The 72,089-nt window shown below is 41.0% G+C and overlaps 2 protein-coding genes across 4 annotated transcripts; both read left to right on the top strand.

Annotated features, from left to right (window-relative positions):
* The first annotated feature begins 7,418 nt into the window (after nt 1-7,418).
* Nucleotides 7,419-12,115, top strand: TEX55 (testis expressed 55). The gene is made up of 4 exons (XM_047752840.1): nt 7,419-8,540; nt 9,216-9,362; nt 11,126-11,188; nt 12,089-12,115. The coding sequence occupies exons 1-4, from the start codon at nt 7,419-7,421 to the stop codon at nt 12,113-12,115; spliced, it is 1,359 nt and encodes a 452-aa protein (XP_047608796.1).
* Nucleotides 12,116-36,999: 24,884 nt separating this feature from the next.
* UPK1B (uroplakin 1B) lies at nt 37,000-63,180 on the top strand. 3 transcript variants are annotated; one of them, XM_047791700.1, is made up of 9 exons: nt 37,000-37,207; nt 49,567-49,654; nt 50,983-51,183; nt 51,433-51,513; nt 53,448-53,522; nt 54,218-54,340; nt 57,116-57,295; nt 60,472-60,555; nt 62,277-63,180. In XM_047791700.1, exons 2-9 carry the CDS (start codon nt 49,586-49,588, stop codon nt 62,325-62,327), a joined length of 864 nt encoding a protein of 287 aa, XP_047647656.1. In that variant the 5' UTR covers nt 37,000-37,207; nt 49,567-49,585; the 3' UTR covers nt 62,328-63,180. The 3 variants fall into 3 exon arrangements, with proteins under 3 accessions (XP_047647656.1, XP_047647674.1, XP_047647666.1); XM_047791710.1 differs by lacking the exon at nt 37,000-37,207 and adding an exon at nt 40,779-40,894; XM_047791718.1 differs by lacking the exon at nt 51,433-51,513 and having other exon boundaries at nt 37,006-37,207.
* Nucleotides 63,181-72,089: the final 8,909 nt, after the last annotated feature.

Below are 72,089 nucleotides of genomic sequence, written 5' to 3'. Positions count from 1 at the left end.
AAAGCTGAAAGAATTCCCACTGAGATCAGGAACAAGACAAGGATATCTGCTCTCAGCACTACTATTCAACATAGTTTTGGAAGCCCTAGCCACGACAATCAGAGAAGTAAAAGAAATAAAAGGAATCCAAATTGGAAAGGAAGAAGTAAAACTATCACTATTTGCAAACGACATGATACTGTACCTAGAAAATCCTAAAGATGCTATCAGAAAACTATTAGAGCTCATCCATGAATTTGGCAAAGTCGTAGGATCCAAAATTAATACACAGAAATTGACTGCATTTCTATATACTAACAACAAAAGATCAGAAGGAGAAATTAGGGAAGCAATCCCATTTGCCATCACATCAAAAAGAATAAAATAATTAGGAATAAACCTGCCTAAAGAGACAAAAGACCTGTCTCTGAAAACTATGAGATGCTGATGAAAGACATCAAAGGTGACACAAATAGATGGAAAGACATATAATGCTCTTGCATTGGAAGAGTCAATATTATCAAAATGACTATACTACCCAAGGCAATCTACAGATTCAATGTAATTCCCATCAAATTAATAAGGACATTTTTCACAGAACTAGAACAAAATATTTTAAAGTTTATTTGGAAACACAAAAGACCCAGAATAGCCAAAGCCATCCCGAGAAAGAAAAATGGAACTGGAGGAATCAGGCTTCCTGACTTCAGACTATAGTACAAAGCTACAGCCATCAAAACCATATCATACTGGCAGAAAGACAGAAATATAAATCAGTGGAACAGGATAGAAAGCCTAGAATTAAACCCAAGTACCTACAGTCAGCTAATCTATGACAAAGGAGGCAAGAATATACAATGGAGAAAAGAAACCCCTTCAATAAGTGGTGCTGGGAAAACTGGACAGCCACACGGAAAAGAATGAAATTAGAACACTTCTTAACACCATACACAAAAATAAACTCAAAATGGATTAAAGACCTAGATATAAGACCAGACACTATAAAACTCTTATAGGAAAACATGGCCAAACACTCTCTGACATAAATGACAGCAACATCTTCTCAGATCCACCTCTTAGAGTAATGACAGTTAAAACAAAAATAAACAAATTGGACCTAATTAAACCTAATTAAACTTAAAGGTTTCTGCACAGCAAAGGAAACCCTAAATGAAAAGACACCCCATAGAATGGGAGAAAATCTTTGCAAAGGAAGCGACTGACAAGGGATTCATCTCCAAAATTTATAAACACATTTTGCAGCTCAATACCAAAAAAACAAACAACCCCATCAAAAAATGGGCAGAAGATCTAAACAGACAATTCTCCAAAGAAGACATACAAATGGCCAAAAAACAATGAAGAGATGTTCAACATCACTAATTATTAGAGAAATGCAAATCAAAACCACTACAAGGTACCACCTTACACTGGCCAGAATGGCCATCATCAAAAAGTCTACAAAAAACAAGTGCTGGAGAGGGTGTGGAGAAAAGGGAACCCTATTACACTTTTGGTGGGATTGTAAATTGGTGCAACCACTGTGGAAAACAGTATGGAGATTCCTCAGAAAACTCAAAATAGGATTACCGTTTGATCCAGCAACCCCACTCCTGGGCATCTATCCAGAGAAAAACATGATTTGCAAAGACACATGTATTCTGATGTTCATTGCAGCACTATTTTCAATAGCCAAGACATGGAAACAACCTAAATGCCCATCGACAGAGGAGTGGATCAAGAAGATGTACATACACACAATGGAATATTACTCAGCCATTAAAAGAACAAAATACCAGCATTCTTAGCAACATGGATGGACCTAGAAATTATCATGCTAAGTGAAGTCAGTCATACCATGAGACACCAACATTCACTGATATGTGGAATCTGAAAAAAAGACAGAATGAACTTCTTTGCAGAACAGATACTGACTGACAGACTTTGAAAAACTTCTGGTTTCCAAAGGAGACAGTTCAGGAGGTGGAGGGATCTGCTGGGGTTGTGGGATGGAAATCCTATAAAAATGGATTGTGATGATCGTTGTACATTATAAATGTAATAAAATTCATTAAGTAATTAAAAAAGAGAAAGGAACACTATAATTTGTTCCATATATTAGCATTATCCTGATACAGAAGTCAGAAAAAGACATCACACACAAAAAAAACCTACCAATTAATCTCTTAGAATATAGATGCAAAAGCCTCAAGAGAATACTAGTAACTAACTCCAGAAGCCTATTAGAAGCATCACACTCTACACATTACTATATATAAAATGAATAAACAATAAGGACAACCTACTATGTAACTTGGAGTACTGTATTCAATCTTTTAATAACTTATAATGGAAAAGAATAGATAAATATGTTTCTGTATATCTGAATAACTTTGACATACACCTGAAACACTGTAAATCAACTATACTTTAATTATAAATAAAATTTTAAAATAAAAAGTGGAAAAAAAGAGCATCACACTTCATGATCAAATAGGATTTTCCCAGGAATGTCAGGGTGGTTCACCATATAAAAACTGGGAGTTCCCATTGTGGTGCAGCAGAAACAAATCCAACTAGTAACCATGAGGTGGTAGGTTTGATCCCTGGCCTTGCTCAGTCAGTTAATGGCGTTGCTGTGAGCTGTGGTATAGCTCACAGACGTGGCTTGGATTTTGCGTTGCTGTGGTTGTGGTTGTGGTGTAGGCCTACAGCTGTACTTCCAATTAAACCCCTAGCCTGGGAACCTCCATTTGCCGTGGTTGTGGCCCTAAAAAGCAAAAGCAAACAAACCAAAAAAAAACCCCACATGATCATCTCAGTTGATGCATAAAAGGTAATTTTTAAAACCCAACACGCTTTCATGATAAAAAGACTCAAACACAAGGAGCAGAAAGGCACTTTCTCAATCTGATAAAGGGCTTTGATGAAAAACTTATACTCAATAGTGAAGGCCTTCCTCTTATGATCAGAAACAAGACAAGGATGCCAACTTTCACCACTTCTATTCACCATTGTCCTGGAAATTCTAGTAAGAGTATTAGGTAAGGAAAAGAAAATGCATCCAAATGGGGGAAAAAAGAATAAACCCATCCCTATTCACAGGTGACATGATCCTATACAAAGAATATCCTTTAAAATCCACAAAAAACACCTATTAGAAATAATAAGCAAATACAATAAAGCTGCAAGATACAAGATCGACTTATAAAAATCAGCTGTATTTCTATACACTACCAATGAACAACCCAAAAAATGAAATTAAGTAAACATTTGCAATAGCACCCAAAAGAATAAAATACCTAGGAATAAATTAAACCAAGTGGAGGATAAAAGGTGTGTTCACTGAAAACTACAAAAGTTTGCTGAAAGAAATTAAAGAAGACATAAATGAATGGACAAACATCCCATGTTCATGAATTGGAAGACAGTGTCCTTAGAATGGCAATACTAACCCAAAGCAATCTACACAGATTCAATGCACTATCTATCAAAATTCCAATAGGCTTTTTGCAGCAAAGGAAAAGCTGATCTTAAAATTCATATATGACTTCAAGGGGCCTTAGCAATTTAAAACAATGTTGAAAAAGAACAAAGTTGGATAATTCACCCTTCCTGATTTGAAACTTTCCTACAAAACAGTAGGAATCAAAACAGTGTGGTACTGGCATAAGGACAGATAGACTGATGAAAAAAAATTGAGAACTGAGAAACCCTCACAACTACCACTGTAATAGACTAAAGCATGTCCTGCTGAAATGCACATGTTGAGGCTTCAACCAATACAGCAAAGCAATCAAAAGTAAGAGGCAAGAAGTGGAACAACTTGAATCCTTTTATGTATAGGTGGTGAGAGTGCAAACTGGTACTACCATTTTGGAAATATGCCTAGCAGTATTTACTAAAGCCAAAAATGAGCCAGTCCTGCAATCCAGGAATTCCACACTCTGGTCTGTCCCAAGAGAAATGTGCACTTGTATCCACCAAAAGATATGTAAAGAAAGTTTTAAATATTCCAAGCTACAAACAGTCAAATGTCAATCAGCATCAGAATTGATAGCATATGGTATAATCATGCAATAGAATACAACATAGCAACAAAAAATAACTTAATCACACAGATATAATGCAGAATAAAAGATGACCAGAATAAGAATCATACTGTGTGATGTTCAAAAACCAGAAAAACTATGCTATGGAAACAGAGATCAGGACAGGTACTTAACTTTGGGAGGGGTATTCACTGGGTAGGGATATGAGGGATCCTACTGTTATGTTGCAGATATTCTATATCTTGATCTAGGCAATCTATATAGAGATGTATATGTGTGTAAAAATTCATCAGGCTTCACACACAGCTTTGTGCACTTAACTCTATGCAAGAAGAAAATAAATACACACATACTGAAAAATACTAAAAGAAAATATAAGCAGGAAACATTAATGTAATCTTAAGAAATAACAAAGGAGACTTTTGACTCCAAAGATAAAAATTAGAAATAGAAAAATGAATTTAACTTCATAAAAACAAAAAATATAAAACTACAAGGTGAATACGCCAGAGAGTTTTATTTGCAATTTTTAAGCAGAGAATTAAATATTTTAATATAAAAGAAGCTCTTACAAATCAATAAGAAAAAAAAGACAAGGCAATAACTAGGAAATTTACAAAAAAAAGAAATCTAAAGTCGTTAAAAAAATAAAACAACACAAATCAAGGCAAAGTACTATTTTTCACTTAACAGATAGGAAAAATGAAGAATACACACAGAATTGGACTTGGTACAGGGAAATAGCATTCTCATATATTACTGATAGAGCTAGAGATTGACTCAACTTCTCTAGAAGGCATTTTTAAATATAGTACTTTCAAAAGATCAAAATGAGCACACTTCCTTAACCAAGCAATTCCACAACTGAAAATGTATCTTAAGGAAAAAATAGGATCCCATTGTGGCACAGCGGAAACGAATCCAACTAGGAACCATGAGGTTGCAGGTTTGATCCCTGGCTTCACTCAGTGGGTTAAGGATCTGGCGTTTCAGTGAACTGTGGTGTAGGTCGCAGATTCGGCTCAAATCTGGCGTTGCTGTGGCTGTGGCGTAGGCTGGCAGCTGCAGCTCCGATTTGATTCCCAGCCTGGGAACCTCCATATGCCGATATGGTGCAGCCCCAAAAAGCATTTAAAAAAAAAAAAAGGAAAAAGTATGACAAGCTTATTGCAGTGATGGTCGATGCAGCAGTGTTTTAAAAGCAACAAAATAAATGTATATAATAAGTTACATATATTTTAAAATAGCTACTCTATGAAGCTTATATGAGCTAATTATATATATTATCTCATTTAGTTTTCACAAGAATTCTGAGAACTATTATATTATTCCCATTTTCATCTGCAGACGAGAAAATTGAAGTTCAGAAAAATAATGAGATTTGCAGCTCAGCAAGCTGGTAAGTGACAGATACAGAATTAAAACAAACTTGGTCTGACTCCAAAAGCCAATGTTCTTTAATTTAGATTACAGTTCTTGGCATGGAAGAACATTTAAACCATAGCATTAAATAAAAATGTAGTTTATAGAACAGTTGCATGGTTTGATTCAATTCTGAGAAATATACACATATCTATAGATATTAGATATATAAATTTGCATAGGAAAAATTCTAGAAGGATATATGTCAAAATTTTAATAAAGGCTATTCCTTGGGTGTTTGGGGATTTTTTTTAAAATTTATGCTTTATAAAAGAAACCTTTCTACAATAATGACATTTAATTTATAAATGGAAAAACAAATCTACAAAACCAATGCTCCTTTGAAGTTGCAGATGAGAGCCTATCACCTATTTTACTCCAAACATAGCATCCATTTGTTTCACACAATTTTAGATAAATAAATAAGGCAAACCTTTAATATGTTTATATTCAACAAACATGTCTTGAGCACCTACTATGCTCTAGGTATTATTAGGTAAATGATTTTCTTTCAGTGTATCTAAATTCTCCTTTCTACTCCTAAGTAAGGCGCCAAAGGTACCCACGCTCCTTCTCCTTAAGTCCTACTATTTGCATTTGGATTTTGTCTAATCTCTAATTATTGTATGCAACTAAACCCATATTAAGAGCATACCAGTCATTATACTACCTATCCTTGGCCTACCTCAGTGATTTAGACTTTGGAAAACCAAATTCTCATCAGTCACCACCTCTGTACTGCCCTGTTCCTGGTGGCCTGAAAGGGATTCTTAAAGTTTATTTCAAAAAGCATTGGGCTAATCTCAACACCTGGCCCCCACTGGCCACCACCATCAAGTGCAAGTTCCCCACTTGTTAAATGTTCCTTTTCCTGTCTCACCCTTACCTTCCCTTGTCTTACCTCACCTTGTCTTTCTGGAACTCTAACTCCTAACCCTAACTCTCCCTTTTGCTATAAGACTATGAGATGGTGTGATTTTAGAACCCATTCTCACTGGATCTCCTCCCTCCAGCCCTCCAATCATAGAGGACTGTTTCATCAAGAAAACACCTTGGGGCTTGAGTTTCCACAGCCAGGATAGCTCTTCCCAGGGTAGATAGAAAACAACTGCTCACCTGTCCCGTGAGACAGCGAAGAGCACGCTCCTGCGGCAATGAACTGCCAAGAAGTGTGTGGGGGTGAGGGTAAGGAGGAGAGTGTGTAAGGTACTCTTTGACTATATACTCTTTTACTGTAAGGAAAGACTTGCATGACTTTGATGACTTAGTGTTAGATGGACTAAATCCTTCCTGGTACCACTGAAAACAGCACCGGCACTGTTTGTAAAGACAGGATTTTAAAGCAGGTTTTTTAAAAATTAAAAGAAAAAACGCAGAATTTGGCCACATCACCACAATGTCCGTTAAGGTCTAAAGACAACATTTAGCAGGACCGTTGACTAGCACAGAGCCCGGCAGGAATATCACACTCTGCGTCATAGCTGTGATAAGAATAACTTCTCTTCGGGTTTGCTGCCCTCGTGTGGTTGGATGTGTGTTCATCGCTAACATTTTGTTGGTTCGAGTGATACCTGATCGATCCTATTTCACACACACCGCTGTGGATCTCCGCAAGAAAACGAGGACGGGACTGCTCAAAGGCACGGATTCATGGAGCCCTGAGGCCTGGTCGTTGCACAGTGGCGACACCAGCCTGTGCTCATTGTCTCTTCTTGGGAGAGGGTGTCCGCCCCTCTGGTGACATCCACACTGAACGTCAGCGAACGCCGTGGTCCAGGCTGCGCCCGGAGGCAGCCCCTGCCCAAGCGGCAGCCGGCAGTGGGCTCACCTCCCAGCATTCGCTGGGTGCCTGGAAGCCTGCGCGCCAGGCATTGTCTTTGTAAGCGCCCCACCGTCGCCTAGGCAATGGACCCCACCCCTCCCACAGCGTCTAGCAACCTAAACAGGTCAGGTACCCAGCAGAAAATGGAAGAGCCCCCAGAAGAGGCTCCGGCTGAATCCTTAGAAATCGAAAATACAGCCGAGTACCCAAATAACAGCCACACAGATGGCCAGGAAGACAACGGGCCGAAACAGGATGATGTGGAGGCAGATTACCAGATGGATCACAGAGCAGCTGACCTGGCTGGCCAAATAGCGTCTGGCCTTGCTGACCACAAAGTATATGAACATACTGGGGAAAGAACATCTGATCGGGCTGACCTCAGAGCATCCAACCACACAAATGTTGCCGATCGTAGAGCATCTGATCGCGTCGACAGAAAAATGTCAGAACAGATGGACAGCAAGGCGTCTAGCCAAGCTGATGGTGATGAACAGGCTGAGGTCCAGATGTCTGCTCTTCCTGAACAACATACTTCTGAGCAGATTGATTACAGAATGTCCAGCCCAACTGAGAAAAGAGCTTCTGAAAAGATTGACCCTAAAAAGTCTGCCCCGTCTGTACAAAGAGCCTCTCAGCAGAGTGACCACAGAATGTCTCTCCCGGCTGACCAAAGAACTTCTCAACAGATTGAAAGTAGACTGTCTGGCCTGGTTGAGCAAAAAACTTCGGAACAGATTGGCCATAGATCGTCTGACCAAGTTAAGCCCAGAACATCTGTAAAAATTTACCACAAAGTGCTTGACCAAGCTACTAAACCAGCTGAATACCAGGCTGCTGACCCTGCCTATCACCTTGCAATTGACGAGGCTGACTACAGTGAATCTGGACAGATTGAGGACTTAATGGGTGAAGAGGATGACTACGCAGATGACAACCTGCTTGACTATGGAGAATATAGCCAGTCTGACGACAGAATATTCGACCAGTTTGGCTACAGCAAGGAAGACCAAGAGGAAGACTTCCGAGTACAACCTTGCAAATTTGAGCCTAGTGAGAGAGACAGCGATGTATCGAAGGCTTCCCTTGAAACTGACGCTGAAAGTATAACGTATCTGCGATCATTCATGCCATTTGATCAGAGATTGAGCAGTAATTTCTATGTACAAGATCAAGCCTATTCTCGAAGATTTCCCTCCATCTCATCCAAAGTGGATTATATCATCAGTAAAGAGAAAATTCGACCCATGGACATCAGGCCTACTGTAGGTTACAGGTTTATTTGATACCCACCTGGGAGATTGGAGCCAAGACAGGGGCCTGAGGTGGTGACATTGGAGAGGCACATTGTTGTAGTATGTGTGACCCATAGGATTCAGGAAGGGCAAGAGAGGGTGGGAAACAAAGAGATATGTTGCCTTCTCTGCTGCCCTAAGTAAGGCCGTGCGGGAAAGGATCACCCAGCCAGGATTCGGGAGACCTGGGTTTCAAGTCCTGGTTCTGCTGCTGACACTGGAACACTAAGTTATTTCCCCTCTCTGGGCTGTTCCAAAGGAAAGGAATTTGGTGTCCATTGGAGATCTCTGTGAAGGGAAAAGTATCTAAAGTAGATTGGAGTGAGAAAAAAGAATGTATAGATGTATGTGTGACTGGGTCACCTTGCTGTATAGTAGAAAATTGACAGAATACTGTAAACCAGCTATAATGGAAAAAAATAAAAATCATTAAAAAAAAAAAAAGTAGATTGGAGATGCCTAAGGTGTACTCCCCAGGACTTAAAGTGCATGACACTGCCTGGCAGATCAGCCAGGTCTCTCACAATATGTCTTCACTCCAAGTCCTGGTGTTCAGATCCCATCAACATCAGCAACAATAGCAACAAAACTTCCTTGGGATTTTCAATATATTAAAGACCCTCTCGGGGGATATTTCCATTTCAGGAAGATATTTCAGAATACCAGGAAAGAATGAATTCTCAGGAATACAATCAATCTTATAGGAAGTCATTCCCTCCAATGGTATATGAAGATCCTTATCAAGTTTCACTGCGCTACATGGAGAAACACCACATTCTGCAGATATTCCAGGTAAACCTCTCAACCCTTCTCTTTAATTGTGAGTTTTGCAGTAATTGCAATGTAAACACCAACTTTGATCTGGCTTTTAAGAGGTACGGGAAAGGGCATTTACTATAAAAGGTTTGTGATCTCATTGACAAGTCAGTAAGTGCTTTAAGACGTATTAACCAAAAGTAGTAAATGATAAATACCAAATGAATGATTCTCACGATGATATATGAGGCCCTTCGGAGGAATTAGAGAGCTGGTAGGGTGGTCGCTAGGGAAAAACCTGGCCAAGGGTTAATGTTTGAGCCAGACTAGGAAGGAAGGACAAAATATTGGCAGTTTAAAAGGAGAGAAAAAGAATTTTCAGCCAGGAATATAATACTTTCAAAAGATGACCCCTGTGACCACCTAAGAAACCACATTCTTTAGGGGGAAAAAGTAGTTAAAAGTTGCTTCTAATTCTTGAAACTACACATTTTATTCACCACAGGATATGGGGCTGGAACTTTCTTTACAGTATGACATTCCTTGGCCAATATAGAATTATATTATCACATTAATAAAGTTTTTGCTGTTTTGTCTGTTGTTTTTGTTTTCCTGATGTGTATATTTTTATCTTACTATTATTACTCAGCAAGGCACAGATACATATATAATAATATATATACATGAAGTAACTTTATGGTTAGAACCTTGTAAGTAAGAATGGCCCACCTCAAATAAAAACATTTAAACTGGAAGAATTTAAGTTTCAAGAGGTAGCATGTGGAAGAAAAAGCACAAATTTTATAATCTATTAGCCCAAGGCTCCAAGCTAACTGTGCCACCCCTCCTCTTTGTGATTTGGGGGTGATTACCTAACTTCTGTGAATCTCAGTTTCCTCATGTAAAATAAGTATAAGTGACATGTACATTTTTAACCCTGCTCTTTTCTTGCTTAAAATGTCCTTTTGTGGGAGAATGCTAATGGCTGGGCTTTCTGGCTTTAGCCAAAGAACTATTAATTATTAAACTGAAGGATGAAAGTTATAGAAAGTAGAATTCTAATCATTCTATAAGTAATTTTCTTCATCTGTCAAGAAAAAACAATATCTATGCGTTGAACATTTCTGAAAGAAAAATTAGTTATAAATATATGTTCAATAGCAACACATATGAAATAATAAATTGGCTTGATACGTTAAACAGACTAGAATATTTTATACCAGAAATTTGCCCTATCGTTATTCCCTGATATGAGAATTCTGCTTTTTATAATTTTTGAGTTACTCAATTTTTGAGTTATTCAACAACAACAAAAAATATGGATTGAGTCTCTGAAGTTTTTTTATATGCTCTCTCATTTGTTATTACAAATACTGAGCATCATTTTCACCTTTTGAACCAAATGCCTGAGAGGGAAGTTTCTATGTTAAATCATAAAGTGCTTTAAAATTTTTATTCAAGAAATTTTTTGACTATTCTTCAAAGCAAATAATTTATTGATTCTCAGTCTAGCAAAATCACAATTCTCAAAACGAAAACTTTCTCCCAAAACACTCACTACCTCTTTGGTCTTGGAAACTAGAAAAATAGCCTTTGCTGTTGATTACTAAATTTTATTCTTTCACGTTTTACCTCAATTTACCAAATTTATCAGTACTAAGTAACTTGTCACTTTGTGGAGATATATGAATTTCTCTAAAATACTATGGTATATGTTAGATTAATGCAAGATTGCTTCAAGTATAACCTGACCACATGGCTTTAGCTCAGAACAATAATGTGATACCTTTCTCTCTCAGCAGATCACTGAAAACCTAGTCTATGAAAAGCCAGAGGACCCCCTGAGTTTTATGCTGTCCCAGGTATGGAATAGGAGAAAAAGAACAACCTATTTATTTTATTACAAAATAGTACCCATACAAGTGTCCAAAACATGTACAACTCACTGAATTATCATGAAGTGAGCATACCTGTAACTACCACTCAAGTTAAAAAAAATTAAAACACTGCCAGCATCTGAGAAGCCCCTTTCCGTTTCCGTTACTTACTCCCCACAAAGGGACTATTATTCTGACTTTTATGATAATAGCAGTCTCACTTTTTTTGTCTTTTTTTTTCCGTCTTCTTTTTTTTTTCTTCTTCTTCTTTTGTCTTTTTAGGGCTGCTCCTGCAGCATATGGAGGTTCCCAGGCTAGGGGTTGAATTGGAGCTGTAGTTGCCAGCCTACACCAGAGCCATGGCAACGCCAGATCCAAGCCGCATCTGTGATCTTCAGCACAGCTCATGGCAACGCCAGATCCTTAACCCACTGAGGGAGGCCAGGGATCAAACCCGCAACCTCATGGTTCCTAGTCAAATTTGTTTCCGCTGTGCCACGATGGGAACTCCAACATTCTTTTTCTTTATAGCTTTACCATGAAACATGAATCATGATACACTTTTGTTTAGACTTGTCAGCTTTTTTAAAAAATGTATTATTTTTATTTACTTTTTTTTTTTTTGCTGGCTAGTAGCATGGATTCTAGAGCCACACTGCTTTATTTTTTAGACTTTAAAAAATTTTTTAATTTTCATTTCTTTATATGATTTTTAAAGGTTACTTTCCATTTTACAGTTATTATAAAATATTAACTATATTCCCCTGTTGTACAATACATCCTAAGCTTAGCTTACACTCAATGGTGTGTACTTCTCACTCTCCCACTTCTATATTGCCGCCCCTCTCCCTGACCCTCACTAATTTGTTCTCTATATCTGTGTAGAATTGTCAGCTTTTAAACTTTATATAAAGAGAACCATGTAACAGGGATTAATTTGTTCATTCTTTGGCTCAAAATTTTGTCTGTAAAATTAATCCTGAATAATGTGTGTCTGTAGTTCATTCATTTTCACTGATGTATAATATTCTTTGTATGACATGCCCCAATTTATCCATTCTATGATGGATGTGGACATGTAGGTTATTTTGAGCTTGGAGCTATTACAAAAGTTTTTCCTAGGAACTTTTATGTGCATGTCTATTGGTACACACATACACATATTTCTCTTGCCCATATAACCACAAGAGAGATTGCTAGATCATAAGGTTTGCTCAGCTCTAGTAGATTATTTCAAATGATTTTCCAAAGAGATTGTACCAGTTTACATTCCCATTAGCAGTGTGTATTAAGAGTTCTGTCTCATACCCTTACCACTTACACCCGACCCTTAGTATTTTCAGCATTAGCCATTTTTTTTATGGCCACACCCACAGCACATGGAAGTTCCTAGGCCAGGAACTGAATCTGAGCCACAGCTGAGACCTACTCCACCACTGCAGCAATGGGGATCTTTTAACCCACTGTGCCAGGCCTGGATAGAACCCTCGCCTCCACAGCTACCCAGGGCACTGCAGTACTTCTGGTGTCCAATTTAAGTCTTTCTGTAGCCCATGCTCCTGACCATAGTCCCTATATTACCTTGTCAAGTTTGTGCAGTTTGGGGGATTTTTTTTTGTTTTTAAATTTTGTGCATTTGTTGCATTTTATGTCCATATCCAATCAATCTGAAATTGATTTTTGTGTAGGATGTGAGATTGGGTCAATTTTCATTTTCCTCCAAGCAGACATCCAACTGATCAGCATCTTCCATAAAATAACAGCACTTTCCACACTGCTCTTTATTTGACTCCTATAGTATGTTTGTCAGTCTTTGCAAGTTAAATAAGAAAACTGAGAATGTCTTAACTAGAAAGCCTTATAATAAGTCTTAATATCAGAGCAAGTCCTCACATTTTATTATTCTTTTAAAATATCATGGATGGTCTTAGGCCCTGCATTTCCAAATCAGTAGTGTAATCACACACATACAAACACACACACACACATGCACACTCTCTCTTTCTCACTCTTACACTGGCACACACTGATGGGATTTTTATTAGCATTGCATTGACTCTGTTGATTATTTTGTGGAAAAGTGACAGCTTGAAACAATGGATAAATCCTTTCTATTTGTCTAGGTCTTTATTGTCTTCTAATACAGTTGATTATTTGCATAAAGGTTTTATATACCTTTTGATAGATTTATTCATAGGTATTTTATAATATGGATGCTATCAAATAGAAACTTTAAAATTTTCAGGTTCTAGGAGTTCCCATTATGGCTAAGTGTGTTAAGAACCTGACTAGTATCCATGAGGATGTGGGTTCAATCCCTGGCCTCGCTCAGTGGGTTAAGGATCCTCTGTTGTCACCAGCTGTGGTGTAGGCTGTAAATGAGGCTCGAATCTGGCATTGCTGTATCTGTGATATAGGCCAGCAGCTGCAGCTCTGATTTGACCTCTAGCCTTAGAACTTCCATATGCCACAGGTGTGGCCCTAAAATTAAAAATTAAAAAAAATTCTGGTACTAATTTCTGGCATATAGAAATATAGCTCATTTTTGTTGATCTTATATGCAGCGACCTTATTGAACTCAACTTATTAATTTGAATCCTGCATTTGTAGATACTCCGGTTGTTCCTACAAATACAATTATATCATTTGCAAGCAGTAACAGTTTTATTTGACCTTTCCAATCCTTATCCTTTTCTTTCCTTTTGTCTTATTACATGTATTGTGTATCTTCTCTTTGTCCCTTCAGATCCATCTTCCTCTCTTTATCCTGCAAAGATGCTAATCTGTACAGACTAGATCATCAGGCTTACATTCCTTCTGACCTCCAATCAGGTTAAGCCAGTAGGAAACCCTAGAGAAAGACTGGAAGGAAGAAAGAGGGTGAAGTTAGATTTATTCCCCTGTCTTTTTCCTATCTGTCTTGAGTTGTTTGGGAGTCATTGCTTCCTTCAAGGCATCTTACTTTGTATAACTCTTTGCTTCTCAATTAATGTTCCCTCCCCTTGACCTTCAGTCCTAAATTTAATTCAACTTCCATGAGTTTTGGATTATTACATTATTTCCTATAACTACATGATGCCTAAGTCTTTTAAAATAGCCCCCTTTTAAATAAACTCTCATTGAATTTATTTTGAAAGTGCTGTCTATGTCCTGTTGGAACACTAACTGACATAGTACACTGATTACAGTTCTCCAATAGAATTAATGTTGAATAGGAATAACTACAATGGTTCATCTTGCTGGCTCCCATCTTAAAAAAAAAAAAAAAAAAATCCCAGAGTTCCCACTATGGCACAGTGGGTTAGTGATCCAACTTCTCTCTGTGGAAGTGCCAGTTCCTTAGATCCCCAGACCAGTGCAGTGGGTAAAAGGGTGCCACATTGCTGCAGCTGTGGCATAGGTTGCAGCTGTGGCTTGGATTCCAGTCCTGGACCAGGAACTTCCATATGCCGTGGGTGCAGCCAAAAAAAAAAAAAATCCCTATTTAACCATTATGTATGGTGTTTGTTTATTTTTATTTTTACAAATACTATTAATCATATTAGGGAAGTTCCCTTATAGTCAGTTTTCTGAGAGTTCTTATCATGACATTAAATTTTATCAAATTATTTTTCTATATCTATTGAGATGATTGTATGATTTTTCTCCCTTCTGTTAGTGTAGTGAAATATATTTATTTTCATTTGAAAAACTTTTCAAGCATAATACAAAAAAATTACACCAAAATTGTACCACTTAACTAATTATCACTAATTGAATAGAGCCATGAAACCACCAGTCAAATCAAAGATTGCAAGTTATAAGCTCCTCAGAATCCTACATGGTGCCTGTTTCCAATCACTGCCCTTTCTCCTCCACAAAATAACCACTATTTTGACTTCTAGAATAGTGTGACTTTTTTAGATTTTATGTAAATGGAACCAAATAATAAGTACTCTCAGTTTTTCTTTATCCAGAAATCTATTATACATGCATTACTGTAGGGCATTTCTGCTAGATATAAAATTATTAACTTTTCAGTCAGTCAAGATGAATAAGTTCTAGAGATCTACTGCACTCATTGTACCTGTAGTCAACAATAATGTACATTTTTTGTTTGTTTGTCTTTTGTCTTTTTAGGGCCGCACCCACGGCATAGGGAAGTTCCCAGACTAGGGGACGAATCAGAACTGCAGCTGCCGGCCTTGGCCACAGCAACACAAGATCCAAGCCACGTCTGTTACCTACACTATAGCTCACGGCAACACCAGATCCTTAACCCACTGAGTGAGGCCAGGGATCGAACTCTCCTCCTCATGGATACTAGTCGGGTTCATTAACCATTGAGCCATGATGGGGGCTCCTAATTTTTTTTTCTTTTCACATCCACACCTGCAGCGTATGGAAGTTCCTGGGTCAGAGGTCGAATCAGAGCTACAACTGGGGCCTACACCACAGTCACAACACCACCAGATCCAAGCTGCATCTTTGACCTGTGCCACAGTTTGCAGCAACGTTGGATCCTTAATCCACTGAGCCAGGCCAGGGATCAAACCCACATCCTCACAAAAACAGCAGGTCTTTAACCTACTGAGTCACAATGGAAATTCCTGTACCTTAAATTTTTGTTAAGAGAATAGATCTTATGGTAATTCTCTTAACAATGTTAGATTGACTTTTTCCCTCAGCTCTTCAAAAAGATTGCTTCAGGAGTTCCCGTCATGGCACAGTGGAAATGAATCCAACTAGGAACCATGAGATTGAGGGTTCGATCCCTGGCCTCGCTTAGTGGGTGAAGGATCCAGCGTTGCTGTGAGCTGTGGTGTAGGTTGCAGACTTGGCTCAGATCTGGTGTTGCTGTGGCTGTAGTGTAGGCCAGCAGCTGTAGCTCCGATTAGATGCCATATGCCGAGGGTGCGACCCTTAAAAAAAAAAAGATTGTTTCACTACTTTCTGGCCTTCATGATTTCTAATGAGAAGTCTATGGTCATCTAAATTGTCATTCCCCTCTGTATAATATGTCATTTTCTTTTGGCTGCCTTTATGATCTTCTCTTTTTCTTTAGATTCCAGTGGCTTTATCATCATGTTCATTGACACTTATTTGGGGGCTAGCTCATTGAGAAGTAAAATATGGCCTGCCATGGAGTTTCTGTTGTGGCACAGCGGAAAGGAATCCAGCTAGTATCCATGAGGATGCAAGTTCGATCCCTGTCCTCTATCAGTGGGTCAGGGATCTGGCATTGCCGTGAGCTGTGGTGTAGGTCACAGACGCGGCATGGGCCAGCAGCTGTAGCTATGATTCGGCCCCTAGCCTGAGAATTTCCATATGCCACATGTGTGGCCCTAAAAAGCAAAAAAAAAAGGTCTGCCATATCAGTAAAACAAAGGATGTCACAGTCTTCAGCGATTGCAGCCACCTCCAAGCTGGTGAGCCCTGAGAGAACTTAGGAAGGAGATAAAGAATATCTGTCATCTAGAAGCTATCAGACTTGCAGCCACTCCTAACAGGGAGCCCTAAGGAAACTCAGGTTGTGAAAACACAGGATACAGGCCCCAGACAGCTGAGGTGCATATCAGAGGAATGAGCTCAGTGAGCTCAGATCTTGTATCTTCCCATACATAGAGAAAGCACTAAATTCCTTAACTAGAGATATCCAGTTTTCTGTTATCAACAGTAATCTTTTGTTTCTACTACCTGCCCTTTGAAACAAAACTCATATATCCTAGCTCCTCTCATGCCTCCTCTGAGCAGTTTTCTCAGGGTTACTTGACATGCTGCCTCCTAGGCTTAAGTCTTCATTTTGCCCCCAGATAAAACTTAACCCTCAACTTTTAGGTTGTGCATATATTTTTTAAGTCAATATTAGCTTCTAATACCAAATTTTGGAAGTTGTCTGTAAAAATTTCTTCAGGTATTTTCCTGTCCCATTTTCTTTCTCCCCTTCTTCTTCTTTTTTTTAATGGCTATACCTGTGGCATATGGAAATTCCAAGGCTATGGATAAAATCATGTGCTATAGCTGAGGCCTACACCACAGCCACATCAATGCCAGATCCAAGCTGCAGCTGCGACCTAATCTGTAGCTTGAGGCAACACTGGATTCTTAACCCACTGAGCAAGGCCAGGGATCGAACCCCCAACCTCACAGATACTATGTTCTTAAACCACCGAGCCACAATAGGAACTTCCTTCTCTTTTTGAGACAAATTAAACTTATATTAGACATTTTGATATTATTCCACAGACCCCCGAAGTTCTCTTCATTTTTTTCCAAGTTTTTTCTCTCTTCATTAAATAACTCCTTGTCTCTATTTTCAAGTTTACTGACTCTTTCCTCAACCATCTATATTCTGCTATTATAGGCCAGCCAGTGAAAGTTTTATTTTTCAGTTCTAAAATTTTCTGTTTGGTTCTTTTCTATATTTTATGTCTTCTAGTATTTCCTATATTTTCTTTCATTTCCAGTGTATTTTCCTTTATTTCATTGAGGATATTTACAATAACTGATATAAACTCTCATCTGATAATCTCAACGTTGGATAATCTTGGAGTTGACATCTGTCGGTTGTCCTTTCCATTTATTTTTAATATTTTAACGTAGTAAGGATATTTAATATTAGACCTACCCTTTTAACAAATTTTTGAGTGTATATCCATTATTGTTGACTATGGGTACAATGAGTACAGTAGATCTCTAGAGATTATTCATCTTGCTTAACTGAAATTTTATGCCCATTAATTAGTAACACCCAATTTCCCCCTACCTCTAACCCCTGGCAATTACCATTCCACTCTTTGGTTCAATAATTTACATTTCAGATACCTTGTAACAGTGGAATAATACAGTATTGTCTTTCTGTGGCTAGCTTATTTAACTTAGCATAATGTCTTCATTCATCCATGATCTCACATATTGCAGAATTTCCTTAAGACTGAATAATACTTCCTTGTATGTATATACCTCTTTGTCCATTCATCTGTTGATTGACATTTAGATTGTCTCATTTTGGCTATTATAATAATGCTGCAATGGACATCAGAGTGCTAATATTGTTTCAAGAAACTGATTTCAATTCTTTTGGATAAATAGAGCAATCTAGCAATGAAATTGATAGATCATATGTACTTCTACTTTTAATCTTTTGAGGAACCTCCTTACCCTTTTCCATAGTGGTTAGACTACTTTGCATTTCTACCAACAATGTGCAGAAGTTCCAATTTCTTCATATCTTCACTTATATTTGTTGTCTTTTGTTGTTTTGGTAGTAGCCATCCCAACAGGTATAAAATGATATCATGGTGGTTTTGATTTGCATTTCTTTAATCATTAGCACCACTGAGTATTTTTTATATACTTTCTGACTATTTGTATGTCTTTTTTGAAAAACTGTCTATTCAAAGTCTTTAGTCCATTTTTAAATTATGTTATTGAGGGTTTTTTGAGTTGTAGCTCTTCATATATTTTGGAGATTAACCCCCTATCAAATATATGGTTTGCAAATATTTTCTCCCATTCTGTAGTGGGCCTATTCACTCTGTTGATTGTTTGTTTTGCTGTGCAGAAGCTTTTTATTTGATGTAATCTCACTTGTTTATTTTTGTTTTTGTTAGCTGTTCATTTGTTGTCATATTCATGAAATTGCTGCCAAGACCAATGTCATGATGCTTTTCCATGTTATTTTCTAGGAAATTTACAGTCTTATGCTTAAGTCTTTATTCCATTTTCTTGATTTTTGTGTATGGCAAAAAATAAGGGTTTTAATTTCATCATTTTGCATTAAATTTCCAGTTCTCCTAGCATCATTTGTTAAGGAGACTGTCATTTTCCCCTTCTTGGCACCACTGTCAAAGACCAGTTCCAAGCCATATGGATTCATTTCTGGGATCTGTATTATTTCCATTGGTCTATTTGTCTGTCTTTATGACAGTACCATACGTAGCTTTGTAATATACTTTGAAATAATGGAGTGTAATGCCCTCATCTTGGTCCTTCTCTTTTCAACTTAATTGGGCTACCTGGGGTCTTTCATGGTTTGATATAAATTTCAGCATTTTTTTTCTATTTTTTTAAAAAAAATTCCATTAGGGTTTTGATAGGGATTGCATTGAATTTTTACATTTCTTTAGGTAGCATGGACATTTTAACAATATTAATTCTTCCAATCCATGAACATAAGATGTCTCTACAATTGTTTGTGTCTTTAATTTTATAGTTTTTAGCATACAAATCTTTTACCTCCTTACTTAAGCTTATTTCTAAGTATATTATTCTTTTTGGTGCTATTGTAAATGGGATTGTTTTCCTAATTTCCTTTTCAGGTAGTTGCTAGTAGTGTATAGAGAAGCAACTGATTTTTGTATGTTAATTCAATTGTAACATAATGTAATAAAACGTGTCCAATTCGTTTATTAGTTTTATGAGTTTTTTAAGGGAGTATTTATAAGATCATGTCATCTGCAAAAATGAACAATTTTACTTCTTCCTTTCCAATTTTGGGCAACCAGTGGATCAAAGAATAAATCAAAAAGGAAATTAGAAAATACCTCAAACAAAAAGACACCCTACTATGTGAGAGAAGCTATTTGCAAAATCTGTGGTCAATAATGGGTTAATATCCAACATATATAAATAGTTCGTACAACTCAACATCAAAAAAACAAACAACCCAATTAAAAATGGGCAGAAGAACTGGACAGACATTTTTTCCAAAGAAGAGATGCAGATGGCCAATAGACACATAAAAACATGTTCAACATTCCTAATAATCATGGAAATGCAAGTCTAAACCACAATGAGAATTACCTCACACTTGTCAGAATGGCTATCATCAAAAAGAACACAAATAACAAATGTTGGCAAGGAAGTGGAGAAAATGGAACACTCATACACTGTTGATGGGAATGTAAATTAGTGCAGCCCGTGGAAAACAGTATGGAAGTATCTTGAAAACTAAAAATATAACTACCATGTGATGCAGCAACTCCATTCCTGAATATATATATTTTTTTAAAAACCCAAAACACCAGTTCAAAAAGATACATACACCCAATGTTTATGTAAAGCAGCATTATTTACAATTGCCAAGGTATGGAAGCAACCTAAGTGTCCATCAACAAATGAATGGATGAGTGGATAAAGAAGATTTGAGATACACACACACACACACACACACTATTAAACCACAAAAAAGAATGAAATTTTGCCATTTGTAGCAATGTGAATGAACTTGGATGGCATTGTGCTAAGTGAAATGTCAGACAGAAAGACAAAAGTAACAAATATAGGGAATCTTAAAAAATATGACAAAATAGTAAATGAAACAAAAAAGAGGAAAGATGTATAGAAAACAAACTAGTGGTTACCAGTGGTGGGGGTGGGGTGAGGTAGAGGGAAGGGGAGGTAGAAGAAAAAAGAGTTGTTATATGAAACCATGTGTCTGAAATTTTTGAAAATTGTAAAGCACTATAGAATTTAAATAATCTTTCAATCGACTGAAAAATAAAAATTTAAAAAAATGAAATTAGAAAATACCTCGAGATATGGAGTTCCCTTGTGGCTCAGCAGGTTAAGAACCCAACTAGCATCCATGAGGATGCAGGTTCAATCCCATGCCTCACTCAGTGGGTTAAGGATCCCGCATTGCTAAGAGCTGTGGTATAGGTCACAAACATGGCTCGGATCTGACATTGCTGTGGTTGTGGTGCAGGCCAGCAGCTACAGCTCCAGTTCAATCCCTGGCCTGAGAACTTCCATATGCTGTAGGTATGACACTTAAAAAAGGAAAAAAAAAAAAATCTCAAGATAAATGAAAACAAAAAGACATCATACCAAAATTTATTGAATGCGGCAAAAACAGGTTTAAAGAAGGAAGGTCAGGAAGTTCCCATCATGGCGCAATAGAAATGAATCCGACTAGGAACCATGAGGTTGCGGGTTCGATCCCTAGCCTCACTCAATGGGTTAAGGATCCAGCGCTGCCGTGAGCTGTGGTGTAGGTCGAAGGCGCTGCTCGGATCTGGAGTTGCTGTGGCTGTGGTGTAGGCGGGTAGCTATAGTTCCAATTAGACCGCTAGCCTGAGAACCTCCATATGCTGCGGGTGCGGGTCTAAAAAGACGAAAGACAATAATAATGATAATAATGAAGGACGGTCATAACAATAAACACATATTGAGAAAGAAGACATATCTCAGATAACCTAACTTTACACCTCAAGGAGGTAGGAAAGGAAGAATAAACTAAGACCAAAGTCAGCAGACGGAAGGATATAACAAAGATTATAGCAGAAAAAAATGAAACAGAAAATAGAAGAAAGTAGAAAAAAATGAAACTAAGAGTTTTTGCTTTGTTTTGTTTTGTTGTTTTTGTGTGTGTGTCTTTTTGCCTTTTTTTTCTAGGGCCGCACCCGCAGCATATGAAGGTTCCCAGGCTAGGGGTGCAATCGAAGCTGCAGCTGCTGGCCTACACCATAGCCACAGCAACACTGTGGGATCCAAGCTGCGTCTCCGACCAATACCACAGCTCACGGCAACGCTGGATCCTTAACCCACTGAGAAAGGACAGGGATCGAACCTACAACCTCATGGTTCCTAGTCGGATTTGTTAACCACTGAGCCATGACGGGAACTCCCAAGAGTTTTTAACTAGTACGGACATTGAGACAATAATCAAAACTTCCCAAGAAAGAAAAAGCACAGGACCAGATGGCCTCATAGTGGAGACTGGTGTCCCCATCTCGGCACAGCAGAAACGAATCCGAATGAGGTTGTGAGTTCAATCCCTGGCCTTGCTCAGTGGGTTAAGGATCCAGCGTTGCCATGAGCTGTGGTGTAGGTCACAGATGCGGCTCAGATCTGGCGTTGCTGTGGCTGTGGTATAGGCAGGCAGCAACAGCTTTGATTAGACCCCTAACCTGGGAAGATCCATGTGCCATGGGTGCAGCCCTAAGAAGACAAAAAAAAAAAAAAAAAAAAAAACCCACATACTGAAGACTTATCAAACATTTATAGAATTTACATCAATTTTTCTCAAATTCTCCCCCCAAAAAAATGAAGTGGAGGGAACACTTCAGGCTTACTTCGTAAAGCTGGTATTACCTGATTATCAAAGATAGACAAAGACACAAGAAAAGAAAACCATAGGCCAAGATCCCTGTTGATTATAGAAACCCTCAAAAAAATACTAGCAAACCAGAGTTCCCATTTTGGCTCAGCAGGTTAAGAACCCAACATAATGTCCACGAGTATGCAGGTTCGATCCCTGGCCTTCCTCAGTGAGTTAAGGATCTGGCATTGCCACAAGCTGCAGCATAGATCGCAGATGTGGCTAGGGTCCAGTGTTGCTGGATTTCCCCTCGCTCTTCATCTGGCCATATTTGACTTACTACTTCCCCTGATTCTTCCATTCATCTAGACAGTGGGTTTTCTATCAGAGATTTAGGTATTCCTGTGCAGCCAAAGCTATGGCTGTGGCTATGACTGTCATTGTGTCAAAATTACAAAAAATGAGGTATTTGTCCCATGTTGGTTACTTGCTTTAAGTTCAGGCTTCCCTCCAAAATCTGCCTGTCTGCTTAGTCTGCAGAACTTTCAGGTAGTTGTGGAGGTTTTTTGTTTTTGATTTGGTTTACAGGGTTTTTGTTTTGTTTTGTTGTTTTGGAGGGGAGTTGTATTTTGTCCATAGTAGATAGCTGTTACTTGCAGAATTTATTTATTTTTTGGCCACATCTGCAGCATGCAGAAGTTCCTGGGCCAAGGAATGACCCACTCCACAGTAGTGACCTGAGCCATAGCAGTGACAATGCTGGTTACTTAACTACTAGGCCATGAAGGAACTAAAAACTGATTTTTTTTTTTTAGTACTTACCCTGCATATAGGAAGCAGATCTTCCTTTTTAATATATGCACATAAGTACATGGTGCTTCCACTTTAGTTCAAAATATTTTCTTTTTCTTTTTTTTTTTTTGGTCTTTTTGCTATTTCTTGGGCCACTCCCGCGGCATATGGAGGTTCCCAGGCTAGGGGTCGAATTGGAGCTGCAGCCACCAGCCTACGCCAGAGCCACAGCAACGCTGGATCCAAGCCGCGTCTGCAACGTACACCACAGCTCACAGCAACGCTGGATCTTTAACCCACTGAGCAGGGGCAGGGACCTAACCCACAACCTCATGGTTCCTAGTCGGATTCGTTAACCACTGCGCCACAACGGGAACTCCTCAAAATATTTTCTAATTTTCATTATGATATCTTCTTCAACTTAGATTTTTGGACATTAGATTATTTATATAAATTATAAAATATTGGATTTTTTAGTTGCCCTTTGATAATGATTTCCATAAGTCAATTGCATTTTACTCATAGAACAAGATTTCAAATCATTGAAATGTATTGATTTGCTTTATGATGCAGCATATGGTTAGTTGCTGTGACTGAATTAATTGGGGTTGAAAAAAATGTTTATGCTGCAATTAGTGGGAAGTATCTGCATATATTCACTAGATCAGTGTGGCTAAACATGTTCAAGTCTTCCAATATTATTGTGAATTTGCCTATCTCCTATAGTTCTGTCAGATTACGCTGTGTATGTGTAACTGAGGCTATGTTATTAGATGCATATGAATTTAGAGTTGTTATATCTTTCTGGTAAGTTGAATTTTTTATCATTAAGAGCTATAACATGAACTCTAAGTGCTCTTCAAAATTGTTGTAGATATATCAGGTTTATTTTAGTCAACATTTAAATGGTATATATTTTCCATCCTTATTACCCTTATATTACTCTTGTCTTTATATTTTAGCTTTCTTATAAAGAGCATGTAATTTTATCATTTGAATCTGACAAGCTTTTTTTTTAATTACTCAATGAATTTTATTACATTTATAGTTGTACAATGATCGTCACAACCTGATTTTAAAGCATTTCCATCCCAAACCCTCAGTGCAGCCCCCTACCCCCCCAAACTGTCTCATTTGGAAATCATAAGTTTTTCAAAGTCTGTGAGTCAATATCTATTCTGCCATGTAGTTCATTGTGCCCTTTTTTTAGATTCCACCTGCAAGTGATAGCATATGATGCTGATGTCTCACTGTCTAACTTCACTTAGCATGATAATTTCTAGGTCCATCCATGTTGCTGTGAATGCTGTTACTTCTTTCCTTTTAATGGCTGAGTAATATTCCATTGTGTATATGTACCACTTCTTCTTTATCCAGTCCTGTGTCAATGGATATTTAGGTTGTTTCCATGTCTTGGCTATTGTATAGAGTGCTTCAGTGAACACCAAAGTACACATTTCAGTATTTTTCGAGTCATGGTTTTCTCTGGATAGATGCCCAGGAGTGGGATTGCTGGATCAAATGGTAGTTCTATGTTTAGTTTTATGAGGCATCTCCATACTGTTTTCCATAGTGGTTGCACCAACTAACATTCCCACCAACAGTGCAATAGAGTTCCCATTTCTCCACACCTTCTCTAGCACTTATTGTTTGCAGACTTTTTGATGATGGCCATTGGGCTGGTGTAAGGTGGTACCTCATAGTGGTTTTGATTTGCATTTCTCTAATAATTGGTAATGTTGAACATCTTTTCATGTGTTTTTTTTTTGGCCATCTGTGTGTCTTCTTTGGAGAATTATTTGTTTAGATCTTCTGCCCATTTTTTTGATGGGGTTGTTTGTTTTTTTTTTTTGGTATTGAGCTGCAAAATGTGTTTATAAATTTTGGAGATGAATCCCTTGTCAATAGCTTCATTTGCAAATATTTTTGCCCATTCTGTGGGCTTTCTTTCTGTTTTGTTTAGGGTTTCCTTTGCTGTGCAGAGACTTTTAAGTTAGTTAAGTCCTATTTGTTTATTTTTGTTTTTATCATCATTACTGTAGAAGGTAGATCTGAGAAAATGTTGCTGTGGTTTTTGTCAGAGGGTGTTTGGCCTATGTTTTCCTCTAAGAGTTTTATAGTGTCCAATCTTATATTTAGGTCTTTAATCCATTTTGAGGCTTTTTTTTTTAAATTTTTTTGTCTTTTGTCTTTTTAGGGCCACACCCACAGCATGTGGAGGTTCCCAGGCTAGGGATCTAATCAGAGCTACAGCTGCTGGCCTACACCAAAGCCACAGCAATGCCAGATCCAAGTCACATCTTCAACCTACACCACAGCTCACGGCAATGCTGGATCCTTAACCCACTGAGTGAAGCCAGGGATCAAACCCACAATCTCATGGTTCCTAGTCAGATTCGTTTCTGCTGCGCCACGATAGGAACTCCCATTTTGAATCTATTTTTGTGTGTAATGTTAGAAAGTGTTCTAATTTTGTTCTTTTACATGTGGCTGTCCAGTTTTCCCAGCACCACTTATTGAAGGGACTGTATTTTCTCTGTTGTATATTTTTGCCTCCCTTGTCATAGATTACTTGACTATTGGTGCATGGGTTTAATTCTGGGCTTTCTATCCTGTTCCACTGATCTATATGTCTCTCTTTGTGCCAGTACCATATGGTTTTGATGACTGTAGCTTTGTAGTATAGTCTGAAGTCAGGGATCCTGATTCTTCCAGTTCCATTTTTCTTTCTCAGGATGGCTTTGGCTATTCTGGGTCTTTGGGGCTTCCAAACTTTAAAATATTTTGTTCTAGTTCTGTGGAAAATGTCTCAAATCTGACAAGCTTTTAATTGGAGCATTTTGTCCCTTTCTATTTAATGTTATTAAAGATATATTTGGGTTTGAATCTATTGTCCTACTTTATGCTGTTTGTCCATCCTGTTTTGTTTCTTTTCCTTTTTATTTTGTCTTCTTTTATTGCTCCAGTTTTTCTATTAAGAAATTATACTCTATTTTGAAGGGTATGATTTTTCTTTTTTTTTTTGTCTTTTTAAGGCCTCACCCACGGCATATGGAAGTTCCCAGGCTAGGGGTCAAGTCGGAGTTGCAGCTGCCAGCCTACACCACAGCCACAGCAACGTGGGATCCAAGCCACCTCTGCAAGCTATACCACAGCTCATGGCAATGCCTGATGCTTAACCTACTGCACAAGGCCAGGGATAGAACCCATATCTTCATGGATACTGTGCAGGTTTGTTGCTGCTGAGCAATGACAGGAACTCCTGGGGTTATTTTTTAAAATTAATATACTTTATTCTTTAGAATAGTTTTAGGTTTACAAAACATTGAGCAGAAAGTACAGTGAGTTCCTATTTACTCCTTTCTCCTTCCCCCATTTCCCATCCCTGGTTTCTCCTATTATTACTTCTCACATTGGTGTGGTACATTTGTTACTGTTGATCAGCCAGTTGGATACATTACTATTAATTGAAGTCCATGATTTACATAAAGTGCTTTTGTGTTGTACATTCTGTAGGTTTGGACAAATATATGTATGTAGCTGCACAGTATCAAACAGAATAAAGTCACAGCCCTAAAAAAATCCTCTTAATATTTTAATTGTTCCCCTAGATTTTACAACATGTATTCTTGATTTATTAAAGTCTAAGTTATTTGTGCCAAATTGGTACAAAGGCTTGTGTATTTTAAATTTCTACATATTTTAACCCTACAAGATATAGTAATTCCAATTAGACCAAAAGTGCAAGTGGAAAAAAATCCTTTTTTATTCTTCTCAGGTACAGGAAATGATACAAAACAGAGAGAAATGTGAAACCTAAAAAGAATGAGTCTCTCTTCGACGTCATCTAAAACCATCAGTGTCAACACTATGTTCTTCTTCCCAACTCTAAAAAATCATTTTTGAATGGTCATTGGTAGTGACTCTGCCTAAATATGTTCTTATTTTTTTTAAGTAGAAATCTACTGGGCATCTTTGTAAAATTCATATAACAGTTACAAATACCTCTGGCTAATCATACATATATACCTGTATATTTATCCATGCATTGATATTTCAATACTCAGTCCTCCAAAGTGCTAAACAGAAGCAAGTTCACAAATTCCAAAGATCAAGAAAAGCATATTAACAATTTATCTGTAATTCCAAAAAGCACACAAATCTATTATGTCTGAAAGCTGTTTATAAAATTTTCAATCAGAAAATGTGCAGAAAATAATTTGTAACAGCGCTGTTTTTCTCCCTTAGCGGGAGCTAAATTATTATAAAATCTTTCTTATTCTTTAATACCTCCAACAAATGTTTACTTTTTCCTCTTTGACCCTCCTGCCTGTTATGTTAGTGGATGTGATTTACTCTATTCCTAGAGATAGTCCTCATCTGGTCTATAACCTCCAGCCAAACTCAAACATGTTATACTTCTCCATACACACCTATGGGAAAGGCAGAATGTCGCTTCCTTATTACCTTTATTCTCTGAAGAGTGTCTACAAGGTGTGGAATGTGTGACCAGTTGAACTGGTATTTAAAAACAAAAAGCCTCAGTGTGGTCTGCCTGGTATGAGACTATTTGCCTGGCCATCATAACAGAGGTGATCATCTGGTACTACTTTTGTGAGCTGAACCTTTCATTTAGTTTCTAGCTGAACATTAAAGCAGACTTGATTCTCCATGTTGTTTTGCTGGTGACTTGTTGTGATTATATGGTTGTGTTACAATGAATTAAGCTGCTATTTGAACAATCATGCAGAAATCCCTTTCTTGTACCTGAATTTCATGTCTAATCATTACATTTTTCAAATATCTGCTTATAATTTCAAAGCTTATTTAGTTTTTCCTTCATTTGTCCACCAAATGTACATGTGCCCAGAGTCAGTAAACATTCTCCAGGGAGATAAGCAGCCTTTCTGTTGATTGTGGGCTGACCAAACTAGGTGAAAGCTGATAAACTTGCTGTGAACCTACAGGAAAACTTCGAGCAACTTGAGTAAGGTTATAATTAATCAGTTGGCAGAATAAAATAACCCAAATATTGAAGGGCCAACAATATTATTAGTGATCAAAAACTTGGATGTTATCAATAACATCTGCAATTAAATACTGAATTTAGCTCACTGGTTTTCAGCCGTAATACAAGACAGCTTTCTTATGTTTCTTAAAGCAGAACCTCTCAAATTAGACCACCCAGCCACTTCAGCCCTTCTCATCAGCATTCTGTGATGAATTTCAGAGCTGTCATTTTGACCTTTCACAATGGAGCAATGGACCAGAGAGGATGGGCTTGGCATGGTCCAGTGATCTTGTCTGAACATGTTTGACTGAAAGGAGAAGGGAGGAAATGCAGATCAGGTCTCACTCTCAGTGACTCAGGCTGTCTCCAAAAAGAGCTGCCTAGTGCAGAAGATCAGTCAGTGAAAAGCACATTCAGTCCCTAAGTGGTAGGAGGTAGTTCCAGGTCAGTAGTAAACATGAAAGGTGACACTCTAGGTGGAGCTGGCTGTCAACTGGAAGAGGAGGAAGAGTCTCAGAGATGCCTTTTCTGAGTAAAACTGGCAGAGGACATGGATGGACATGTGGAATCAAGATGTAATGGGAATAAAAGTTTCAGTGTCAGAACAAGCACTGATCAGAGGATATAATTTCACTTGAAGGGATCTCCAAGGATGCTTCTGAAGGAGTTATTATTATAACTCTGAGATGTGAGTGTCTCAAGTGTGGTTAAAAGAAATAACATAAAAGTGCTTACGAGAGTGCCTGGTACTATAAGCTCTTATTATTTCAATAGTATTATTATCAACAATATTGATACTGGATTTTATCTAAGTAATCCTGGTGACCCTCCCTCACTGTATTCCCCAAACCCTCTCATTCCCTCACAGTAATAGAGAGTGAAGCTACTAGAACAATTTTCCTGGGCATATCCTACCCCCTCTTTCATTTAAAGAATAAACATGATATAATTTGTCATTAGGGAAACGTAAATCAAAACAATGATAAGATGCCACTTCACATCCATTAGGCTATGACAAAGGGACAGAGGAGTTCCCATTGTGGCTCAGCAGGTTAAGAACCCAACACAGTGTCTGTGAGGAGGTAGGTTCAATTCCTGGCCCGGCTTAGTGGGTTAAGGAGCCAGCATTGCTGCAAGCTGTGGCATAGGTTGCAGATGCAGCTTGGATCCAGCGTTGCTGTAGCTGTGGTGTAGGCTAGCAGCTGCAGCTCCAATTCAAGTCCTATGGCATAGGTGCAGCCATAAAAAGTGAAAAAAAAATAGAGATAATAACAAGTGTTGACAAGGCTATGGAGAAATTAGAATACCTATACTGCTATACTGCTAGTGGGAATGTAAAATGGTGCAGCTGTTCTGGAAAACAGTTTGGCAATTCTTCAAGAGTTAAACAAAATCTTATCACTCAGCAATTTGACACCTAGGTGTATACCAAAGACAATTAAAAATACACAGCCATCCAAAAACTTGTACAAGAATATTCACAGAATGTTCATAATAACCTCAAGTAGAAACAACACAAATGTCCATCAGAAATGAATGGGTTTTTTACAAACGATAATTGACAGACACAGATAAACAAACTGTAGTATATGTATCAATGGAATATTATTCAGTCTTAAAAGGAATGAAATTCTGACACATGCTACACCATGAAGAACCCTGAGGACATCATGACAAGTAAAATAAGCCAGTCACAGAAGGAAAGTACCCTGTGATTCTACTTATATGAGGTGTCTAAAGTAGGCATATTCACAGAGACAGAGTGGAGTGGTGGTTATCAGGCACTGGGGGAGGGGGAAGGAGGAGGGGCTGAAAAGGTATGGAGTTTCCGTTCTGCAAGTGGAAAAGGTCTGGAGTTCTACTGCACAGCAATGTGTGTACACTAACCTACGGAACGGTACATGTTAAATGGTTTAGATGGTATTATGTGTTTTCCCCACAAGTTTTAAAAGTATAAAATGAAAAAAAGTGGTATATTCATACAATGGAATATTGTTGGATAATAAAAAGGAATGAATGACTGATATATGACTATGACTTGGATGAACTGTGAAAGCATTCTGTGAAGTGAAAGAAGCCAGGCACAAAAGGCCATGTATTATATGATCCCATTTATGTGAAATGTCCAGAATAGACAAATCCACAGAGACAGAGAGTAGATTAGTGCTTGCCAGGGGGCAGAGGAGAGGAAGAGGTGGGGACTCAATGCACTGAATGTGAGGTTTCTTTGGGGAGAGATAGAAATGTTCTGAAATTAAATAGTGGTGATGGTTGCACAGCTCTGACTTCCTTAAAAAAAAAAAAAAACCACTGAAATGTATATCCTCAAAGGGTAAATTTTTATAGTATATCAATAAAGCTGTTTTTAAAAAATTAATGCGGAGATTAATATCTTTAAGTCCACTTTGTGACTGAGGAGAGTGAAGAATAGCTATTAAACTCAAAAATAATAGCAACAAGAGTACCCAAGTCTTCCAGAATTATCCCCCTGTTTCCCCCATTCTTTACCAATTCCCTAAGTTTTACTCTTTGGTCTCTTGCATACACCTCACTTTCTTTTAAATTAACCTTCTGTTATTTCATGTTTATGTGTGTGTGTCAGTGTGTGTGTGTGTGTGTGTTTGTATGTTTGTGTATGTTTCTAGCTCATTGAGGTATAGTCGACATATAACATTGTATAAGTTTAAGGTGTACAATGTAATGATTTGATATATGTACATATTGAGAAATACTTTCCACAATAAAGCCTCCCATGATTTCTTTCTTTTTTTCTTTTAGGGCCATACCTACGGCATATGGAGGTTCCTAGGCTAAGGGTCAAATTGGAGCTACAGCTGCCGGCCTACGCCACAGCCAAGGCAATGCCAGGTCTGAGCCAAGTCTGTGACCTACACCACAGCTCAAGATAACGCCGGATCCTTAATCCACTGAAAGGGGCCAGGGATGGAACCCTCAACCTCGTGGTTACTAGTTGGATCCCTTTCCACTGTACCACAACGGGAACTCCCTCCCACTATTTCTTGACTAACCTGTTTTACTCACCCTCTCTTATTCACTTGTCGTCTTCTGCTCTTATTCACCAACCTTTGTGTTAAGTCTATGCAAACCACCTATTCTTGTGAATAGTAAGTCGTGAGTATTTAAGTATGATTATGTCAGTTGATGTTTTGTGCTCACATGTGTCTAGATATATTTTTGTGAATAGGGGTGTGGACAGGTATGGCTCTGGATGGCTGTGTCCCTGTGGCTGGCTCTTTATGCCAGTTATTTGATTGGAAATGTTGTAAGGCTAAAACTCAAAGAGAATTGTGTTGTTATGAGTGTCAGGCAATATCAGCTTATTATGCTCTGAAGGGGCTATTTTTTTTTTCTTGTAGTGTTGGCAGAAATTGCAATAAGTTAACACCAGGTACACAATGGTAGCATGGCCTATTATTATGAGCAGATAGGATTCCATTAAGTAGACATTTAGTTGTCTGCCTAATCCTGTGTTTTAATTGTTTTTTTTTTTTTTAAAGCAAAAGCAGGGAGTTCCCATCATGGCTCAGCAGTTAATGAATCCAACTAGGAACCATGAGGTTGTGGGTTTGATCCCTGGCCTTTCTCAGTGGGTTATGGATCCAGCATTGCCATGATCTGTGGTGTAGTTTGCAGACATGGCTCAGATCCTGGGTTGCTGTGGTTCCGGCGTAGGCCAGTGGCTACAGCTCCAATTAGACCTCTAGCCTGGGAACTTCCGTGTAGCCCTAGAAGAGACACACAAAAAATGGCAAAAAGCCGTCCTCCTCAAATGCCATTAAAAGTATAGTAAATATTTACAAATATCTACTCAAAGCAGAAGGGAGAGAAACTAGAGATTTTAATGATTTCTCAAACTGGAAAGCAGATCATGCAGCAATGATGGATAAACTGAGGCAGAGGATCCACCTCAGAATGCACAGAGGTGGCTAAGAGCAGAATATTTTCCAGCTCGGAGCCCAGTGTGGGCAGGTACAGGGGAAAGGAGTGAGCTATGAGTAACAAAGGGCTCTTCCTTTCTTATGACCTTTACACTCTGTTAGTGGCCTCCCACCAGAGCCATACCTCGTCATCACCAGAACTGCCCCACAGTGAAATCGTGCATGTAGTAAAATTCCACTTCCAGAAGTAACACTGAACCTGGGGGATTTTATAGAGATGATTTGTGTCAAATTTTTCTAATGAGAAAAAAATGTGAGGATAATTGTCCAAACTCAAAAATGTCCAAGCACAGATTGATCAAATAAATTGTGGCATATCCTTCAATGAAATTCTATGCATCCAGTTAATGCGAAGATTATTGTTTAATTATTTGAATGAGCATTGTTGGATCTACCCCCATATCATATAACAGCATCCATACACACTCATAACTATATACATATTTAAGCATAAAGACAGAGAAAAAGACAGACTGAAAGAAATGAAAGGATAGGAAAATATGAAATCTTGAGTTGGAAAGCCTTTTTTAAGTGTAATGCCAAAGGCAGAAATGATTAAGAACAGTATTTATATAATTGACATGAAATATTTCAAAATGTATGGAAAAAATGTTAGCAAAAAGGCAAATGGTGAAGAGGAACAGATGCACTAAACATGTCAGGTCAATATCTTAAATATGGAACAAATTCCCACAAACCAATTTTCGAAACTGTAAATACCCCAGTCAAAGGGCCAAGAATGAGTGGGAAACATTTTAAAAAACACACACATGTAAATGGTTCAATAAATATAATTAAAACAAAAATTAGATGCAATTTAAATATTTTTATAAACACAAAAATTGTTATAGATAGTAGCTAACCTGGCTTAAAGTGCAGAGAAATGGGCACTTTCTTATACTGTTGTTGGGAGTATACATTTAACAACCTCTCTGGTATGCAGTTGGACCCCATGAAGACAAACACTTTAAAATGAGCATGCCCTTTCGTCAGAAATTCTAAATCTAGGAATTTGTGTGAATAAAATAATGAAATGTGTTTACAAGAATATTCTCCATAGAATTATTTATTAATATTAGAAATTGAAAATCTGAATTTTCAACCTTAAACAAGTCAGTAAGTACATCATAACATATTCGCTTGGTGGGATACAATACATCCTTTAAAATGATGTTGTAGAAGAATCCCATAGGGAAAGGTCTGCACTGAACTGTAAGTGAAAATAACTAATTTAGGAAACTACAATTAAGTATGATTCCAATTACTTTGGGAGGAAATGCAAACAAGAAAGATCCAAAGTACCGCAAGAGTAAGAATTTTGTCTGTTGTACTGTACCTGACAATAATTGTACCCCAAATATTCCTAAATGCATGATTCAACACCAAAATGTTCATCACGTTTATCACTGGTTAAGGAAGTATAAGAACTTTTATTTTTTACAATGAATATACATTCACTTTATCAGAGTATAATAATGGATATTGTTTTTAAAGCAGAGAGTAATTTAGGAGTTCCCATCATGGCGAAGCGGAAACGAATCCAACTAGGAACCATGAAGTTGTGGGTCCGATCCCTAGCTTCGATCAGTGGGTTAAGGATCTGGCGTTGCCATGAGCTGTGGTGTAGGATACTGACGCAGCTTGGATCCTGCATTGCTGTGACTGTGGTATAGGCCAGCAGATACAGCTTTGATTCGACGCATAGCCTGGACCTCCATATGCCGCAGGTATGGCCCTAAAAAGCAAAAACAAACAAACAAAAATAGTATATATTTCACAGTGAAGAGTAAATTTGACAATACCTGGGACTTTTAGTAAGTCCTGAAACACGGTAGACAACATGGAGAAGTTTTTTCTTTTTTTCCCCGGAAACTGGTAATTAGAGCAAAAGGCTTTATATAACCTACATTTCTAATTCAAAGAACATTCCCTGGTGGTCTAGTGGTTAGGATTCAGTGCTTTCATTGCTGTGGCCTGGGTTCAGTCCCTGGTCTGGAACTGAAATTTCACATTAAGCCACTGAATGTTGCAGCCAAAACTTTTCAAAAAATAAACAAAATTAAAAAAAAAAAAAAAAAAGAACTTCCAGATATGGAGCCAGTCTCTTTCACAGAGAACTTCCAGATATGGGGCCAGTTTACACTACAGCTCCCTCCTTCCTCAATAAAAAGTGGATTTTAAGAGAGAGATCTGTTTAGGGAGTGCAGTGTTTGTGAACAGAAACATTCCAGTGGTTCTTTGTTCCAAAGATGGGAGAGAAACCCCGTGAGGGTTGGAAAGTTTGAGGGCATGTATAGGACCCAACATCTGGTAACTTGGCTAGAAATCACATTAGTCACCAGGCTTGTTGAATTGCCTGGGAACTGCCACAGAGAAGGGAAATCATTGGAGAGTGATGGGCAGTGACACAGCCAAGCAGGGACAGGCACACATACTTCCCTGTAGCTCAGGTCCCTGCATCCAGGTGGATACAGTTAGAGAGCTGGGGTCCTTAAGTGTGAGATGAGAAGATTCAAACCGGCTATAAACCAATGAAGGTATTTACACTCTGGTACTTAGAGGAGCTGTTTGGGGTTGAGCAAGCATTCTCATCAGCCAGGTCTGTGCAGCAGCACCTGTCTGCACTGAGGCTGCTGGTGGTGAGCCAGATGGTGAATGGTGGTAATAAACAAAAACAGCAGCCTCTCCAGGGCCAGTCCTTTAGACAACATCACTTCACTCTCAAAGGAGTGTATTCAGGGAATTGGAAAGGGAATTACTGGGGAGACAGCCCCGCCTTCTCTCCATCCCCCCAAATCACCGGAGTCTCCAGTCTAAATTGTAATGATAGGAAGAAAATCTCTAAGTCTTTCTAACTGAACTGAGTTTTTCTGTAATGAGAATTCACTGATGAGCTTTGCACTGGAGTTAAGACGTGGTTAAGAGAACCACCAAGCCAGAGGGAAGGAGAAATTAGTAGAACATAGTCAGAAAGCACTTACTGAAAAATAGATTATCTTTGTACATTAAGGACCTGAAATACCTCATCTAATCAGCTGCAGTTATTGTCTGAAAATTAAACTTCCTTTTCCTAGCTAGTCTCTGGTTTCTCGTTATGAGTTTTGTGTTCACATTGTCTATTTTGAAAAGATTCGTGTTTATTTTCTCCCCATGTAATCCCAGTAATAGAACATGAAATGCCTAAGATAGGAATGGAAACATATGTCCTTGCTACTTTACTACAAAGCTTTCCAAAAGAACATGTTTTTAGTAACTTACATATTTCTCTGAAACACAGATCATATGTGAACATGTGAACTACAAAAAAAGTCACCCACATCACATCATCTAGATATAACCCTGTTAATCTTTCATTTCTAACTTTTGAATTCATATACATGCATATGCACTTTTTTAAAAGTGTATCAAATTGTACAAACTCTTTTGTAACCTGCTCTTTTCACTTGTAGCACTTAGAAGAGTGTCTGGCACATCCCAGGTTTTAAATAAATATTTATATAAATAAGTATTGAATAAATAACTGAACATGTTTCCATTTCATGAAACATTTTTAAGTGGCCTTATTTTCCATCACAATTGCATAGAATTCTGGGAGTTCTCATCCTGGCACAGCAGAAAGGAATCTGACTAGGAACCATGAGGTTGCGGGTTCGATCCCTGGCCTCGCTCAGTGGGTTAGGGATCCGACGTTGCCGTGAGCTATGGTGTAGGTTGCAGACACCACTTGGATCTGGCGTTGCTGTGGCTGTGGTGTAGGCCAGCAGCTACAGCTCTAATTAGACCCCTAGCCTGGGAATCTCCATATGCCACAGGTGTAGCCCTGAAAATACAAAAAAAAAAAAATTGCATGTTATTCCGCTGTGTGAATCATGCCATCTCTAACCAGGCCCTGCAGAACTGAGGAGGAATAAGGTGTGTGATGGACACAGAGATGCCTGGTGCTGACCCCTTAAGAGGGAAGATGCAGCCCAGCGGTCAGGAGTACTGACCACTCCAGCCCCCATTTCAGCCCCTTCAGGATTGCCTTAGCTACAAAAAGCCACCTTCCCAGAACAACCCACATCTAAGGACTAATCATAGAGGGGCCCAAGGCAGAGCAATGGTGACAGGCCATCCTCCTCGGGAGCTTCCTGGGGCTGAGGAAGGGATGTTGCCATAATAGCTCAACTCCCCTCTCTGCCCAATCCCATTCCTTCTCCCTTCCATGGGTGTTTAATTGCTAACGAATATATTGCATACTATACTCTGTCTCAGAGTATGTTCCTAAAAAACCTAACCTGCTACAGAGATGGTCCTAACCCATGAGAACTCCCATATCTGTTGATTAGGACACTCAGGAAATCCTGATGTTGCTGCCATGACCCATCACTAACACCAGGCTAAATAAACTGTGATGCATGTATGCATATGCTATGCAGCCACTGAAAGAAGTGTTTCTTTTGTTCAGACTTCGTCGATTCAAGAAGTGTTTCTTTTGTTCAGACTTCGTCGATTCTGCGTGTGACCCATGGTAGCTGCAGGAGGAAGGAGGATGGAAAGGGAAGGGAAAAGAGGGAAGGGAGAAATTCATTGGACAACATCAGATAATTACTTGTGCCCTCTCTCTGTCTGAATTCCTCCCAATCTCTTTGCTTCCAGATGTCTTGCCCCTTAGGCTTTGGACCAACTCAGTGGGAGCATTACTTAGGCAATTACTATGCCCAGTAAATGTAGCATTTGCAAGTTGCGGAAACTGAAGCTAGACATGACCCTGAACAGACAAGTAGTACCAGCATCCCTGTGAGGCGGTAGGACAGCAGTCAGGCCTTTTAAGGTACACGAGCAGACTTAAGGATTAAATCTCGCTAATAAAAACACATCAAATCAAAACAAAAGTCCTGAGTGTGCTTTTGAGGAAGCGCTGACCTACGAGGAATCCAGAGCAGCAGCGATAAGCTGAGCCCTGTCGAGGTGTTTCCTTCCATCTCTCAGAATCACACATTCCAAAGCAACAGAAACCTACTGGCTGAAAGTCTCCTGGTACTTCCGGGCCTGAGCCAGGCAGGGTCAGACAGCATCAGGCTCAGCCCATGTGAGGTACCTTCTCCCAATCACAGACCACCCTCCCCTGAACGGGGAGGCTCAAAGAGTTGGTGCAGGTAGAAAAGCACCCCAGGCCAGAGCAGTGTGCAGAGTGGGCCGGCACGGGACCAGAAGAAGGAGGAGGGGGAGAGGGCGCGGTGAGTAGACCCATTCCCTTGAGGGGCGGGCTGGGGGGAGGGGGGCGGGGGGTGGGACAGGAAGATAAATGCATTCTCAGAGGGTGGGTTGCTTTCCTGGGAAGGGAGCGAGCGTCTGAAAGGGAGAGGGTGAGAAGTTAATTTCCTGATGAATAGAGCCTGTCGTTTATTGTGATTTAGGATATTGTGACTGTTCTCTTTTACTTTAAACTGTGCAAATGCTTTCGTAACCCCTTTGATATTGTCCAGTTCTCAGAACAAGATAAAGTTCTTCCGGAGGTGTTATTCACCCATCCTGATTTCCCCCTCCCATTTCCTCACAGAAAGAACTAGAAAAATCCAAGAACCCTGGGAAACCTCTATCTCTTGATTAAATCTCAGATAGACAGACGCCTTTGGGGACCTCCAATTTCCTTGTAGAATCAGAAAAAAGCAAAAGAAAAATTAAGGAAAGAAAGAGGTGATCATCTTTCTTAATAATCTATCCCTTAGCCTAGCAGAGAGAAAGTTGCCTTAGACTTCTTGTCAGAAATCATTTGGTCCTGCCAGGGAGCAGTGGGATTTCTGAAGTAATTTATTCATGTTACTTCTTTGCCAACAGTTCTGCTTAATAAATGTTGAAAGAGGTCGACAAATTAGCTTTATCTACACAATGTCATTTTACATGACTTATTTTTACTGTTCACCAGATGGTTGATCCACCAAATTTGCAGGTCATATTTTTGGTTCTAACAACCATTTCTACACATAACACAGGTTAAGTTTCAAATACTAGTATTGTTTTATGTTTATGAGTTTAAAACCCCATTTTTAAATATTTTTAAAACATCTTGAACTTTATGAATTTGAATGTGTTTTTTAAGTAAACTTAATGTTTATTGACCATGTTTTGCCTGAATGGAATTGCTAAGCCTAAGAAAACTCAGATTTTACATATATGTACGTATTTCAGTTATATATAACTTGGGTTACATAGTTTTCAAACCTTATAAAGAAATGCATGGGGTTTTTAAAATTAACTTTTCTCCATGAGGAGAAAAATTTCTTATTTTGCTTTCTGCTGCAACAAACTTTTTTGCTTTTCTGCAACAACAGGTAAAAAAATCAGCTCATCTATTTTTTTCACTACTTGGTAAAAATCATTGACTTGTAAATACAAAGAAGATCTTAGACACCATCAAGAAAAACAAATGAGGAGTTCCCATCATGGCTCAGTGGTTAATGAATCCGATTAGGATCCATAAGGTTGAGGGTTTGATCCCTGGCCTCATTCAGTGGGTTAAGGATCCGGCATTGCCTGTGAACTGTGGTGTAAGTCCCAGACGTGGCTAAGATCCTGTGTTGCTGTGGCTCTGGTGTAGGCCAGCAGCTCCAGATCCAATTCGACCCCTAGCCTAGGAACCTCCATATGCCATGGGAGCAGCCCTAGAAAAGGCAAAAAGACCAAAAAAAAAAAAGAAAAACAAATGAAATCTCCAAATTTCTTTTGCCCTCTCCTGCTTACATTCCTACCCAGAGCAGACACTGATTAGCCCTAAGATATGCTTTACCCTCATGGCCATGCAGGGAGCCCACCCTAGTGATGGGTCACCCTTCTCTAATTGTGGCAGATACCTTAAGCTCACCTCCTGAGAAATCTCCATAGCATTGCTGCCCTGGGGCTGGCCATCCCACTGGCATTGCCCACACCCAAGGTCCTCACTTAGCTGAGGACTTCTGAGCCACTGCTGACATCTTAATTCTTGACCTCAGGTGGGTGAGGGACCCTCAGATCAGCACAGCAAGGCTGGGCATCTGGAGGGATGCTGGTCCCATAGAAGGCTCTGCCAAGACAGAAATGTTCTGCACAACAGCCACTAACTACATATGGCTACTGAGGACTTGAAATACAACTAAAGGATTGAATTTTTAATTTTATTTAATTGAATTAATTTAAATTTGAATAGCTACAACCCTCTACTCATTATCACATTGGTCAGAGCAGATTTGGAGCTCTAAAGCAAGAAAAAAAGTAATGAATGCTATGGGCAAGGGAACAAGCTCCTCCTTTCCTCCTTCCCAAGGACTCATCAAACCCTAAATATAAGCAGACCAGCCATGGATTGTCCTGAACTAATCTCTCCACAGTCATCATTATTGTCACCTCTAGGTCATCCAACTGTCTAATCTTGTTCTGGGTTTCAGAATCAGGACTAAGGTAACAGCCTATCGTGTGTTTCTTCCTCTCCCATTTCTCCTTCTTATTTTTCCTTTTGTCAATCCAAATTTCATTAACAAGAGCTCAAGTGTGAGGTGTGGTTTGTGCGTTCTATGGTCCCACAAACTTGGGTGAGGAAAAGAGGTAATGAACTTGAAACAATGATCTCATGCTTGGTGGGTGAGTCTCACTTCTTTTTCTTCTGCTTTGAAAAATTGGTTTGTTTAATGAACCGTGGTGGTTTTTAGACCTATTCAATGTGTCTAGAAACATCAACACTGTGGAGATGAATAATTTTTATAAGAATGTAAACTGAATGCAGGCACAAGAAAAATAAAGATAACCCCAGGCTTTCAAAAAATCTGAACTCTTCAGAGCAGAGGAACTCCCAGGATGTTGTGCAATTTGAGTAAATCACCCTGGTGCCAGGCCCCTGAGCAGTCTTCCACAGGGTGGGGCTCACAGGGGCTATTCCTGTATGTGGAAAACATTTTGAGGTGAAAAATGCACACTCTCAGTCAGGGGCAGTATCACTTCTAAAGGGGACAGCTGTTACTCCATCCTCTGTCCCCTACCAACCCCATTTTTGGTGATGCACCTCCCCTCCCCCCGCATGTGGAAATTCCCTGGCCAGGGGGATCCAACCTGAGCCACAGCAGCCACCCAAGCCACAACAGTGAAAATGCAGGACCCTTAAAATCCACTGCGCCACAAGAGAATTCCCCCAAACCACTTTTTAAAATGCTCCCCATCCCATTTGCCTCCTTACTAGCCCTTTCAAATAGCAACAAGAAAAGAAGGAAGGAAAGAAGAGAGGGAGGGAAGGAGAGGGGAAGGGGAGGGGAAAGGAAGAGAGAAGAGGAAACAGTCAAACACATGTGAGGGAAGCACTATTTTGGAATCACACAGGGAAGTTTCAATAAATTGGGCTAAAAGCAGGGAAGAACACAAAATATTATCGGGGTCAGTCTCTACCCATAGCCTAACAGAGAAACCTCTAAACTCCTGATTGGGGGAATCCTCTTTGGCGCAGTGGATTTTAAGGGTCCTGCATTTTCACTGCTGTGGCTTGGCTGGCTGCTGTGGCTCAGGCTGGATCCCTGGCCAGGGAACCTCCACATGCGGGAAGACACACAGTGAGCCTCAGAGCCAGCATTGTCAAGGCCACACGGGAATGATTGTATTAGAACACTTTCTCGTGTTTCCAAAGGCAGAGGGAATGCACCATCAGAGGGAAAGAGGCCCACGGAGAAGAAAGAGAGAAGACTCAGGAGAGGAGATGAGGGTAAACAGGCGACCACTGGAGCCTGGCTGGTGCTGACTGAATACAAGCTAAGGCGTGTGTGCTTTATCCCTTAGGTTGTGCAACCTCCCCTCATGGACCAGAAAGAGACTGAAATGATTGGGTCCAGACAAATACTGTAGATACAGGCAAAGGAAGCCCTTCATCTGTCTCCAAGAGCTGAAATTCAAAATGTTCTCAAATTCAAGTACAGCAGAGTAGGAGAGGAGATATTTGGGTTTGGAGGGACGGACCAGCAGGAAAGGATAGGTGGACAAGTAGAACCATCTGGCACCAGGAAACAAGGAGGAGCCTGTGGCTGAGCTGGAGGTGGGTGTGGGGGCTGTGGAGGGCTCTCCTCTGAACTGAGGCTGAACGGAGCCTTTGAGGGTATTTAACCATGGGAGGGATATAAAACCAATTGTGTTTTAGGACAATGCATCTCAAGATTGATGGAGTGGCTGGCACTTAGAGGGCATGTTTATTTTTGTGGAACACCACAACATGCTGATATATTAGATTTAAAATAACTAAGTCAATCATTTTGGCTTAAATTCATACTATAAACCAGGTTTCAGCCAGCTGGATGGTAGCAGGCAGCCAGGATTTAAGAAAATGCTTTAAAGGACCAATTTCGATTATTCATTTTCCCTCAGATTAGGAAATGACTGCAATTATTCAATTTTGGTATCTAAACAAGTCGCCCCAGTAGGCAGAACATCTGTGCCCTCTAGGGTCGTTTGAGAAATTCTGCTGTAGAATATTCACTCTGAATGCACTGTGTGGAAGGGAAATGGAAACTGGTGGATCCTTCTGAGTCAGAAGTTAGGAGCTTGCAGTGGGAATTGGAAAGAAAGGGTGAAATGATGATCTCAGGAAACATAAGAAAATGATCATTTTTGCTTCTATTAATAGTATAAATCAACTTAAATCAGGGGATATATTATTCAGGGTTCTCTACAGAAACAGAACCAATAGGACATATATAAAGAAAAAGGTTCATTTTATAGAATTGGCTCTTGTGGTTGTGGGGGTTGGCAAATTTGAAATCTGTAGAGCTGGCCAACAGCCTGAAAATTCAGATGAGAAGCTCGTGTTGCAATCTTGGGTCTGAAATCTACAGACTGGAAATTTGGACAGGCATCCTGTGTTGCAATCTCGAGGCAGAATTGCTTCTTCCTGAAAGCTCAGTCTTTGCTCTTGTTCCCTTCAACTGATTGGATGAGGCCCACCCACATTATGGAGGGTCATTTCCTTTATGCAGAGGCAACTGATTTAAATATTAATTACTTCTAAAAAATATCTTCACAGCAATATCTAGGCTGGTATTATATTCAACTGGACACCATATCCTAGTCCAGTTGATATAAAGTTAATCATTAAAGGGTATTTATTTTGGTACTTCTTTATCAGGCAGGCAGAGACAAACTCAAGAAGTTATTAACTTCTTAAGGCACAACTACTCCAAGCCCCAGAGAACACCAGAGTTTATATTCTATGTATAGAAAAAGGCTCATTTGTCCCTCCATTTTGTTCTCTCCACATGACTGTCTTCTGTGGAAAGTTCAATGAATTTATAATGTCTTTTTTTTTTTTTTTTAACAGCCATCAGGATGAAACCTTGTCAAAGTTTTTCTTTTTTCAATCTGAATAAGTTCATTAGCTTTCCCTTAGGAACAGGCATCTGTTAGCCTTCAAAACATTCTAAAAGGTCTGATCCTTTCCTTTCATAGCAATCGTATTGCCTTTCCTCTAAATGGATCAAAAACAAAATACCTCCTGGAGATTATTTCAGCTGGTCTATTATGGAAGTAAACTTATCTCCCCCAGTTTTCCAGGAGTCTTTCCTAGAAGTTTTCCATTGAGTGATTGTGTAATATCAACCTATACACTTTGACCAGGGTTTTCCAACTTCACTCTTGAGCATCTTGGGTAATTGCCTTCTGACCTTAGTGATGTGCCTATATGCTTCTTTTCTGTTAGTTATAGAACAGTAGTTTCCAACCACTCTGGGGCTGGCCCTATGATTAAGAAGTTTAGAACTGATAAGGGGAAATTCTGAGAGGCTCAGGCTCTCTACTCTTATCACAGCCAGGTCTTGATCTGGGTTTATAGAGTTTCATATTGAAATCATATGTCCATATTTCCTTTTAAAATGTGGCTCTATTTTTCTTTCTTTTGGTGAATTGAGGTATACTTAATGTATAATATTTTGTCACCTGTGTATAGTATAGTGATTCAAATTTTAAAAGGTCATACTCCATTTATAGTTATTACAAAATATTGGCTATTCTCCATGTTGTATAATATTCCCTTGTAGCTTATTTTATACCTAATAGTTTGTACCTATTAATACTCTTCCCTTGTTGTGCCCCTTCCCCTTTCCCTCTCCACACTGGTAACCACTAGTTTATTCTCTACGTCTATGAGTCTGCTTCTTGTTTATCATATTCACTAGTCTGTTGTATATTTTTAGATTCCACATACAAGTGATATCATACAGTATTTGTCTTTCTCTGTCTGACTTACTTCGCTTTGCATAATGCCCTCCAAGCCCATCCATGTTGTTGCAAATGGAAAAATCCATTCTTCTTTACACACACACATCACATCATATCCTCTTGATCCATTCATCTGTTGATGGACACTTAGGTGGCTTCCATATCTTGCCAATTGTAAATAATGCTGCTGTGAACATTGGGATGATGTATCTTCTTTTTTTTGAATTGGTGGGGTTTTTCTCAGATGTGTACCCAGGAATGGAATTGCTGTGTCAAAAGTTAGTTCTATTTTTAGTTTTTTGAGAAATTGCCATACTGTTTTCCAAAGTGGCTGCACCAATTTACATTCCCAATATGACTTTATTTTAAAACAAAATTAAATCACCAGTTTTAGGTGCCTTCACCATTCACTGTGTGCTCTGGTCTCTCTGCTTCAAGAAACTGAAGCAACTGGGTCACCTTGCTGTGCAGCAGAAATTGACCGAACAGGAGTTCCCATCGTGGCACAGTGGAAACGAATCTGACTAGGAACCATGAGATTGCAGGTTTGATCCCTGACCTTGCTCAGTGGGTTAAGGATCTGGCATTGCTGTGGCTGTGGCATAGGCCAGCAGCTACAGCTCTGATTAGACCCCTAGCCTGGGAACCTCCATATGCTGTGAGTGCGGCCCTAAAAAGACAAAAAAAAAAAAAAAGAAAGAAAGAAACCAACAGAACATTGTAAATCAACTATAATTTAAAAATTTTTTAAAAAAAGAAACTGAAGCAAAAGAACTTCACACATATTCTCATGTAATTTTCATAACTATCCTTTTAGTTATGTATTACAATACCCATTTAAAGATAAAGCTCTACAAGATTGAGTATCAAAGGCCACAAAACTGCTAAATGGAAGAGCTAAGATTCAAACCTAGATCTGTCCAAAGCCCGTGTTCTTTCTACTTCACCATACTCTAGCCTGTTCTTTTTGTTTGTTTTATTCTTTTTAGGGCTTCACCCAGGGCATATGGAAGTTCCTAGGCCAAGGCTACGCCCAGCCACAGCAATGCAGGATCCAAGCCAAGTGTGCGACCTACACCACAGCTCAGTGCAACACTGGATCCTTAACCCACTGAACAAGGCCAGGGATTGAACCCACATCCTCATGGATCCTAGTCAGGTTCTTTACAGCTGAGCCACAATGGGAACTCCTTAACCTGTTCAGCTATAAAAGTCTAGGCAAATAATTCACTCAGATATGCTTCATTCATTTAAATTACACATTTTAAAAATTTACTTTATCTGTCTTTTCACCCAGTAAAAGAATTTATTGAGTGCCTACCATGTATAAAGCACTCTGCCACCTTGGATCTAAGAAGACAAATTAAACAAGGTCCCAGGGCCTTCTCCTGCTTTGGAGATTCTTGCAGTGAAGTGCAGGAAGCCCTTCATAGGTTGATACCAGGAGGAAAGGACATACAAGAGGAGCAGAACAGAGTTCTCCCTGAGTAACTTCTGTGTCAGGATGAGAGCCTCCCAGTACAGAGGAGGAACCTCTGGGGTAGTCTCTGCATCACAGTGCAGTCTAGACCAGAGGCTCCAGAGCTGGCCCAGGCCGGAGGGATGAGGCCCAATGGCAGGTGTTAACTGTTCAGGAATGCTGGCGGAATGCAGAGGGCCCCTCCCATATGGACGTGCTGTTTGGTACCTCATTCTGGCCATACCCCAAGCACAATTAGGAAGCATTTTATCTTCTCCCAAAGGGATTTTTTTTTTTTCCTTCCATGAATCCTTCCATGGAAGATAAAAAGGAGAGACCGGAGATGGGTAAGGCTTTTAGGACCCTCCAGCAGAGCAGTCCCTGAACAGAGAGCAGAGGGAAGGTGGAAGGGGCTGCTTAATCTCAGTCTAGAAGCATTTGCCTGTAGGACCAGTAACCATTAAAACCTCCCTTCTGGGCCCTGAATGTCACTGGTGCATAAAGCAAAGCCACAGCCCAATAGCCTGCCCTTCCTCAATAGCCCCCTGGTTATTATTCATCATTTCTTATGTTTGTAAATGCATTTGGTGTTTACCAATCACTTCCACATCTTTTATCTCAGAGATCACAACAATCACATCAAACAAGTCATGTTTTATCCACTTTATAAATGAGGAAATGGACACTGGGTGGCATCACCCAGGGTAAGGACTAGGTGAGACTGGGTCTGACCCTTGGCTTTCTGACACCAGGTCTGGGTGCTCACCATTAGACCACAGCCAGTAGACAATCCTGTGAGCATCCAGAAGCCTACACCTAGCTCCCTAAGTGCCACCTCTCTTTGACATTCATGACCATTCGGGGGATGCGATAAGTATTTCAGGTCTTCCAGACACCTCCTAGTCTAAAAACAATGGCCAGGGAGAGGCCATGAAATGCTGACTTTCACATTGACCTGCACATTTGCACCTCTTCTTAGTTAGAATTTTGCTCCCAAGGGGTGGGGAGATTGCTGCAGGTCTGGGATACATCTAGACAGATTTAAAAAAAAAAACAAAAACAATGTGTGGGTGCAGTACTAGGTTTGGGGAAAATGTGCAAAGGTTAGTGCTGCGTTGAGGAGCTAAGGAGGCAAAAACTTGGAGAAGTGAGTAAAGAGGGTCCCCATAACTGACCTGTGCAAAGACAGGATCATCTGAACAGGGAGATGTAATATCTACTCTCTCTGCTTCCAGGGTTGGCAAGGAGGCGAGTCAGGTGTTTGTTTTTCTCCTGAAAACATTAGCCATGTGCACGTCTTTACAAACAGTTGTGTTAAGTAAATGATCTGGGGCTGGGCAGATATAAGTTCAAGCCTCAGCTTTTGCAATTTCTAGCAACGTGAAAGTGATTAATCTCTTTAAGTCTCCTTTTCTTCATCTGCAAGATGGCAAGAAAATAGATTCTTCCCTAGATCCTCCAGAAAGAAGGCAGCTCTGCTGACACCTAGATGTTAGCCCTGTGGGACTCATTTCACCCTTCTGACCCCCAGAACTGTAAGATCATAACTGTGTCTTGTTTGAAGTCACTTAAGTTTGTGGACTTTTGTTACAACAGCAATAAGAAATGAATACAGATGTTGGGAAAACTACCTATCTCTTAGGTCTGTTGAGGGGATGAACACAGTGACAGCATGTGCTGAGGCTGTCATTAGCGCTCATTAAACGACAGCTGTCATCATCTTTCGTTATTTTGAGCCCTCATCTATGTTACAAGGTGCCACTGAAGGAGGAGGAAAAGGAGAACACACAGCACAAAAGGAGAAATGTCTAGTGGGAAGCAACTTCAGCACTCCGTGCCTGTCCACAGAGTCCTGCCTTCCTAGATCAGCTTCTGGCCAGGCTGCTTCCTGGGCATCTCCTGCTCCATGCTTATCTAGATTTCCTCACTTCACTCTTCTTTTTGCTCAAACCAAGTTCCCACCTGCCTCCTTCCTTCTTTCCTCCCACTCTGGTCTGCATTTTCCCACCCTAATTCTGTTTGGGGTTTTTTTTGTTTGTTTTGTTTTAGCCATGCCCATGCTATGTGGAAGTTCCTACCAGGGATCAAATCCATGACCTAAGCCACTGCAGTGACAACACCAGATCCTTAACCTGCTGAGCCACCAGGGAACCCATTCCTTTCTTAATTCTGACTTGCGATTCTCCCAGAGTATTTATATGTCTCCTCCCCTTTTAAAAACTCCATGTGGCAGATACATCTTGGGGAAAGTATGCCTGTTATGGGACACAGTTGGGTCTCTGAGGCCAAATCCCCTGTTCAGGGTCCCATCAGCTTCTTCTGGACCCATAAAGCCCTTCCTTGGTGTCTGAACTGCCTTCTTCTCCATAGCCTTACTTTTCCCCTTTAGTCTATGATGTACGGTCATTTTTGCTATGAATCCATGCTGCTATCTTCATACTTTTTTTTTGTCTTTTTTTGCCATTTCTTGGGCTGCTCCCGCGGCATATGGAGTTTCCCAGGCTAGGGGTCTAATCGGAGCTGTTGCCTACGCCAGAGCCACAGCAGCGCAGGATCCGAGCTGTGTCTGCGACCTACACCACAGCTCACGGCAACGCCGGATCCTTAACCCACTGAGCAAGGCCAGGGACCAAACCCACAACCTCATGGTTCCTAGTCAGATTCGTTAACCACTGAGCCACAACGGGAACCTATCTTCATACTTTAAACCCCTTGAAAGAAAAAATTGCCTTCTTTCTGTTGAGCTCAACTAATGACCACAAAATAGGCTGCTATCTGAAAACAGGTCCTAATCAGTACTGGGTGATAATGGGGGTAAATTTGGCCTCTCCAGGTTTTTGCCCTTTACTCTCCATATGTACTTGTGTTGTCTGAACTTCCACCTTTCACGGTCTATTTACCTGTGTCTCTAGTTTAGATGGTAACCCAACTGGTCAGGAGCAGTGTCTGTGCATTCCAGTGAGGAAATTTATAAGGTGGCTAATCCAGCTCTGGGAGTGAGGATCCCTTGCCAGGGGGTGGGGAGGTGGGTGGGAGGTGTGTGCACTCAGAGGGGTGTGCACTTCTGAGCACTCAGGCTCCACTCCACCCAGGGTGCCATAGTCCCAGCAAAGAATGAATGGCATTTCTGAGCAGAAACTACACATGGGGTCTTGTAACAATGGCCTGGTTTCTCCTGTTCCCTCAGCAAGCATTGATGGAGTACCCACAGTGTACCCAGTTCTCCTAAGTTTCAACCCCTCATAAATGTCAACTCCTTCAGTTCCTATCTCTACCCAGAGGAACAGGTAAAGGGAAATATTGAGGGATGTTTAAGAGGACTTAGAAGGTTGTTAGCACTTCCCTAAGAGTGTAGTGATGAAGTTAAAACTCAGCAAGGTCTGAGTCACATAGAAGGCTTGTCTCCCCTGGATTCCCTCACAAGCCCGGACTTCAGCCAAACTGGCTAATTTTTACTTCCCAGGCTCCTTGTTCTTCTAGGGCTCTATGCTCGGACCTTCCCTCTCCTTTCACCTGGGATGTCACTCCCCCCTTTCCTCCCACACCCACCCACCTCTACTTGACCCATCAAAACCATACATATTCTGCAAGCCTTTCCTCTTCCCCTCCCCCCAGAACCCCCCCAGTACTTAAGGTCTTACTAGATTCATGATAATGATTTGGAGAAACAGCTTCCCTATTAAAGCCAAATCCTAGAATACAACAATCTCCCTTCCATATTTTTGTATACACAGAAGGCAAGTTGTATCATATAATACATTTTGATTCAGACCCTCAGTGCATGAAGTGTATAGTTAATTAAAAGAATAAAACATTGAAGGACATGGATGGCTTATCTCAAGTAATTCAAATGCAAAAAGCCAAAATAACTGACCCAAACACTTACCCCACGTGTTCCTTCCAAAGAATCCTCAGGGAGGGAGAGACCCACGTTTTTTTAAGTGCCACACGTAGCACTAAACCTTGTAAGTATTTTCTGGGAGCAGCGTGGGCTGGAGGGAAGCACTTGGACCCTGGAGTCATGTGGACCAAGGCTTCCAACCCAGCCCTTCCACTTATTGGTTGTATGACCCCAGGGAACTTCATTTACCAATTTAAGCTGTAGTTGCCTCACCTGCAACATGGAGCCGCCACATTCCTTTTCTTTTTCAACCTAATTGGTTATGAGAATTACATATAAAATATCTGTGGTGGTATATAGAAGGAACTAAATGTTAGCTCCTCTTTCTCTCACCCCCTGCCCCTTTTATGTGACAGGAAGCTTTTATTTTTATTTTTTATTTTTTGTTTTTTAGGGCTGCACCCACAGCACATGGGGGTTCCCAGGCTAGGGGTTGAATCAGAGCTGCAGCTGCTGGCCTACACCACAGCCTCAGCAATGTAAGATTCAAGCGGTGTCTGCGACCTACACCACAGCTCACGGCAACGCCAGATCCTTAACCCATTGAGCAAGGCCAGGGATCAAACCCACATCCTCACGGATACTCGTCAGATTTGTTTCCATTGTGCCACGATAGGAACTCCGTAACAGGGCATTTATAATTTGCCAGCTATATTGAGGATATCAAAACATTCTGAAAATAATGGTTTTTTGCAACTGCCTAGAGTTCATGGGGGAACTAATTGCCAACTCCGGCCATAGGTTAATCTTTTGGGTTTCAGTTGGCCAAGAGCAGGAGTGGGCAGAGACATACCAGGGACCCTCAGTTGCTTCATCACCATCTCAGGTCTGCCCTCAGTGACTTTGGAGCCTCAGTTCATCACTCAGAAGGATGCAATTTCCATACCTTAAGGACTTGGTTTGGATGCTTTCGAACCCAAGACAGTGCATTGTGGCATGGTTTAATCCTGCTGTGGAACTTGCAGTGGCCTTCATTACTTGTTCCTATCAAGTTGTGATGTTCTCAACTGTGTCCTCAGCTTGTGGGAGATCCTGAAGATGGCCAAAGATGACTCCACTGTTCGTTGCTTCCAGAGCCTACTGGTTTTTGGAAATGTGATTATTGGTGTAAGTAACTTTCCAGGAAATTCTGCTCTTCCTATAATCATGATTTTAGATCAATCCAAAGTGAGACTTTGTAGTACATTTTGAATGGATAAGCAATGAAATCCTACTGTACAGCACAGGGAATTATATCCAATCTCTTGGGATAGAACATGATAGAATATGGGAAAAATGTGTATATATATGAGTGTCTGTGTGTGTGTGTGTATATATATATGTTTTATATATATATATATGTGTATGTATAGGTATGCCTGATGCAGTTTCCTGAACAGCAGAAATTGACCCAACATTGTAAATTAACTAATTTTTAAAAAGTGAGAGTTTATAGGGAAATAATGGTATTTATGTGACTATGATTATATGATTATAATTAATATGATTATATAATGACAATATCTCCCTACATCTTCCTTTTAAGAAATGGATAGTAAAATATACTAGCTAGAATTTACCTATAGAAATTATCATATATAACTATGTAATAGAGCAAAAGATCATGTTGAAAAAAACAAATATTTCCCTCCTGATTTTAAAACACAAGTGTCAAAAAGGAGCCATGCCAGCCACGGTCAGACTCCAAGCACTCTCAGAACACAGGCTTTGGTGTGTCTCTCTCATCCCACCTTAGTCTGATTTCCATGGACTCTGCTGTTAAGGTTGCTGGGCACAGATGTTTGCATCTTCTTGTTCTGGTCACACAGAGACCAGCACTGGGACATAAGAGTGGCTCAGAAGCCAGCCTACGTAGGGTGGGAACCATGTGAGGAGAGCACTTAGGACTCATGTCGCTGGCTCTGGGCACAGCCCTGCCTCCGACTCTGTGTGAATCTGGGCAAGTCATCACCTTTCAAGGACAAGATCCCTCATCTATAAAGCCTAAGGGGTGGGTAGGATAACCACCAAGGTTCCTTCAGCTCTAATGTTCCATGATTCTCTGGCACTGCTAAGTATGACCAGGACCAGTTTAAATATTACAGTCTAGGAATTTGGGCAGTGGGCAGTGGGAATGGGGCTGAGAGATTAATTTTGTACAAGAAGCCGTTGTTTGATTGATTCAGGCCCTAGGGCTTCATAGTTGGTCTGAAATTGAGTCTCCTCCAAAGTATAATAAGATAGAGCAAAATGTGGAAGGAAGTATGAAACCAGCTGGTAGGATGGAAGGAGAGATTTGATTTTCCGGCAATGAAGAGTTTATGTGAGTTGCTTAAAGCCTATGCAGAGGATGGAGTTAGTCTCTCTTACTCTCTTAGTCACACACACACTCCTCCATCCCTATCCCAACTCTGCTCTCCTGGCCAACAGCCTGACAGATCCCCCTGTGTCCCCAGATGTGCGGCATCGCCTTGACTGCAGAGTGCATCTTCTTCGTATCAGACCAATATAGCCTCTACCCGCTGCTTGAAGCCACTGACAATGATGACATCTATGGGGCAGCCTGGATTGGCATATTTGTCGGCATCTGCCTCTTCTGCCTGTCTGTCCTAGGCATTGTAGGCATCATGAAGTCCAACAGGAAAATCCTTTTGGTGGTAAGATCTTAAAATGCTCTATATTTCTCTCCTGGACCAATTTTGACAGATTATTTTTTCTTCCCTGAGCACAATGCTTTGGCTTTCAGTGGGGTGGGTGGGAGCAGAGAGGGCCAGGTGAGGGGTGTGGAGAAGGGAAGACACTTCCTGAGGTGAAGACTGTCCATGTGGGGGCAAGATGCTCTCCATGATGGCAAGTCCAGAAGAGTAGTACAGACTCCAAAGGAGAAACATGTGGGTATTTTCCAGATCTGTTTCTCCAACTGGTTGCATGCACCCGACAGATACAACCTGAGGCTACACTGGCCAAGGGAGAAACATAGCAAGAAGGTGATAATTTGATTTTTTTTCTTCTGACAATAAGTAGTATAAAACATCTTTTTAATATTAATCAAGCAATGATATATTAAGATACAAAATATGCATAAATTTTTAAGAGAAAGCATGAGTCCTTTTAGACTTTTTTGAGTTCAAGGCTGATGATTTTGTGAGATGGCTGGCCCTTCCCATTTTATGCATTCACTCTGCTTTTTAGGGATCCTGGAAACCCTTGATGGGCACCACTGTAGAGAACAGCCTCAGCTCCTACCTACTGTGGAGGTTCTAAGTCTGGGCACCCACAGGGAGGCTTCTTCCCCAAACCACAGACACCAGCTCATGCCCTGCCTTTGCAGATGGAAGCAGATTTGCAGCCAGCAGAGCTAAGAATCCTCAGTATTGGGTCTAGACTGCGACTCTCTGTCCCCATGCTCAGGAGAGCGGTTTCTCACACTGTGATGGGGCCTCAGCCCCACTCCCTGCCCTGAAATAACTCTCCTGCCCAAATGCTGCAGGACCTGAGTCCCACCTTCATAGAACAAGTCCAGCAGGCTAAGGCGCTTCTTGGTTTGCTTTTCCTGTGAACTAACATCCTGCCGGGGCCCAGGGAATGTAAAATATTTACATTCCCTGGGTCCTTGGTGTGAGTTAGTTTCAGGGTAAAAGCACCACTTTTGCAGGGTGGGGAGAGGAATGCAGGGAAAGGTAACGAAGGGGCAGCGATCCTTGGAGAGGAGCTTGAGCAGCATACCTGTCTCACACCGGGCCAGTCGTGTGTGCCTGCACAGCCGGGAGACCTGCGCAGGGGAACATCTTTCACCATGCCTGGCAAAGTGAGGAGCAGCTCACTCTTTATGGGGCTGAAGGAGAAAACACCTGCACCTGAGCCTCTTTTCTGCACTGTCTCTAAGTGGATTCTGAGCCTCCATAAAGGGAAGCCAGCAAAGCTCTTGACAAAGAGCAAGTTAGCAGAGGTAATACAGGGGGAAATATTATGAGTCCTCTGAAGGGGCTTGGTAACTTGGGAGTTAACAGTAGCCAAAGCCTTTTTCTGGGCCGAGTGTTAGGGCAGCAGAGGGTCCTGCTTTGAGAGATTCCCCTACCCAGGGAGAGAGTGCCATTTTCCCCGCACTCATCCGCCAGCCCTGCTCACAGCACCCATCCCAGAAGAACCCAAGGACCACAAGCACATGTGCAAGGCTAGGGACAGCAAAGACAGGCTCTTGCAAATAGTCCCTGTCCCAGATTCAGAGGTCATTTGTCCTTCAGATGGTTTCCAGCCACAAATAGGGTCGTCATGTGCAGCCTGGAGGCATCATGTGCACATGCACCTCCCCTCCCACCCCCAACAATATACATGTAGACGCGTGCACAAAAATTAACAAAAACACAGAGCCCATTTGTCTTACTCACCTGACGGGTTGTATCTGGAGTGGGAGTGGGTGAGAGAAGTTGCTGGTGAGGAGCTGTATACATGGAGGCCGCCTGTTCCTCTCTGATGAGACTGGAGATTATCAAAAGGGACAATGGATATTAAACATGGTTCACTTAATCTTTTTCTGACCTCAGTTATCCTAAATTTTTGGTAAACCATAAAGAAAATGTCTCCCAGTGAAAGGGGATTTATAAGGGTCTACATAGTGTGAGATACACTGAAACTTTCTTGCCAGCCATTGAATGAACCACACACACACCCCAGTACATTCTCTTGTGTTTGCTTTTCTTGGTTAAAATGGAAATGCAGGATACTGAACTAGAGTTTGTTCTTTGGAGAAAGGAGAGAATTGAACTGCTTAACACCTAGCTCCAAGTCTGGCTCCTAAAAGATGATCAGTGAGGGTTTGTTGAGTAAATTACATAAATGATTGGATAATGATGTTTAGGTGCATGTGCTACAGAAAACATAGGTAGATGTAATTCTTTTATCCCATTGGTTTCCCTTCCAGTACTTCATTCTGATGTTTATTGTATATGGCTTTGAAGTGGCATCTTGTATCACAGCTGCAACACAACGAGACTTTGTGAGTACAACCTCAAAAAGGAGAAAGCAGCAACTATGGTACAAATCATTACCATCCTAACAATATACTGACATGTATTAAGCCCTTACCCTGTACCAGACATTGTAATATGTGTGTTCATGCAAATTCATGTTAATAATAAATATATAATTTTACTCATAATAACCCTATGAAATAAAATACTGTTGTCATTTTATACATAAAAATAAAAATGCGACTTAAAGAGTAAAGTAACCTGTCCCAAGTTCTGTGGCTGGTAAGTGAAAGAGCAGAATCATGAGGCCAGGCAGTGGGACTCCCAGGGCCCAAGCTTGCACCACCATGCGCTGCACTCCTCTACCATAGTCAGTGGCCTTCCAATAAGATGATCAGGAATCCTCCACATCTAACACTTCCTCCCAATTCATCATCCAGCTTTCTCTCTTCTCCATCCCCTACCCTAGGCCACCCCATAATGCCTGTCCACCCTGTCTCGTTGGGATTTCTTTGAAGATGGAAGTCTCCTTCCTACACAGGGACTTTGGCCACCCAGAGCAGCCTCACACCCACACTCAGCCCTTCTCCGTGCCTCTGAGCTTGGCTTTACTCTAGGAGACAACGTTCAGTGTCCCCTGCAGCAGGCCAAGCAAATCACTTCGCCTCCTTGAGGATCAGGGTGCTAACCCTTCCACTTGTGTTGTCTCCTCCCACTGTAGTTCACACCCAACCTCTTCCTGAAGCAGATGCTGGAGAGGTACCAGAACAACAGTCCTCCAAGCAATGATGACAAGTGGAAAAACAATGGGGTCACCAAGACCTGGGACAGGCTCATGCTCCAGGTAATGCCTGTGGCAGTTATTGTGGGGAGATGCCATTTTGTACCTAAAGCAGTATCCAGGGGTGTCTATATGGTTGGGTGTGATGTCAAAGTGTAGGGACCACAGCCTCCAAAGGCGCTTCCTTCAAAAAGAGACTTGAGGGGAGTTCCTGTCGTGGCGCAGTGGTTAACGAATCCGACTAGGAACCATGAGGTTGCGGGTTCGGTCCCTGCCCTTGCTCAGTGGGTTGACGATCCGGCATTGCCGTGAGCTGTGGTGTAGGTTGCAGATGTGGCTCGACTTGGATTCTGTGTTGCTATGGCTGTTGGCCGGCGGCTAAAACTTTGATTCGACCCCTAGCCTGGTAACATCTATATGCCATGAGTGCGCTTCTAAAAAGCAAAAAAGAGAGAGAGAGAGAAAGACTAGGCATAGGCAAGTTCATCAGTTCCCCTCATTTACTGGCAGGGACTGGGGATATACACATGACTCAGGGGGACCCCTAGATCTGTGTTTTATTTTAAGCCATGGTGTTGATTAGTTTCCATTTATAGGAGTAATAACATTGTCAAGAAGTTTAGACTAATCACACCCTCTGCCTCTTAGAACTCAGGCATCACCACCTTAAAAAATGTTGCCTTGGGAGTTCCCTGGTGGCCTAGGTGTTAAGGCTCAGTTTTCATTGCTGTAGCCCAGGTTCAATCCCTGGTCTGGAAACTGAGATCCCATGTCAAGCTTCTGCAAGCCATAGTCAAAAATAAATAAATGGTGCCTCTTCTTCCCCACTATGAACTCAAGTGGCAGTTATTGTTATTTTGCTTATTTAGTAAGTTTTCACACCTGTAGGGTAGTCCTATTAAGGAGCAGGGGCCATGACGTGGTTTGAACACGTAGTTTGGCCTAAGTGGCCATTATACCTTATATCCAAGTTTACCTCAAATGCCTTCAAATGTACAAGTGTTTCAGAATACCCACTGTCACCTCTACACTACTGTAAGTATGTTAATTCTTATCCCCTACAGGAGCCCTCATCTGACCTAGCTCCTCTACTGACCCCGATTCCAGTGTTTCACAGTCTTCAGCAAAATCCATGATAGCCTCTACCCCTTCTTTGAACACTCTCTTTACTCTCTATCTTCTAAAATCTCCTTCACTTATTCTAATATACCCTGTTCTATCAATTTTTTTAGCCCATCAGACCCTCCAATTTATTGGGCACTTTTTCACTTGTGAGCACTCTTCCGATGATAGGCCAAGTATTTATTCCACTCTGTTAGCAAAGAACTAAGCTTTTCAAATGAAAATGTGAATGCTCACACATTTGAATAATCCACTTACCAACTTTTGTTTTGTTTTTTTTTTTTTTTGTCTTTTGTCTTTTGTTGTTGTTGTTGTTGCTATTTCTTGGGCCCCTCCCGCAGCATATGGAGGTTCCCAGGCTAGGGGTTGAATCGGAGCTGTAGCCACCGGCCTACGCCAGAGCCACAGCAACGCAGGATCCGAGCCGCGTCTGCAACCTACACCACAGCTCACGGCAATGCCGGATCGTTAACCCACTGAGCAAGGGCAGGGACCGAACCCGCAACCTCATGGTTCCTAGTCGGATTCGTTAACCACTGCGCCACGACGGGAACTCCCTTACCAACTTTTTAAAGCCTGTTCTGAACTAAGTCAGGTTTAGACTTAGCCTTTTTCCTCTAAAATGCTCAGGTCAAATTACAGAATGATTATTTTCCTTGGTGAGATATTTTCCATCAAACTGTCTTTTAAGACAGTTGTTTTATCACCAAGTTTGCTGGATATACTTATCCCTAAAGATGAGAAATGCCAGAGTTTTAATTTCTTCCCTTGAAACATTTTAGTAGAATTTATAAAAAGCAAAGAAAGTGATATGAATTATGTTTTATCCTCTATCCTCAATTCCATTCAAAGTGTAAAGATATAAGCTATGTGTTAAGTGATCTTCCTTTCCTGTGTAGATGCCATGTGCCACTGGGTTTGGGTTATTTTTTTCCTGTTTATTTTCTCCCATTATAAAATATAACACATAATAGCTCTAGAAAATGTTAAAAATATAGGAAAGTAAAACAAGAAGAATCACTCATAATTTCTTCACCACAAAATTTTTTCTGATTCTCAGTTCACTTACATGATAATAACTCACATTGTTTTATCAAGATATTAGTATTAATAATGATTACCATTTATTAAGTCTTTTTTTTTTTTTAGGGCCACACCCACGACATATGGAGATTCCCAAGCCTGGGGTCCAATCAGAGCTGTAGCTGCCGGCCTACACCACAGCCATAGCAACACCACATCCGAGTTGCATCTCCAACCTACACCACAGCTCACGGCAATGCTGGATCCTTAACCCGCTGAGTGAGGCCAGGGATCGAACCCGCAACCTCATGGTTCCTAGTCAGATTCCTTTCCACTGTGCCATATTAAGGGTTTACTATTGACCAGGCACTGTGCCAAACACATAAGTGTATTAATTTAATCTTCACACAATTCTGAGGTAGGTACTATGTTTGTCCCAATTTTGCAGTTATGGAAAGTGAGGCTTAGAAAGTTTAACCCATCAAAAAGAGCTCATTAGCAGCTCATAAGGTAATAAATGTAAAAGTATTTCGCAAACTTTAAAATACCTTCAGCTCTCATTTGGGGATTTTTCAGAAACGTAAGATATGGTACACTTCCCATATCTTCTTTCTCCATAAAATCACAGTTGCTACTTTGGTGGCTCTGGCAAGGACCATGGAAGGGAGTTTTGTGTCTCTCATGTGCTGACAGGACTATTGCTGTGGGGTCAATGGCCCCTCCGACTGGCAGAAATACACCTCTGCCTTCCGGACTGAGAATAACGATGCGGACTACCCCTGGCCCCGTCAGTGCTGTGTCATGAACAAGCTTAAAGAACCTCTCAACCTGGAGGCCTGCAAACTAGGAGTACCCGGTTACTATCACAACCAGGTGAGTCCTTGCTCCTCCCCAGGTCCCACATCCTGAAATTCTTCTCTGTCTCTCACTCCCTGAGCTCCTACTTCTTCAATCTCACTCATTCTTCACCCTCAACAGAATCTCTTATCTACTCATCCTTCCCACTTCTCCCTGCCCTTGTCTCCAGATTCCCACCACACCACTATTCTGAGTTACAGAGCCTGCTAATTCTCCTGTAGCAATCCTTTTCCACAAAACAGATAGGCCACCCCAGTATTTCATACACTTTCCTTCTATGATTGCAGTTGACCCTTCAAATATATTACAATTCTTTGTTGGCAAGTCTATTTTTCCTATGCGTCTCCTTGAGGGCCATGCATTGTTCAATTCTGTATCTTCAGTACTTAGCATAACACCAGGCAAAAAGCAGACATCAATAAATGGTTGGTATGTGGGCAAATGAAGAGGCGAATGACTCTTTTTCACCTCCACATTGTAGCTTTGCAGGATCTACAATGCACAAAGGAAGGCTAATGAAACTAGGGAAGTTGTCATAAGTGTGGTAATAGTAGAAATCCTCCAGAATGTCATGTAGGACATCAGAGGCAAATAAATATATATATTCTTACATCATGGTTCATCTGCCCCCAAAATGCTATGCAACTTCTGATCCCTGCACCTCAAGAATACTGTGATAGAACTAGGGAAGATCAAGAAAAGCACCACTACAATGATTAAAAAGGCATCATGAGGAGTTCCTGTCGTGGCTCACTAGAAACGAATCTGACTGGCATCCATGAGGACACAGGTTCAATTCCTAGTCTTGCTCAGTGGATTAAGGATCTGGAGTTGCCATGAGCTGTGGTATAGGTCGTAGACTCAGCTTGGATCCCTGTGTTGCTGTGGCTACAGCGTAGGCCAGCAGCTGTAGCTCCAATTCGACCCCTAGCCTGGGAACCTCCATATGCCGAGGGCGCAACCCTAAAAAGACAAAAAAGACAAAAAAAAAAAAGGCATCATGAAAGGCACTACATCAGAGTGAAAAAACTGGGGCTTTTGTCTGAGAGCTCCAAGAGGGTCCAACCTATTTCTGCTTTGTCACAGCTGAATGCCCAGCCTGGTGCCTGCCACCTGTCATAAGTGGATTTCTATACATATTGTTGGACAAAGGACCACCTCCCAGGATTGTCAGGGACATCATATGAGTGATGGATATAGGAGTGTTTGTGAACCATCAAGTATATCACAGATAATATTGCTGTAATTATTACTTCCTATCATTTTCCATTCATTCTGATTAGGTGCCTGCTTTGTGCTGGACCTTTGTTCTAAGTTCTAGAAATTCAGCAATGAATAAGATAAAATTCCTACTCTCACAGAGCTTGTCTATAGACCACAAACAAGTCACCAAACCAAGACACCATAAATTCCAGGTAGTGATAAATGCCATGAGCAGAAATAAAGCAGGATAAATGCATAGAAAATGATGGGGGGGAAAGGTATTTTTCTCTATGTTTGCCATAAAATTCTTTATTGAGATATTTGCACAGAGTTCTGAATTAAGCAAGGAAAGGAGACCGTGGCTTTAAGAAGATTGAAGAAAAGAGTTCTGAACAAAGGAAGCAGGAAGTGCAAAGGCTCTGAAGTGGGGGCCCTTGGCTTTTTTGAGGCACATCAAGGCATCCATATGGCAAGACTGGAACAAGCAAAGGAAGAGTAGGAGGCAAGCAGGAATCCAGACTTTGTAGGGCCTGAAGCTTATCAAATTCTTGGGGAGAGGTCTTCTTAGAAAAAAGTTTACAACATGCATATAAAATTAGGTACAGGGCTTTGAAATCATCTTGCAAGTAAGCAGCCCTGAGCGCAAGGATGTTATTAGCTTTGCCTTGAAAAAGCCTCTGGTAGTGGTGGCTGGGATCACAGATAGAGGCAGGGCCATAACCTGCAGCCCCTCATGGGCCATTGTGAGGACTTAGCATTTCATCTTAAAGGTGATGGGAAGTCCTCAAGGGTTTTGAAAAGGAAGGGAAGTAATCTGACTTCTGTTTTACAAGGACCCCTCTGGCCTCATATAAAGACTAGTAGGGCACCAAGGGTGACTCAGGCCTTGGGGAACCAGCCAGGAGGCAATTGTAGGAATCCTGGAGTGAGGCATTGATGGACCAAGGTGGTAGCAGGAAGTAATACCTGTGTGGATTTGAGATTTATTTTTAAAAGCAGACTGAAAGGGTTTGCTTGAGCGAAAGATAGTGAAGGATAATGCCAAGATTTTTCATTGGAGCATCTAGGTGAATGGAGATATCAGGTAGATGGAGAAGAATAAATGGAGAAATCCAGGCACACACACAAAGGCAGGGTGTGCTAGTGAGTGAACAAGGGGCTGGAGCAGGGTCAGAAATGACAGAATTGCAAGGGGCCACCTGTGGACGCTGGGCGGGGCCTGCATTTCAAGGGGGGCCTTTCTCCCCGGACCTCAATGGTTCAGGAAACCAGCCTGGACATCGCATTTCCAAGGCATTAGTAGTGGTCACTCAGATGGCAAGTCTAGCCCTGTGCGTGGGTTCACTCCAGCACTTTTCACAAATACTACAACAGAATGGGCCACAAATAAAAACTTATCAGATTATAGCATGCATGAATGAATGACTTGGTGAATAAAAAATGAATCTCTTTCACACACACACCATGGCTCTTCTAGAATCCTATAAAGATATGATGAACTATGACATAAATGAGAATTTAGAAAGTGGAGTATAGGGGTTTCTTTAATGATTAAAACATAAAACCTCTAGTTTTCATTAACTGGAAGCACTTTTGTTGAAAACAAATCAAAAGGTAACTGTAGCTTCAAATCACCAATAAAATCTTTTGGAAGGAAAAAAATCTCAAATGTTATTAAGAATACTTTACATGGCCCACATATTCAATATGAGAAAAATGTTATGCTGAAATAGCACCTCGCTTAGTTAGACTGTATGAAAGACACAAATAAATGTGATACAGAATAGCTGCTCATTAGGAGTAGTCCTATTTCTTCAGTAGAGCTCAGTTAATACCTGGCTGTCCACAGGGATGTAGAAATAGCCTGGTGATGTTACACTGGACTCTGGAGTGAAGTTGATTCAAAGATCAATCAGCTTTCCTGCCCATCTCTTACATCTTTTTTTCTGGCCCCTCTCACGTGCGTGTGGAATCACCCACTCCTCCAGGGCTGCTATGAACTGATCTCTGGACCAATGAACCGACACGCCTGGGGGGTTGCATGGTTTGGATTTGCCATTCTCTGTTGGACTGTGAGTATTCCCCATCACATGTTTTATTTCTGGGAGGAGAGGGATAAGGAGAGACCTGAAGATTGCCCCCTGGTTAACCCAACCTCACTAGACTGTCTAAAAACAAAACCTCAGATGTGAGGGCTAATCAGGAGGCTGCTGGCACCAGGGCAAGGACAGTGGATCCCCTCAGGAGGTAGGTGTTAACTTCATCTACCAATCAGCTCCTTCTCTGACTATGGTGCGCTTGCATGCTCCTCCATCTCTCCAGATCACATACATTCATGACAAGTGGATGTCAAAGACTGTCATCTATTTAGATGGCCCCTGCCCAACCCTAAGCCACTCCCTCATTCCAAGGAGCTGCCTTCACCAGGCTCGCCTTGCCCTGCTGCCCACTTTATCTGATGCATGTGCAGCAGGAGGGTAGAATGGAGGTTCTCAGCCCTAAATGCACATAAAACCTCATTGGGGGTGGGGGGCGTTCCTGTGTATCCAGGAAGATGCAAGTTCGATTCCTGGCCCTACTCAGTGGGTTAAGGATCTGGTGTTGCTGTGAGCTGTGGTGTAGGTTGCAGAGGAGGCTCAGATCCCACGTTGCTATGGCTATGGCGTAGGCTGGCAGCTGCAACTCCAGTTTGATGCCTGGCCTGGGAACCTCCATATGCCCTGGATGTGGCCCCCACCCCCACAAAAAAAAAAAAAAAAAAGCTAAAGCAAAACAGAACAAAAACAAACAAACAGAAAAAAACCAAACCTCGTGGGGGAGCTTGGGGGGAAAAAGCATATTTGAACCCCAAACTCTGAGATTCAGATTTCAGTTGATCTAGGGGCAGGACCCAGACTTTTTTTATTTTCTAATTTTTAGATGATTCTAATTTGCTATCAGGATTAAGGGAAGGCAGTCCTAAACTTTTGGTTTTAGAACCCCTTTATGCTCTCAAAAATTATCGAGGACTCCAAACATCTTTTGTCTATGGGGGCTATATCTATTAATTTTTATCCTATTGGAAATTAATACAATTTAAAAAATACTTGTTAATTCATTTAAAATAACAATAATAAACCAGTTATATGTTACTACTAACAATATATTTATGTGGGGAAGAAGTGACTCTTTTCCCAAACAAAAAAAAAAAAGAGAGAGAGAGAGAAAATTGGCATTTCTTTTCCATTTTTGAAGGTTTCTTCAGTGTCTGGCTTTAACAGAGAGAAGACAGCTGGGTTCTCATATTTCATCTACATTTAATCTGTTATAATATGTTGCTTAGGTTGAAGGATTTGAAGGAAATACATCTTCACACTGACATGGGTTGGAAAAACAGGAATTTTGGGTAGCTTTATCTAAAGATAACTGAATATTCTTCTTTGGTACTACACAAAACTTGACAAGTAGTAGTTTCTTAAAGGCTAGTTGCAATATGGAGTCTGAACTATGTCAAAAAAACTGTATTACACTAAAATATGTTACAGTAGTTTGTCTTGCAGTTTTGCACAGATGTTTTATCCATTCACCGTTATAGAACATCATGCACTGGTCATTTAGGAAAGTACTGGTTCACTATGTAACAGGATGGATTCAGTGTCACCTCTGCCCCTGTGATGATGCTTAAGGCAAGATTATTTTTAAAAATCCAGTTTCACTGAAGCCTGAATGAACCTAACACCATTTCTTCCCCCAAGTATGAGATGTTTCTAAAACAATCCCTTATTTATTTTTCTTTTTTTTCCATGTATTCTAGTTTTGGGTTCTCCTGGGTACCATGTTCTACTGGAGCAGAATTGAATATTAAGAATAAAATGTAACCACCGTACCACCTACCCCCAGTGACTCTACATTTGGTTCTGGAACCGCTCTGTCCTAATATTCCACCTTTGTGCTCCTTGGGATTATATGGGTTCTTCCTCAAATGGCCACGTCAGTTGGTATGGAGTTCCTCTAGGCTCTCAGACTCCTGAAAGTCTCACTGGTGTTTTCACCCTCATCTAGAAGTCCGCAACACTGTTATAGACTGTAGGAAAAAGAGAAGGTAGGATAGCAGATAGTAACCATTCTCATCCCTGTTTATTTTTAATTTGGGGGCATAAAGATGTACACAGGAACTTGTGTTATCACAGTGAGATGAGTCTGTATTTGGACAGCAAATTTGCCTGTATTTCTCACTGCTTTCTAAGAGAAAGCTTCAAAGGCTTTCCTTCATCTCAGTACTGTCCAGGTGAGAGAACTAAGGAAAAGAGTGCTGAAATATCCTTTGTCCTATAGTGGCTTCCATCTTCAGAGACTCAAGTGATTCTTTCAATGCCACCTTGGCATCCTTTTTAAAAGGACAGTGTCTCATCTTGAGCCAACAATGGTTGAAATTTCCTCTCCAACACTGCAGAGTGATGTGTGCTTAGTAACCTCAATTCTCTCATTAATTAAAAGTATGTGGACTTTGGGGGACAAAGGAGGGAACTGTTCTGTATTTACCAATCTCAACCTCAATCCCCTTTCAAACAGGGGAGAAGCAAGCCAGCTGTTAGGTCGGTGATTTTGTTTACTGTCAAAATATTTCTGATCTCTGTTTCCTCTGGTAATCCTGACGGAAGTTCTTATAACACAGCATTTGTTTGTCTAGCCTTATAAATAAAGAGGGCTTTTAAATATGTTCACTCTCTTTTCTTTTTGCCACTGTCATAACTGGCCATATATGAGTCTAGCAAAATGGGTGGTCCAACAGAAGACCTCACAGCATTAAAATTCCAGGAGATGGATGCAATAAGGTGTGGTTTCCTGCTGGATACCAGTAACCCTGCTGTACAGTTAAATGGTGGGAACTTCCAAGTTTACTTCTGCTGCACTTAGCCCAGAAGTGGAGATGGAGCTGCTGCTTCTCAAATCCTTTCCCCCTGCCTCTCTGACTTCAACAGCTCAACTGTGTCCCCTATGAAGAAAAGGCACCTGTCACTTCAGGGTCCTGCTCTCATCAGCGAACTCGACCAAGTTCCTCTGAGTCAGGCTGAGCATCAGGGCAGGAAGGGACAAAAAGTGAGGGGTGGAGGTGAGCCTTGGCCTGTTCTTGGGTGGTAAAGCTGGAGGCAGCAGCATGATCCCTGATTCCCAGGACAGGGAGCCAAAGCCATGTTCTGAAACCCTCCCTGGGCTCACTTGCCTCTCCAGGACAGGGCTTGGGTTGTGACGATGACACCTGCCCTTGACTGAGATGGGTCTCTCTGTGGTCTTTCATTCTTTTTGTTTTAGGGCCGCACCCACGGCATATGGAAATTTCCAGGTTAGGGGTCAGATCAGAGCTGCAACTTCCAGCCTTCTCCACAGCCACAGCAACGCTGGATCCGAGCTGCATCTGTGACCTACACCACAGCTCATACAACGCTGGATCCTTAATCCACTGAGCAGGGCCAGGGATCGAACCTGAGTCCTCACAGATACTAGTCAGATTCGTTACCACCAAGCCACAACAGAAACTCCTTTCTGTGGTCTTTTAGAAGAGAAGAGGAAAGGGAAGGAGCTTACTCTGGGCAAAGCCTTGATGCTTCTCTCCCATCTCCCTTCCCATCCTCTCTCATGTGTTCTGGTGCCTTTTTCTTCCACTGCTAAGCAGATTTTCCAGCACCCTCATGCCTGAGTAAATCCAGTCCCAGACCCACTCCTGCCTTGCCCTCCAAGGCTTCGTTGAGCTTCAACATTCTCTCTACCTACAAAATTCCATTCTCCTTGTGACTTAGCTAGGTTAAGAGAAAGCCTTTTTGCAAACTAATTCATACTAAGGGGTGAGTGACAACTAGTTCCCACTCTTAACCTCCTCTGCAGATTTTTCCTTAATAATTGAAATTGATCCCAGTTGGTGGGATCCAAACCAGCAAGGGGAGCAGGAAAGAGCTATTTTGAAGGAAAATGGCCCACCTGTTGCTCCTCAATCTTACCACCTGTCTTCTCTACCAAGAGGTAGCTAGATAAGAAAACAGGGGAGTTCCCTGATGGTCTGTTGAGTGCAGCTCTAGGTAGGGGAACTGAAATCCCATATCATATATATCCAAGTTTGCCTCACATACCATCAAAAGTACAAGTCTTGGGAGTTCCCATCCTGGTACAACGGGTTAAGAACCTGACACAGTATCTGAGTCCTATTACATGTGTGGCCAAAAGAAAAAGAACACGCCTTCAACTGGCCACTGCCCTGCCCCAGCTCCACCAAGCTTCCTCCCAAATAGGACTCTGGACCCAGGTATTCACTATGTCCAGGCCTCCAGCGTTAAGGGGGGACACACTTTTCAGCTGAGACAAACCCAGGCCTGAGGACCTCCCTACAGAGAGTATAGCCATTCAGGACTCTGAAACCCCTGCTACAAGCATCTTCAGTTTAACCTCAGGGCTGTTCCTGCTCTGCCCTGTTCCTGCTTCCATCCTCTTCACCTTCCCAGGAAGCCCAGACTTGCCCTCATCCTTCTGGGACTGGAGGTGAAGCTCACAATGAGACACAAGCCACAGTTCAGGGTGAGGCCCAGACCCAGCTTATCAAGTCCCCAGCAGCCCCACCAACCCAGGGAAGGGAAAGAGAGCAGGAGAGCCTGGCTCTGGGTTGCCAGCAGGTTGCCAGGCCTGAGACACACCCAGACAAAACCGTCCCAAGAAACCTCACACTTCTCCAATTGTTCTCTACCTGCTTATCAGATGGGCAGAGAACAATTAGCACCTAACACCAAAAATGTGTCAGACTGACACTGGGGTTGGTTTTACCTTGATTGCAACACCAGATGGGTCATCACGCTCTGTGGCTGGCTGTTTCCTCCCCAGACTGCTATTCAGGTTCCCAGCAGGCTGTTTCCCTTAAACTTTAGGAAGCCCTTTGCTCATTTTTGTCAGCCCTGTAACTTTTTCCCACATCAGCTGGAATAAACAGGGACTGCTCCTACTCTAAGCAGCAGATCAGGTAGTTTCTGGCTACCCATAAAGGGAAGAAGGAATATTCACACTCATGGAGTTTGAAAATCCCTTCTCCTCTCAACCCCCCAACCCTACCTCCACTCATCTGACTGACAAGCCAGAATTGGAAACTGTGGTCAGCAAATTGGTAACTAAGCTGCTTTCTCATTTCTATAGAATGAACAATTTCCTTTCTCCTGGTTCTAGTTCCTCTTCTCTCCTTCACCTCACCCAGATTCTCATCACCTCCTATATGTGAGGCTGAATCAAAGAAAAACCCAGGGGAGAGAGCTGTAAGCTGCTGGGTTTGCTTTCACAGGTGACATTTTTATCATAAGGCTCGAGTGGCTACATCCAAAGAGGAGATCCAGGAGTTCCCATCGTGGCTCAGAGGAAACGAATCTTACCAGTATCCAAGAGGATGCAGGTTCGATCCCCGGCCTCGCTCAGTGGGTTAAGGATCCAGTGTTTCTGTGCCTGTGGTGTAGGCTGGCAGCTATAGCTTCGATTCAACCCCTAGCCTGGAAAATTCCATATGCCACAGGTGGCAGCCCTAAAAAGACAAAAAAAAAAAAAAGACAATGAGGAGATCCAGGAACATCTTGGAAAAGGGTACATTGCTGAGAATGCATGTTTCCCAGACCCCTCTCCAACCCCCAGCCAACTCCCAAAACACGCACACTCCCTCCCACCCTTCATCTCTCTCTCTCTCTCCTTCCTTTGGAAAAGGTAAATAGTCAAATCCTGGGGTTAGAGAGAAACAATGCTGTCTTGACTTACTTTCTAGTTGCCTCCACCCTGAGTTCCTCTTGAAAAAAAGATGAAAGAGCAGACTCTGGCATTCAGACCTAGCCTGGCATTCACAACCAGGCCATCTACTTTCCTGTTAGAGGTAAGCAATTCACAGAACAGCAGCCTCAAAGAAGGTCACATAAAATGAGGCAAAGCGAGGCCACTTCACAATTCTGTCCAAGCATAAAAACAAGGTCACTGTGCCACCCATAAATACCAAACACACCCTTTCCGACTAAAATAAGTGACTGCTCCGTGTTTACAATTACAACTCACTTCCCCCGTTGGTCTCTCCCTGTGGGTAAAATGTGTTGAGATACACAATCACAGACCTGTCCGACTTTCTGACAGCATCCCATACAGAGTACAGCCGGCTGGCTTAGACCCTCCCCAAACGACCCACCCCAAACCCAGATACTCTGATAGACCCTCTCCCTTTTCCCGAGGTACTTCGAGATTCCCCAAGTGCGTTCTCAAGAGCTGAAGGTGATGAGTCAGAATTCTGAGTGACTTATCTGCAGGTGTGTTTCTGGGCGTCTTTGGTTGAAGGGCATAGACAGTCTCCAAAGAACTCTGCCCATCCTTATTTCCTCCCTCTTTGTGTTTGTAGATTTATTTGTTTGTTACCATGAAGTGATTAAGAACCTGCGCTTTGGAGTCAAAAATCTGGCTCCAAGTCCCAGCTCTGCATGACTTTGGCAAGTCAGCCTCTTGGAACCTGTTTCAAGAAAAAGGTCTCACAGAGAATTGGGGGAATTCCATAAGATATATAACGTGTGCATTAGAACAGCTAACAGCCTATAAGAGATACTAAAAGGAAGTTATACCATAAATCTGACTTGAAGAACTCTGCGTGGCCTATTATCCCTGGGAACATGCCAACTAATATCATGTTACTTCATTTTGTTGCAGTAAGCTTAATGACCAAATATATGGGTCCAAATTTATTGGCCCCCAAACAATAGCTATGAGTAATAACTCTTCAGCAAAACTCCTACTCAACACTGGAAGAATGTACTAGGGCATCAAGATAAGGCATTTAAATGGCTACATCTCAAGTTCTGTATATTATTTCCAGAATCCTAGCTACAAATAAGATTGCAGCTGTTGCTGCATTGACAGAGAAATCTCATAATCTCATGACAATGTGATATTCTGGGGAAAAAAAACAAACAAACAAGACACTGGAGTCAAGAGACTTGAGTTCAAATCTTATCTCTTCCTCTTACCAACCTTCTTTGGGAAGTTACTTAACTTGAATTTGTTTTTTCTTTGCAGTACTACAAACATACCTCAGAAATATTGGAAAGTTAAAAAAGAAAAAACAAAAGAAAATTGAAATACAGAGCAGGCATTTTATTGTATCCCACCCTTCACCAACCTCTCCTCCAAGGTCCCAGATCTCACACACACACACACACACACACACACCACATACGTATACAAAATTCCATTTCACTTGAATTTTCTACTTCAGCGGTTGTCAGTGGAACAATGAAGACTTACCTGTACGGGTATGCTCCCTGGGGTGCTCCCTCCTCTGTGAATATCTTTGAGACCCACCAGGCCCTCTCAGCAGGTTTAAGATGGTCTTTGGTGTACTTAAAACTAGTGAAGTTAGCATCATTAATAAGTCTACAAATAACAAATGCTGGAGAGAGGATGGAAAAAAGGGAACCCTCCTACATTGTTGGTGGGAATGTAAATTAGTACAACCACTATGGAAAATAGTATAGAGTTCCTTAGAAAACTAAATGTAGTACTACCATATGATATAGCAATCCCATTCCCAGGCATATATTAGGACAAAACTGTAATTCAAAAGGATATATGCACCCCTATGTTCATAGCAGCACTATTCACAATAGCCAAGACACAATAACAACCTAGATGCCCATTGACAGATGAATCAATTAAGATGTGGTACATACATACAATGGAATACTACATAGCCATAAAAAGAACAAAGTAATGCCATTAACGGCAACACAGAGGCAACTAGATTTTCATACTAAGTCAAGTAAGTCAGAAAGAGAAAGACAAATACCATATGATATCACTTATATGTAGAATCTAAAATATGGCACAAAAGAACCTATCTACAAAACAGAAACAGACTCACAGACATAGAGACTCACCACAGAGTGGTGGGCTAGGGGAGAGAATGAGATGGACTGCGAGTTTGGGGTTAGTAGATGCAAATTATCACATTTAGAATGGATAAGCAATAAGGTCCTACTGTATAGCACAGGGAACTAACTATATCCAGTCTCCTGGGAGAGACCAAGATGGAAGTTTATATATAGATGTGTGTGTGTGTGTGTGTGTGTACATACATGTTATATATATATATATATATATATATCTGAATCACTTTGATATACAGCAGAAATTGGCACAAAGTAGTAAATCAACTATATATTAATAATAAAAAAGAGATAAAACTGCCCAGGAGTTTGTAAGATGCAATTAGATAGGACAAAGCTTATAATTACCTAACATAGCCAATTGTACATGTTAGGCACCAAAATATCAGCTTTCTTCTACAAGTATAAAGAGAGAGAAGTCTGGATTCTGAGAGTTGGTGGATTTGAGGAGTAATGAAATAAACAATATTAGAGTGGTAAAATAAAAAACTATATAAAACTAAAAAAAAAAACCTAATGAAGACAGCAATAGCTTAAATATCTGAAGTACTAAGGAACAGACATGAAGAAAATTTTGTAATATCATTAGCGAAAAGAAATTATGAAATGTTCCTGAATATGCTCCATTTTGTGGGACATATTCATGGCTTTAGACAGAGACCATACATATACATAGAACTTGGGGAGAGTGCAGGTTTTGAGTCTGGGAGAAAATGTCTTTCATCTCTCCCAAGAGTCCATTCACAGGGCAGTTGGGACCCCCCCAGGAAGCCCCCTAGGGGCTTGAGTGGAAGTGAGAGGGAAAAGAGCAGAAAAACCAGGGAGGGAGGAGTTCCTGTCATGGCTCAGCAGTTAACAAACCCTACTAGTATCCATGAGGACGCAGGTTCAATCCTTGGCCTTGATCAGTGGGTTAAGGATCTGGCGTTGCCATGAGCTGTGTTATAGGTTGCAGACGTGGCTTGGATCCTGCATTGCTGTGGCTGTGGTGTAGACCAGCATCTGCAGCTCCAATTCAACCCCTAGCCTGGGAACCTCCATATGCCATGAATACGGCCCTAAAAAGACAAAACAAAACAAAACAAACAGGGAGCAAGTCTGGAAAAAAGTTCAGAAACCAGAATGGAATGTACTTTTGAGTCCAGAATATGCCACAGTTCTCTAGGAGCTCGGACGGGGATGTGGCGATGGGAAAACTTCCTTAAAGAGAGAAATCCAGATGGAGGCCATATGGTGTAATGGAACCTCCATTTCCTCTTCCTCCCCACTTATCTTGAGTCAACAGGATCAATAAAGTGACCAGCAGGATAAATAAAGTGTGTGTAAGAATGTCATAACCCATAAAGCACTATAAAATTGAGTAGTAGTACAAGTGAGAAAAAAATCAATAAAAAATTTTAAAGTGGCCCACTCTTCACGTTAAGTATTTGTGGTGTCCAAAGAGATTGCCCTCATATACTCCTTAGCAAGTGTAGTAGGCATTATCTACAAATCTCTAAAAGCTTAGTCTCTGGGAGGTCCCTAATGGCTCATTAGGTTAAAGATCTGGTGTCACAGCTGTGGCTTGGGTCACAGCTATGGCATGGGTTCGATCCCTGGCCCAGGAATTTCCATATACTGTGGCACGGCAGAAAAAACAAATGAACAAAAAAGCTTGGCCTCTTTGTGGCAGTTGACAATTTAAAAATACACAGGGCAGGAAATGGGAGAAGCTTGGTTCATTCCTTTGAGGCCAAACTGCCCAAAAGAGCAAGGTCGCAGCCACACATCTCCCGCCAGTGGCTTTGAATCCTGGTGCAGGTACAGTGGCACAGCAGGAAAATAAAGGTCTCAAAATACTATCTTCCACCTCAAGAAGTTTCATAGTGAGTCATTCAAATGATTTGTACATTATCTTGTTTGAAAGAATTACCTGAATATCAATAGGCCTAGTGCAGTGGTTTTGAACATTATAAAAAATATGCAGATGCCTTGTTAATAGGTGAAAACACAAAGGTAGTTTCCATGTGGTAAAAACTGTATTTTGTTTCCATTGAATGAGAAATTGTCTTCAGCATGGATCCTCAGATTCCTTGCATACACTATTTTTCTTCCTTTACTCTCCTCAACCATGACCAGGAACACACAGCCTCCAAACTGGAGGCGCCTACCATAGGCTGTTGGCAATTACAATATTTCAGTCTGTATATGCTTCTAATTAAGAAAATTGGTGGAGTTCTTGATGTTGCACAGAGGAAATTAATCTGACTAGTATCTATGTGGATGCAGGTTCAATCCCTGGCCTTGCTCAGTGGGTTAAGGATCTGATGTTGTCATGAGCTGCAGTGTAGGTTGCAGATGCAGCTCAGATCTAGCGTTGCCGTGAGCTCTGGCACAGGTCGCAGACTCAGCTCAGATGCCTCGTTGCTGTGGCTGTGGCATAGGTCAGCAGCTATGGCTCCGATTCGACCCCTAGCCTGGGAACTTCATATGCTGCAGGTGCAGCCCTAAAAAGCAAAAAATCAAAAATAAAAGAAAATTGAGATGGTTACCAGATGCAAAATACATAAAACAAATAAGCAACAAGGATTTACTGTATAACACAGAGCATTATACCTAGTGTCTTGTAAAAACCTGTAATAAATATAATCTGCAAAAAATCCTGAATTGCTATGCTGTATACTTGAAACTAACACAATATTGTAAATAATCTTTACTTCAATTTTATTTTTTTAATTTTTTTGTCTTTTTCTGCTTTTAGGGCTGTACCCACGACATGTGGAGGTTCCCAGGCTAGGGGTCTAATCAGAGCTGTAGCTGCCAGCCTAAGCCAGAGCCATAGCAACACCATATCCGAGCCATGTCTGCAACCTGCACCACAGCTCACGGAAATGCCAGATCCTTAACCCACTGAGCGAGGCCAGCGATCGAACCTGCAACCTCATGGTTCCTAGTCGAATTTGTTTCCTCTGCGCCACAACGGGAACTCCTATACTTCAATTGTTAAAATTAGGATGGAAAACTAGAGGAAGCTTCTGCAAAAGAGAGACAAGAGTAGGGGGGTGGAAATAGGAAAACCATTATTCTTTCTTTTCTGAATTAAAAAAATACGCAGCTTTTACCTGTCCCTACTGGGTTAAAGGTAAGCCAGGCCAGCCATAGGTAAACCTGTCGTGTCCATAAAGTGTATTTTCCTTGCAAATTCTCCTTCCCCACATGGGTGATGACTGCTATCTTCTCTGGAACCCCCAAATCCTATTCCTTCCCTCTCCCTGTCTGGGGAGGATATTATTTACAGTAATTGGCTGGGCCTCATTCATGTTAAAGTTTAATTATTAAGTGTTATATAATAATGATGGATTGAGCAACTTAGGGCATGGTTGCATAATACTTGCTCAAGAATATCCGCAACCACATTATTTGTATCCTTTCTCTTATGCAAAGTATTCTCATATCTGTTCTGACTCCAGTATCCACCTCCTACTACCTCCCTTAGATTATCCTCCCATGTCCTGGCCCCTCTCCCAGGAAGCTCAGGAGTAACTGTGGCTTCTCTCCCAAATCAATGCTTTGGCCCCACCTTCCTTCCAAATGAAAGACCTCCCCAGCCCTGGGCCCCACCCCTTCCTTGCCTCTCACCAACCAGCTGTGCCCTTTACTGGCCATGAGCAAGCATAGGAGGATGCAGACAACGAAAACACGAAGTGAGATGC

The sequence above is a fragment of the Phacochoerus africanus genome, chromosome 1, assembly GCF_016906955.1.
Source record: "Phacochoerus africanus isolate WHEZ1 chromosome 1, ROS_Pafr_v1, whole genome shotgun sequence".
Taxonomy (NCBI): domain Eukaryota; kingdom Metazoa; phylum Chordata; class Mammalia; order Artiodactyla; family Suidae; genus Phacochoerus; species Phacochoerus africanus.
This window is presented reverse-complemented; position numbering and strand designations above follow the sequence as displayed.

Excerpts from the sequence above, each read along its gene's own strand:
- TEX55 (XM_047752840.1), top strand. The coding sequence starts at position 7,419 with ATGGAAGAGCCCCCAGAAGAGGCTCCGGCTGAATCCTTAGAAATCGAA. Across the intron at positions 9,363-11,125 it reads ACATTCTGCAGATATTCCAG|CAGATCACTGAAAACCTAGT; the intron begins GTAAACCTCTCA and ends TTTCTCTCTCAG. Across the intron at positions 11,189-12,088 it reads TGAGTTTTATGCTGTCCCAG|AATTGTCAGCTTTTAAACTT; the intron begins GTATGGAATAGG and ends ATATCTGTGTAG.
- UPK1B (XM_047791700.1), top strand. The coding sequence starts at position 49,586 with ATGGCCAAAGATGACTCCACTGTTCGTTGCTTCCAGAGCCTACTGGTT. Across the intron at positions 51,184-51,432 it reads ACAGGAAAATCCTTTTGGTG|ATCTGTTTCTCCAACTGGTT; the intron begins GTAAGATCTTAA and ends GGTATTTTCCAG. Across the intron at positions 53,523-54,217 it reads CTGCAACACAACGAGACTTT|TTCACACCCAACCTCTTCCT; the intron begins GTGAGTACAACC and ends CTCCCACTGTAG.